The sequence below is a fragment of the Sceloporus occidentalis genome, unplaced genomic scaffold, assembly GCF_023333645.1.
Source record: "Sceloporus occidentalis isolate IW3139 unplaced genomic scaffold, rSceOcc1.0.p SCAF_76, whole genome shotgun sequence".
In the NCBI taxonomy this organism is placed as follows: Eukaryota; Metazoa; Chordata; class Lepidosauria; order Squamata; family Phrynosomatidae; genus Sceloporus; species Sceloporus occidentalis.
Window position 1 is genome coordinate 689,440 of NW_028317056.1, and position 69,193 is coordinate 758,632.

At 50.5% G+C, this 69,193-nt stretch overlaps 7 protein-coding genes across 8 annotated transcripts in view; 5 read left to right on the forward strand and 2 right to left on the reverse strand.

Annotated features, from left to right (window-relative positions):
* The first annotated feature begins 9,412 nt into the window (after positions 1-9,412).
* LOC149285644 (tripartite motif-containing protein 72) lies at positions 9,413-12,291 on the forward strand. Its single transcript, XM_089495124.1, has 6 exons — positions 9,413-9,808; positions 10,187-10,282; positions 10,743-10,973; positions 11,065-11,087; positions 11,423-11,541; positions 11,723-12,291. The coding sequence occupies exons 1-6, from the start codon at positions 9,413-9,415 to the stop codon at positions 12,289-12,291; spliced, it is 1,434 nt and encodes a 477-aa protein (XP_089351250.1).
* Positions 12,292-13,758: 1,467 nt separating this feature from the next.
* Positions 13,759-16,063, forward strand: LOC149285645 (beta-2-microglobulin-like). Its single transcript, XM_089495125.1, has 2 exons — positions 13,759-13,831; positions 15,783-16,063. The coding sequence occupies exons 1-2, from the start codon at positions 13,759-13,761 to the stop codon at positions 16,061-16,063; spliced, it is 354 nt and encodes a 117-aa protein (XP_089351251.1).
* Positions 16,064-18,267: 2,204 nt separating this feature from the next.
* LOC149285646 (tumor necrosis factor receptor superfamily member 12A-like) lies at positions 18,268-18,847 on the reverse strand. Its single transcript, XM_089494926.1, has 3 exons — positions 18,721-18,847; positions 18,453-18,590; positions 18,268-18,320 (listed from the first exon to the last, which is right to left on the reverse strand). Exons 1-3 carry the CDS (start codon positions 18,845-18,847, stop codon positions 18,268-18,270), a joined length of 318 nt encoding a protein of 105 aa, XP_089351052.1.
* A 19,532-nt stretch (positions 18,848-38,379) lies between these two features.
* Positions 38,380-42,171, reverse strand: LOC149285647 (serine/threonine-protein kinase NLK2). Of its 2 annotated transcripts, XM_089495002.1 has the most exons (12): positions 42,012-42,171; positions 41,912-41,972; positions 41,080-41,209; positions 40,425-40,480; positions 40,202-40,308; positions 40,022-40,107; positions 39,678-39,887; positions 39,444-39,545; positions 39,274-39,360; positions 38,960-39,158; positions 38,639-38,732; positions 38,380-38,428 (listed from the first exon to the last, which is right to left on the reverse strand). In XM_089495002.1, exons 1-12 carry the CDS (start codon positions 42,169-42,171, stop codon positions 38,380-38,382), a joined length of 1,341 nt encoding a protein of 446 aa, XP_089351128.1. The 2 variants fall into 2 exon arrangements, with proteins under 2 accessions (XP_089351128.1, XP_089351127.1); XM_089495001.1 differs by having other exon boundaries at positions 41,912-42,171.
* An 803-nt stretch (positions 42,172-42,974) lies between these two features.
* Positions 42,975-48,112, forward strand: LOC149285648 (zymogen granule membrane protein 16-like). The gene is made up of 4 exons (XM_089495126.1): positions 42,975-43,186; positions 47,212-47,255; positions 47,408-47,540; positions 47,782-48,112. Exons 1-4 carry the CDS (start codon positions 42,975-42,977, stop codon positions 48,110-48,112), a joined length of 720 nt encoding a protein of 239 aa, XP_089351252.1.
* Positions 48,113-55,203: 7,091 nt separating this feature from the next.
* LOC149285649 (zymogen granule membrane protein 16-like) lies at positions 55,204-57,343 on the forward strand. Its single transcript, XM_089495127.1, has 3 exons — positions 55,204-55,261; positions 56,670-56,802; positions 57,019-57,343. Exons 1-3 carry the CDS (start codon positions 55,204-55,206, stop codon positions 57,341-57,343), a joined length of 516 nt encoding a protein of 171 aa, XP_089351253.1.
* Positions 57,344-65,394: 8,051 nt separating this feature from the next.
* LOC149285650 (double C2-like domain-containing protein alpha) overlaps positions 65,395-69,193 on the forward strand; it is an 11,215-nt gene continuing 7,416 nt past the window's right edge. The window contains exons 1-2 of the mRNA XM_089495128.1: positions 65,395-65,644; positions 66,939-67,018. Coding sequence (XP_089351254.1) covers positions 65,395-65,644; positions 66,939-67,018 — 330 coding nt within the window. The remainder of the gene's footprint in view (positions 65,645-66,938; positions 67,019-69,193) is intronic.

A 69,193-nucleotide genomic window follows, 5' to 3' on the forward strand; every position in this document is an offset into this window, starting at 1 on the left:
ACTTCTCTTCATGTTTATCCTTCTTCCCTTCCACAAGTGGCTGGTTGAATATCCAATTTTTCCCACTATTGGGAATTAATTACTTCCGACCCATGGATCTTCCATACGGTCATGATGGTACCTGACAAATTGGTTTAGAGCACGTAAATTGATGACAGGACGAAGATCCCCTGTTTTCTTTTTTACCAAAAATATGGAATTTACGAACACTGGGGGCCCGGATGCCCTCTCTATTGCACCTTTCTCTAGAAGAGAAGATAACTCTTCTTCGGGACATACTAAAACGAATGACAAAATGGAATGCCTATAGACTTTAATGGGGAGGGATGCCCATAGACTATAATGGGGAGGAATGCCCATAGACTATAATGGGGAGGAATGCCCATAGACTATAATGGGGAGGAATGCCCATAGACTATAATGGGGAGGAATGCCTATAGACTATAATGGGGAGGAATGCCCATAGACTATAATGGGGAGGAATGCCCATAGACTATAATGGGGAGGAATGCCCATAGACTTTAATGGGGAGGAATGCCCATAGACTTTAATGGGGAGGAATGCCCATAGACTATAATGGGGAGGAATGCCCATAGACTTTAATGGGGAGGAATGCCCATAGACTATAATGGGGAGGAATGCCCATAGACTTTAATGGGGAGGAATGCCCACAGACTTTAATGGGGAGGAATGCCCATAGACTATAATGGGGAGGAATGCCCATAGACTTCAATGGGGAGGAATGCCCATAGGCTATAATGGGCTGTTTTCTATGGAATGACAGGTGAATGACAGTTTTGAGGGAATGCCCATAGGATATAATGGGAGAAAAATCAAACCTGTTTTTCAGACAAAACCCTCTGAAATATCATAGATTTTTGTCATTTTGAACACTGGTGACGCTTGTAATATGTTGGTCACCAGAATTAGGAATCTGCACGCACACCAAAGGAACTCTGGTGCTTAACTGTGCCAGGAAGGGCCAGCTCCCCAGTAGATCAAAATAAATAAAGGCTCCAGGCACTCAAGGGTTCCAGCTCAGGCAGATTTATTAAAGGAAGACAGCAACAACGTTTCAACCTCACAATGAGGTCTTTATCAAGTTGATAAAACTGTTATTTTGTTGAATTGAGTCCTCGCACAAGTATGCCATCCACTCTTCTCTGATAAAACATAAGTTTGCCAGTTGGTAACAAGCAGCTGCAATAGACAATAATATGTCACAATTTTCTTTTGCTCTTTCTGTTTCCTTCATGGAATCTATGACTATCACCTCCCTGGTATTAAAAAGGCCGGTATAACTGAGCTGCAAAAGCAAATTTTGCATTTCTCACCACTAACTAAAGTAAACCATCTCATACTTACAGGCAATAGGAAGCAACTTCGAATAAAGTAAACATCGCCCTAGTAAATTAGATAAATGGTTTAAATGTTATAATGAGGCTTAAAGTGATATTTATTAACTAAAATAAACTGAGATAGTGGGTTCTATCCAATTATGTGAGAGAAATCAGTTATTGTTTTTTTTGACTAAATAGGTTGTATTTCCGTCTATGGTATTCAATGAGCTGAGATGGATTAATTTAAACCACTGAATCGAGCTGGATATTTCAATATGCTGATTTAGACCTGTGTTAAACTGGACCAAACTAGGCTTATTCTGCTGTTAAAACATTTCCAAATTAGCCCAGCATAATACATCATTAAATTGGTAAGATTTCTTTAAAGGATGTGATTAACCCCAGCGTTTATTTTACAATGCTTTCCAAAAAACTACCAGATAAATTTCCATCTTTCTTCATCTATAATTTCCTACCAACTCATTCAGTGCAAAAAACACAAATTATATATTGAGTTTTTAGAGGACAAGTAGGATCTTATATACACAAACCATTTAATATTGAAAACATTCTAAAAAATGCGAAGAAAATACCATTCTTTTCACAGTTGCTTCTATTAAAAAATATACATAGCCAGTGTAAAGTAAGTAGAATAAAAAATCTAACTTTATTTAGGTATTTACCTTGATTTTGGAAACACCTCCTATGCCTGGTATTTATATTTATTTTGGTAGTTACTGGGCAAAATATGAAAGATGTGCATCACTGTTTTCAAACATATATATATATATATATATATATATTATAGTTGGGCCCCAAAAGTATAGAAAAAGCTATACTGCTGTGTAAAGGTATTCAGTGCCCTTCACTAATATGGACACCCTTTGTAAATATGAGCAAAAAATGCTGTGAAAATTTGTCTTGACGTATGTTTCCATTGATAGTTTACATTTTTTAGTACATTTGGGTGACTTGGAATAGGAAGTTGTTCAACCATGACTTCCTGTTTCACAGGGGTATAAATATTAGGTAACACATAGGCGAAATACCCTTAGTCATTGATCATAATGGGTAAAACCAAAAAATATGGCAGTGATGTGGGGCAAAAGGTTGTTGAGCTTCACAAAATGGGAAATATTTTTTTTTAGTGATATTGTGGATGGAAAGGGATGTCTTTTTGCAGATGACAAAAGTTTGCAACAGGGTCGATGTTCCTGGAGGGATAAACCAAATGGCAAATGATTTAGATAAACAGAAAAAATGGTCAGAGCTGTGGCATTGATAAATGCAAAGTAAGGCACCCGTGCAAAACAACCCAAGGGCAGAGTATAGAATATTTGATACGGTCCTAACCTCAACGTGTGAGGAAAGGGATTTAGGGGTAATTATTTCAGAGGATATGATTTAAGACTTTTTAAATACTTAAAGGGAGTTTATTTAAAAGGAGAAACATCAGAAAATATTTCTTAACTGAAAGGGTAGTGACTTCATGGAAGAGCCTTCCATCAGAAGTGGTAGATGTTAATACAGAGAAGGTGTTTAAGAAAGCATAGGCATAAGGTTAAGCTAGATATAAGATAAGGCCAGGTACTAAGGAAAGTTTTAAGATGTTGGGCAGACTGGATGAGGCGAATGGTTGTTATCTGCCGTCACTTTCTATAAGTGGCTTTAAGAAAATGGCAAAAGCACTGAAAATGCCTACTTCCACCACCAGCGAAATAATGAAGGAGTTCCAGTCAACTGGAAATGTTGTGAATTAACCTGGAAGCAGTGGCGTCGGCAGGGGGGGGCCAGAGGGGGCCATGGCCCCCCCTAAATCATGCTGTGCCCCCCGGTGTGCCCCCCCAATTGAAACGCCGTCTTTTTTTTTTTTTTTTAATAGATCCGGAGGAGAGAGAGAGGCGCCGAGCGGTCGCTGAGGAATAAGTTCTCAGCGACCGTTCGGCGCCTCTCACTCTTTTCCGCGACCGCGAGGCCTCTGCCTTGGTCGCAGTGCCGGCATTTCAAGCCGAGCGCCGGTATATGATGTCATATCCGGCGCTCAGCAATGAAGCCGCGCACACTGCGGCAGAACCAGGAAGACAGAGACCTCGCGATCCCGCCGCTGGACTTCTACAAGCCCAAGGTAAGTGAACTTCAAAGGGGGGGAGGAGGGTAGAAAGTTAGGAGGGGGTTAGAGAGTGAAAAGAGGTAGATAGGAAGTGAGAAGAGGTAGATAGGGATACATTGGGAGGGAGAGAGGGGGTAGATAGGATAGATTGGGAGGGAGAGGGGGTAGTTAGGATAGATTGGGAGGGAGAGGGGGTAGTTAGGATAGATTGGGAGGGAGAGGGGGTAGTTAGGATAGATTGGGAGGGAGAGGGGGTAGTTAGGATAGATTGGGAGGGAGAGGGGGTAGTTAGGATAGTTTGGGAGGGAGAGGGAGATATTAACATATATTGGCAGCAGGGGCTAATATTAATATTAATTGGCAACAGGGTCTAGTATTTATATTCATATTGGCAGCAGGGTCTAGTATTTATATATATATCGGCAGCAGGGGCTAATATTAATATATATTGGCTGCAGGGGCTAAGTTTATATATATATTGGCTGCAGGGACTAATAATATATATTGGCAGTAGGGGATAATATTAATATATACTGGTAGCAGGGTCAAATATTAATATATATCGGCAGCAGGGTATAATTTTTATGTATATCGGCAGCAGGGTATAATATAAGTATATATCCGCAGCAGGGGCTAATATCAATATATATCCGCAGCAGGGGTTAATATTAATATATATCAGAAGCAGGGTGTAATATTTCTATATATTGTCATCAGCAGGGGCTAATATTAAAGAATGAGAAATAACTGCCTAACGTGTGTGTGTATATATGTGTGTATATATATATATATATATATATATATAGTGTATATGTACCGTTTTATAATTGGCCCCCATACTTTGGTTCCTGGCCCCCCATGTGCCCCCCCTAAATATGAAAGCTGGAGACGCCACTGCCTGGAAGGAAGAGTATGTGTGTCTATATTGTCTCAAAGCACCGTGAAGAGGATGGTTCTAGTTGCAAAAAAAATCTCCAAGGATCACAGCTGAAGAATTGCAGAAATAAGTTGCGTCTTGGGGTCAGAAAATCTTCAAAACTACAATCAAACGTCACCTACATCACCACAAGTTGTTTGGAAGGTTTGAAGAAAAAAGTTTCTACTCTCATCCAAAAACAAACTCAACTGGCTTCAGTTCGCCGGACACTACAACAACTTCAGATAGGACCGGGTTCTATGGTCGTGTGAAACCAAAGAAGAGTTTTCTTGCCAATAAACACCAGTAGTGGGTTTAGCGCACACAGAGAGGTAGCCATATGGAAAAGGACCACATGCCCACAGTTAAATATGGTGGTAGCTTTTTTAATGTTTTGGGGCTGATAAAATCCAGGTCCTACTATGGCCATCGCTGTCCCCTGATTTGAACTCCATAGAAAACATGTGGAGAGTCCACCAGCGTCGACCTTGAAATTTAACAGATGGGGAGAGATTTTGTTTGGAGGAATCTGAGATCCCTCGCCATGTATTCTCCAACCTCATCGGCATTATAGAAGACTCAGAGCTGTTATCTTGGCAAAGGGAGGTAAGCACAAAGTATTAACTAAAAGGGTGTCGATAATTCTGCCACACATATATTTCATTTTTATTTATTTTTTTTAAAAAACCTGTGTTGTGTTTGCAATTGTTTGATATCCATGATAGCAGAGCATTTCTGTGTATTCTTTGAAGAAAAGATGAAAGGGTTAAACAATAAAGACAAATTTTCACAGCATTTTTAGCTCAGTTTAAACTAAGGGTGCCTATGTTCGTGGAGGGCACTGTATACCTTTATACAGCAGTATAGCTTTTTCTGGCCACTTTTGTGGGTTAAATATTATATATATCCCAGTAACCCAGTAACTACCAAAATAAATACCAGCCATATGAGGTGTTTCCAAAATCAAGGCAAATACCTAAATACATTGTTTTCTTACTTTGCACTGGCTATGTATATTTTGTAATAGAATAAACTGTGAAAAATTTAATTTTTCCTATTTTTAGAATTTTTTTTCATATTAAATAATGGTTTATGTATAAAATATTTTTTTCAATTGAAGATCCTACTTGTCTCCTAAAAACTCAATATAAAATTTAGGGATGGACTGAATGAGTTGGCAGGAAATCATAGTTGAAAAAAGATGGAAATGTATCTGATATTTTTTTGGAAAGCATTGTAAAAAAAAACCCCAAAAAAACCTGGTCATTAACGGGTTAATCATAGCCTTAAATAAATGTTACCAATTTAATTATGTATTATGCTGGGCTAATTTGGAAATGTTTAAACAGCAGAATAAGCCTAGTTTGGTCCAGTTTAACACAGGTCTAAATCAGCATATTGAAATATCCAGCTCTATTCAGAGGCTTAAATTAATCTATCTCAGCTCATTGAATACCAACGGAAATACAACCTATTTAGTAAAAAAACAGGTTTGATTTTTCTCCCAGTATATCCTATGGGCATTCCCTCAAAACTGTCATTCACCTGTCATTCCATAGAAAACAGCTATAATCCAACGTAATCTGAGTTTTAGATCACATGTGTGTCCTAAGGGAGTATGTGTGCCAAAGGTCTAAATGCTATTTCTTAAACTTTTATTTCAAAATCAATTATTCTTTTCCCTTCCATTATAGTCTATGGGCATCCCTCCCCATTATAGTCTATGGGCATTCCTCCCCATTATAGTCTATGGGCATTCCTCCCCATTATAGTCTATGGGCATTCCTCCCCATTATAGTCTATGGGCATTCCTCCCCATTATAGTCTATGGGCATTCCATTTTGTCATTCGTTTTAGTATGTCCCCTCTTCTTCTATCAAATCTGTGGTCCTGGAAGCCCTGAAAACTGGACGGTACAAACGCTGAACTGGTGGAACAACAAAATCCATGCAATACCCCTGGACCGTATGGAGGATCCATGGGTCGGAAGTAATTAATTCCCAATAGTGGGAAAAATTGGATATTCAACCTGCCACTTGTGGAAGGGAAGAAGGATAAAGATGAAGAGAACTTACCGGTATTGTAGCGAATATTCGCCTCCTGTCTTGCCTTAAAATTGGAGTCATAAAAAGGACACGTCGGTACCCATTAACACAACAATTATTATTAGGAATATCTATGGGTGTGTTATGAAACGGCGTTAGATTAAATTAAATCTAATAGACAATGTTTCTGCCTTTTTGTTTCTTGCCTTTTTGACCATGGAAACGAGATTTCTCACTATGAACCGTCTAGTTCTTATCCCTGTAAGGGACCTGCATGAGCTGGAGATATGAGTCCCTCTGAGGTATAAGAACTAGGGATTGTATCCTTGTAAAGGACCATTGTGAGCTGAAGGTATAAGAGTCATTTAGCTGGATGGAAACTAGATTGCTCACTATGAACCGTCTAGTTCCTATCCCTGTAGGGGACCTGTGTGAGCTGGAGTGATAAGGGTCCTTAAGCTGGATGGTAACTAGATTACTTACCATGAACCATCTAGTTCCTATCCGTTAACAGGACCTGGCCACGATGGAGCAAAAGGTCCTTTACAGGGATAGAAACTAGCGCTCTTTACATGAGTTGGATAGTTCCTATCGCTGTACAGGACCTGACCACTAGGGGGCAAAAGGTAATTTTGCTGGATAGAAAATAGCTCACACACACTGAGCAAGCAATTTCCTATTCCTGTAAAGGACCTGGTCCTTCTACCGGATAGGAACCAGTCGCAACCATTGTGACATGGGGGCTCCCGATCACAGCCGTCCCATGGAGATGCCCTGGCACCTGTTTGGGCCATTTGTGTCTCAGAATGAAACTGGGATTGACATGATTATTCCTCCCCTTTACCAGTTCTGGTCACCGTTTTCTGTGAGGTTTTTTTTTTTTACTTTTGCATTACAAATTATTTTATAAAATGATGTTTATATGATGTGTGTAATACTAGTGTAAATGTATGTAAGGGGAAGCTTACATCTAAAGAGGTGGGGCTGGTGGTTTTATACCGAGTTCACCAGCGTGGTCGCCGTTTGCCCCGTGTTGGAGCAGTTAAGGCTTTAATAAGTATGTGTGTGGGGGGGGGGAGTTCATGGTGAGAGAGAGAGGGAATTTTTGTTGGGTAGTAAGCCGGCTGCCACGTTTAATCAAGACCACGGCACGCGGTAGTCTCCGATTGACTGGGGACACGCGTGGATCACAGACTCTGTGATATCAGGCTTTCATTCAGTGACATCACAAGGAGCAGCCCGTTAAAGGGACCCTCAGCGTCCCAGAGAGCCCCCTAAACAAACAATGAACATGAAACATGTATTGTACACCCGAACACATCCCCTGCACTGAAAACGCTTCTTTCTTTCCAGGTCCTCCAACTTCGCTTCCAACCACAGAAGCTGCCATCTTGGTTCCGGCCACCCCTCATCACTTGCACGTGTCATCTTAAGCACCCTGCGGACCCCCTAGCCGTCCATTGTCTCCACTTGGTGAACTTGTCTGATATTCCCCCGTTTTGTATATTGTAAACTCATTTGAATGGGGTGCCTTTTGGCCCCGTCATGCTCTTTATTCATCAGTGCCGAGGTCCATTCAAAAAGTGGTGCAATTTAGTTTTGCACGTAAGGGGTGGTAGGATAGTTACAATCATGTTCCTGGTCTCCGTGACACGTAGAGCACATGGGACAGACAGACCGTGGCACATGCGTGTGTCCGGAGGGTGAGGCGACAGCTGCCATTCCCTGCGTTCCTGTCCACTCAGCTGTTCCAAGTCCGATAAGCGAGTCATTAATAGCTGGGTGAGTGTGGGGGTTGGAGCCAAGAGCCCAGAAGACCCAGACACTCGGATCTGAGCGAGCACCTCGGCAGGTCAGTATCCTCTCCTTCTCTCTTTGGGCTTTCTCTACTAAATAAGATTACGCGGGGTTAAATCAGACGTCCTCGCAAGGGTTCTTTGCCCGCTCCCGGCTGTTTATAATGATGAAACGTCAACTCATCAAAACTCGCTGTTTATATGTTAAGCCCCTAAAGTATCGCGATCTGTTGGAATAATTTGCCCCTCTGTAAGTATGGGAAACGCTGGACACCCATCGGCTGATTGTATTGGGATTTGTAGACCCTGGTTGCCCGATCCTGTCCTCTATGTCTGACTCGGTGACATCTATGTCTCCAGATTACTTGTCTTCAGCTGAGTTTTGTACTGATCGTCCAAACGAGGCAGGTAAGTGACCCACCGAATGACCTTGAGTGGCGCTCATCTACGGAGTGGCGGTCAGTATTTAAGACCGCTCCAGGTTTTGCGATTTCTATAGAACTCGTGTCCAGAATCCAGACGAAACGTGTTATATTTTTTAATACAGTTTGCATGATAACGCTGGATCCGTGTTTCCTTCTCTGGTCATCGGCCCTTCTCTCCTGTAACATAACCTTTCCTGGCGTTTCGCGTCCTCCTCTAATGTTCTATTTAAAGTAGGAGGAATGGCTCCTGGTGGCCGTGGTCATATGTAGCAGCCGAGTGTCCTGTGTTCTAATCACAGGAACATGAATACTTTATCCCAGCCACGTATAAACCAGTGTTTAGGGGGTATGAGGGTCTGGTTACCCCCTCTCCTGCTGTGACTTCTAAATACAGAAAGCTCCAGATCGGAAGCCTTTAGCGGACAGCAGAGTTCTAGAGTTTTCCATGTATCAAAATTAGTGTTCATTTCTAAAGAACCCCCATCTAGCGAATCCTGGCCAGGGCTTCTCCCGTAAAGTTGCTTTTCTGTAACAATGAATATAATAATTTAAGTCAGTTTTGGGAGAAAAACCTTTGCTTACTTTTAGAAGTTTGAACCTTGACTTTTTATCTGTGCAAAATTTAGCTTCAGTCATATTTTTACCGGGCCAAATGAAATCTGCTCGTGATATGATGTAAGCGGCGGGTGCTCACAGCTTGAAATGATTTGACGTGGCGTAGCAGCAAAACGTGTCACCAAAGCTTCTGTGATCTCAAAGGTCTTCTCTTTGTCCGTTAGCATGTCCAAACCGCAGCTGATCCAGGGTTTGCAGAAGGACCTCACGTGTCAGCTTTGCCTGGAGCTCTTCCGATCACCGATTACGCCTGAATGCGGTCATACCTTCTGCCAAAGCTGCTTGACTGAGGCCCCCAAGGGCCAAGACGAGAATGGGTACACCTTGTGCCCTACCTGCCAGGCTCCCTCCCGTCCGGAGACCCTTCACATTAACCGTCAGTTGGAGCACCTGGTAGAGAGCTTCAAGAAGGTCCCGCAGGGCCACTGCTTGGAGCATCTGGACCCTCTGAGTGTCTTCTGTGAGCAGGACAAGGAACTGATCTGCGGCGTGTGCGCGTCACTCGGCAAACACAAGGGACACAACATCATCACAGCCGCCGAGGCCTACGGCAAGATGATGGTAACTGAGCGCAATGTGGCAAAGGCCATTCAATGAAGCAAGTGTAACACAGTAAAGAAAAGAGCGCAGGGTGTCAAACCCCACTCTGCTCTCTCACACAATGCATGCTTTATATCGGAGGTCACACTACTGGACCTCTTCCAAGACATATCTGGGGGGACTGGGCCACCCAAGGCCAGTTGTGCGTTATAAGGCCAGCTAGGAAATGAAAGATGGCTGCCCCTGGTGACCTTACATAATGACTACATTTATATACATAAGAAAAGAGCATTGCCAAGAATAGATGCATGTTTAAAGATAACACCATGTAATAAGTGGGGAATATGGCTCAATGTTGCGTCCGGTCTGCCCCATCTCCTTCTCTCTGCTTCCCCCTAGAGGCAGCTTCCTCAACAGCAAGTTCTACTGCAGGAGGCTCGTTTGAGAAAGGAGAAGACAGTGGCCCTGTTGGACAGGCAGGTGGCAGAAGTGCAGGTAAGTGTAGGACTCCCCTATCTCCCTCATCCATCCAGCCTTGAACAGCCTTGACCTCAGACCGTTCCTGACTTTTCCCTGCTCGGCCTCCTGACATCTTTACCCATACTGACGGCTACTTGCAGAGTCTTCTTCTACCCCGTTATCAGGTTTCCAATTAGCCAACAGATGCCTCGTTCTGCGTACAGACAGCCACCCCCTGATCCAGCCGTGGGATATACATGCCTAGCCCTCTGATCTTCTGCCTCACTGTATATATATATATATATCAGCCCCTCAATAATTTCAAAAATCATACAGAAAAACCCCCAAACTATTTTTATGTCATTAAATGGAGTGAAATATTTTATCCTATTTAAAATGAAATCCTATCATTTGCAAATCAACATTGCAAATATAATGGTCGTCTCACGTGACCCCAACTTTTCGCAACGTTATGAACGACCTCCTGTATCCGCAGGACACAGTGTCTCGGTTTAAGAACAGCGTGAGGGAGCAGCTGAACATCATGCGTACCTACCTTAACGTGATGGAGTCCTCACTGGGTCGGGAGGCAGACAAGGCTGAGAAGAAGGCCACCGCAGCCCTGCTGGGGGAGAGGAAGAGCATGGCCCACTATCTGGAACAACTGAAGCAGATGGAGGGCGTCCTCAAAGAAGTGGAAGGCCAGGAACAGACCGAGTTCCTACGGGTGAGGATTTAGAGGCTATATTCTATTTAACGTCAGGATCTAATCTCCATTCTGCAAGGACCTTTACACCGATGTCTGTTTTTGTTTCCAGAAATTCACCGTTGTGGCAGCCAGGTAACCCGACCTCTCATCCGCCTGCGTCCTGTATCTGCCCCTGAGCCCTACTGCGGCCCCTGCTGTTCTACGACATGTTAGACTGTGCTATATAAATGGATAAGTAATAATAAATAATACATATTACCCCACCCCACCCTTACAGCCTCCTCTACTAGACCTGAACAGACACTCATACAAATAGGTCACCCAAAATCCCACTCTCTAATACCCCCAGGCGGAAATACGCGCATGCACGCTTAGATATCCACTCTGCGCCGTTCTCCCTCTACACAGACCTTCCTATCCTCTAAAGTTCTGCTTCTGAATCCGATTTCTGTTTATCTGATGAGCAGGTTGAACAAGATATTGTCCGAGTCTCCCCCTCCCGGCCGCCTGGACATCCAGCTTCCTATTATTTCCGACGAGTTCAAGTTCCAAGTTTGGCGGAAAATGTTCAGAGCGCTGATGCCAGGTGAGAAGGGCCGTTGGCTGAAGTTCTTAGAGTTGTTTAGTTTGGGTTAAAGTTCAAGCCTGAGGGACCGGAACTGCAGAAGTGTTGGTCAATGGAGTCCAATACGGCAAAAAAGAACTTGATCCTAAATTCTACCATATATACCTACTTATGCTTCTTCTTAACTTATTTATTGTCCCAGCTCTAGAAAAACTCACTTTGGATCCAGAAACAGCCCAGCAGAACTTGGTGATCTCTGAAGATGGAAAATCGGTCGAATGCTCCGACCACAAGCAGCCCGTGTCCGACGACCCGGCTCGGTTCGACAAGAGCAACTGCTTGGTGACCAAAGAAAGCTTCACCGAAGGAGAGCATTACTGGGAGGTGGTGGTGGAGGACAAACCAAGGTGGTCATTGGGCGTTATTTCAGAAACTGCCAACCGAAAGGGAAAGCTTCACGCCTCTCCCTCCAACGGCTTCTGGCTTCTGGGCTGCAAAGATGGAAAGGTCTACGAGGCCCACGCAGAACAGAAGGAGCCGCGGATCCTTCGCGTGGACGGCCGGCCTGAGAAGATCGGAATCTACGTCAGTTTCTCCGACGGGGTCGTGTCCTTCTTTGATTCAGACGACGAGGACAACGTGAAACTGCTGTATACCTTCCACGAGCGCTTCTCCGGGAGGCTCTACCCGTTCTTTGATGTCTGTTGGCACGACAAGGGAAAGAACGCTCAACCACTGAAGATTTACGTCCCTCCATCTGGAGAGCCATGAGCTGCCGCGGGGGGGTACGAGCCGGCGAGAAGAGGACAGCTTCTTCAAGGAATGTGGTCGGTTCCATGAAACGGCATCCTATGTCTCCACAAGCTTATAAAGTCGATGCTCCGAGGGCAATTCAAAGCGTTGGCAGATACTCAGGATCATTATATAGTGTGGCATGTTCATTTTAACAGGTACACTTCACAGCGGGGTTTGCTGCTTTAACATCAGATCAGGGGGATCAAGAGCCCCAGAATCCTACTATTATTCACAATAAAAAGCAGCTGAACCAATGTCTCGCTTTGCCGTGTTTTAGTGTATTCTGCTCAGATCGTAGGGCGCAGCGTTTATCCCCAAGGCCCCAATCCTACAGGTGCCCCAATGCTCCAAAAATAAAGGTCGCCAAGAAAAAATGTGCAATGGGGGAATGGAAGAAGAAGATTAGAAAAGATACAAGTATCACTCCAGACAGAGCGGCCATTTTTAGTTTGTAGCAGATTACCTCACAATATCTATAAATATTATTATTATATATTAATTAATAAACCGTGACGAAGCAGCGCAGGCCGCCTCTGCTACATGCGGCCTGATAGGATGGGGTAAGTATGAACCTGTGGCCCCTGGGGGTCAAAGCACAGCTCAGTAGGTGGCGCCATTTTATACAACGCTTCACCTAATTTGCCTTAGAAGGAAGAGTAGGGGACAGTCTGTGGCGGGGGTCCCAAGCTGGCCCCTGACAGGGGTATGTCTGTGAAAGGGTTAACAACAACCCGTCCTTAGGTTAACCGTTTACTCTCCGGGGACAGAGCGGCTTTGCTTACCCCAAACAGATCACCCCAAAAACGTTTGCTGCCATCACCCAGTTATATTTAAGGCCTAAAATAAAAAAATAAGGAATGAATACAGAATCCTCTCCGATCGCCGGGAATCTCCAGACGTTACCGTTCTTTCTCAAAGACATTCGAAATTCCCTCACAGATTTGCACCTTTTTATAGAAAAAAAAGCCTTCCTTTTCCCCATGAGCCGCTCCGTTCGGTGCCTGATATGATAATATCTCCTCTATCACCGTCACGGTACCTCAGGTCCTAAAAGCTTGCGCTCTAATACAATAAAGTATCATCTGCGGCGACGGACGGGCCCCACCGGGACGGTTACTGTTTATACAGCAGCGTTATAGGTAAATCAGGGATATTACATAACCGTCTGTCTGGCAGGGAAAATGAAAGTAGCTGCGCCGGGGCTGAGAATTCCGCCTTCGTCCTCCCCTCCCAATTGCTCCTCATCGGGGCAGAACAAAAACATTCACTACCTGGAAGAAAATACCCTGACGGGGAAAACTCCGCGCTTAACCTGAAAATCCGCTGTCTGCCTGGGGACTAGTGATGCGGAACGGAAGCGAATATCTGATTGGCCGCTATGGCAGGCGTATATAAACGCTGCGCCGCTCGCTTTTTCTCATGCAGATCGATTTCGGAGCAGTCATGTCGAAGCTGCCGCCGCTCGTTGTGGGTACCGTCCTGCTGCTGGGGCTGAGCCTCGCCTGGGCTGAGCTCAGTAAGTGAACCGGAGGGTACCGGCCCTCAGCTTTCTCCTCTACTAAAAGGCTGCTCTCTTTCTCTAAATCTCCATTATCTCATAAGTTTCCCTTCTTTCTCTCCTCTTGACTCCTGAGTTCTCCTCTCCTCAGTGCCCCTTCTCTCTCTCTCTCTCTCTTTCCTGAGTGTGCCCTCTCTCTCACTTTTTCTGAGTGGCCCTTCACTGTCCCTTTTCCTCCCTTGATAGCCCTGCTCTCCTAGGTGGTCCCTCTGTTCCCCTCTTTACTTCGCAGTCACCCCTTCCCCCACTTTCTCTCCTTTCACTTTCGTTTTCTCCCCTCTGTCCTCTCCTGCCTCTTATTTATATATAAATATTGTTACAGTGATATATACATACGGATTGTTACAGTGATATATATATATATATATATATATATATATATATATATACGGATCCGCACAGTAAAGAGTTAAGTGGAATTTCCCTGCGCGATCGGCCCCTCCTTGTTTCAGATTTGTGGAATATTGTTACAGGGATATATATATATTATATATACGGTATATATATATATATATATATATACCGTATTTCCCCATGTAGAAGATGCACCTTTATTCGTAAAATCTGGGGTCTAAAAACTAGGTGCGTCTTATACAGTGGTTGTAGATTGCAGTTACTACCGTATTTGCTCAATTATAAGACGAGGTTTTTTCCAGAGCAAATACTCTGAAAAATACCCCTCATCTTATAATCGGGGTCGTCTTATAATCAGACCTCAACTAGGTCTGACTGAGACCTGGATCCTCCTGCCCCCACCCCCACTTACCGGCTCTACACGCTGCCTGGACTAAGCACCGGGGAATCAGAATCTCCGGTAAGTTTGGGGGAGGGAGTGTTAAATGGCGGGGGGGAGGGAGTGTTAAATGGCGGGGGGGGGGGGGGGCATAAGGCATTTCTGGAGGCAGAGTGCTCTATGAAATGCCTTTTAACAAGGGCCGGCCCAAGGCAAAATGCCGCCTGGGGCGAATTTTAAAATGCCCCCCCCCTTATCTACCCTTCCTCCCCCCCGCCCCCCCCCCCTGTACTTACCTTTCAGCAGTCCTGCGGTGAGTCTCCCTGTCGGAAATCTTCCGGCACTCAGCATTACAAGCCGGCACCGAGACCGAACAGGGAGACTCGCCGCAGAGGAGAGAGAGAGGGGCGCCGAGCGGTACCGACAGCTTGGTAAACGAAAACCACTCGGCCCCTCTCTCTCTCTTCCGCTTTAAAAAAAAAAAAAAAAAAGGGCTTGGGGCGGCAAAGTGCCCCCCTTCAAAAGTGCCACCTGGAGCGGCTGCCCCACTCGGCTCCATTGTCGGGCCGGCCCTGCTTTTAACCCCCTTAATGCCACTCTGCCTCCAGAAATGCCTTTTAACCCTCTATACGCCACTCTGCCTCCTGAAATGCCCAATACCTCCCTATATGCCACTCTGCCCCATAATATGCCTTTTAACCCCCTAAATGCCAGAGTGGCATATAGGGGTATAAGGCAATTCTGGAGGCAGAGTGGCACATAGGGGGTCAAAAGGCATATCATGGGGCACAGTGGCATTTAGAGGGTTAAAATGCATATCATGGGGCACAGTGGCATATAGGGGGTATAAGGCATTTCTGGGGCAGAGTGGCATATAGGGGGGCAGATGTGCATAACTTGGGGGGGGGCAGGTTGAAGAAAAAAAAAAAAGGGAAATAAAAACAAAATATTTTTCTCAATCATAGCTTTTATTAAAATAAAAATAGTTCACATGAATTAACATTTACTGGTAAAACCTTTTTCCTATAGGGTCGTCTTATATTCAGGCTTTTTCTTTTTTTCATAAATTAATATTCAGATTTGGGGGGGGGGTCGTCTTATAATCGGGGTCCTCTCTCCTCTTGTCATCCCTCTCCTCTCTCCTCACACCTCTCCTTTCTCTCTCTCCCGCTTTAGAGAGCCCAAAGGTGAACCTTTACACCGAGAGACCCTTGTCTGCTGACTCCAAGAACACCATCATCTGCTACGTCGAGAGCTTCCACCCTCCGCTTATCGAGGTGAAGCTCCTGAGGAACGGGGAGGAAATTCCGGGCTGCAGACAAAGCGACCTGACCTTCCAGAGGGACTGGACCTATCAGATGATCTCAAGCGCCGACGTCACCCCGCGGGAGGGCGACACTTTCCAGTGCAAGGTCCTGCACAACGGCGTCACCAAGACCTACGAGCAGAGTGAGTGAACCCTGGGGGTGATCAGTGAGTGGGGGCCGGGGGCGCTGTATAATTTAGGCGTCACTCGGGGACACTCTCCCTTCTGTGTGAGTCGTGGAGAGAGTGGAGATACCGTTACTGAGTGAGCAGGCACTCGCCTCGCCCGCTCGGTAACGGTAGACTCTTCCGGAGTTCTAACCAATCCGTCTTTTCCTTTTTCCGCAGCTGTTTAGATGATAAATCCTGAAGCGCCTCTCTTGCCTCTCGCCTGCAATGAGAACGACCCCAATTCCCGTGGATTCCTCCCGGCCGGCTGCTCACGAAGCAGGCATCTGACCTTTAATGTAAATAAGGATCCCCCCCCCCCCCCGACGAGCGGATTAGAACCGTCTGCCCACGACACACAAAAGCCAATGCACTTTTTTCCTGCTGCTATGGCAATAAAGCCTTCAGCATATGGGTGCCCTCTCCTGTCACATGACACTAGGGGGTCGAATTCATCTTACTAGCCAGAAAGTATAGATGCAGCAGCGCGTTCTGTAATATAAATAACCGTATTAGTTATTTAACCCTTCGGCACCCATTGTCTTCCACCTAATAGTCTCGCTATGCTGGGACTTGCAGTCCATCCAGCTGGGGAGCCCTCGCTTCTCATCTGTACAAAACACTAAAGATTAGAAGCCAATAAAACGTCATTGAAACCCACAACCTGGCGGCAGATCGGCCCCTGCCGCCCCCTGTCTAGTCTGTTAAGACTCAAACCTTAATCAGTTGTTGGTCTCGTCTTAGATTCAGGAGCCGTATGTCTACCCCATGCATGTTTAATCCCCTCACTGTATTACCCTCTACCACTTCTGCTGGGAGGCTGTTCCATTTATCTACCCCCCTTTCATTAAAGTAAATGTCCACTTGTAGAGAAAAGCAAATCTAAGGTATCATGTGAAAACTACCCAAGCATATGAAATGATGTCCTGCGGATGGGCAAAGGGCCATGGGGGGGGGGGTTCCTGCAAAATGCCCCATGGAAGGGCCACACCGTATGAATGTAAAGGGACCTCTCAGCTTCTACATTATTATATACATCATATAATAATAATAATATACGTTGAAGTGAATAGGAAGCTGCCCCCTCGTGGGCACTTCTGCACATAGCTCTGGATTCCTCATACTAGTTTAGTGTCCATTCCCTGTCCCTACTACCCCCGGGTGTTGTATCTCAGTATATAATAAAGGCCGCGCACGTTTCTGCCGCTTGCTTCCTGCTTTATCACTAAACTCGCTGAATAAAGATTTTGCAAATAGTTTTTTTGCTGTTGAAAATCTTGGTTTTGAAATTTTGCATTAACATTGAAAAGAGTTTCTTTTTTAATATTTTTTTTAGATATTCCTGTAATTTAAATAAAAATAATTTGGGGAAAATAAGAGAATCATGTCTGTAACCTGCTGGCAGATCGGCCCCATCCGGCCCCCCGTCTCGTCGCCCGTTCCACCTGCTGTAACGACGACTCAAACCTCAATCAGTCTTTTACCTATCCCATGAATGTTTAAATCCCCTCACTGTATTACCCTCTACCGCTTCTCCTGGGAGGCCGTTCCACTGATCCACCACCCTCTCAGTAAAGTAAATAAAAAGTAACTTTCTGTAAATCAGCCTCCTATATCCCAAGAATGCAAATAAAACACGCGTTGAAAACAGATCTTATCATTTATTTCTTACCAATCCAACGAGGCACTTGTGGAATAAGACAGACACGGCCCTGCGCTGCGAAGCTTACACTCTAACGTGGTGTGAGGTGGAATGTGCCATAATTGTCATTTTTTGGGAGGACGCCCAGCTTCAGAGCCTGCTGAGAGAACAGAATGCGTGCGTGGGGTGTAGTGTGAGTCCGGAACGCTGGCCAGCAGGGAGAAGCCGTGTCCGGAAATGGTGGGAAATCAAATGTTTTTGGGCCAGACGGATGAGTCCGCGCTGCTCGGCAACGCTCCACGAAGGGTTAAAAAACAAAAAAGCATCCGTCCCTGCGTCCAGCGCAGGTATATACATCTATATATATCTATACATCCTCCGTACATATATATACATGTATAAAGTGCACGGGTAGCGGCGTCCCCCGCCGTCTCGGGTAGGAAGATCCCACGGAGGCCGTCTGCGAGGAGGGGGTGAAACGGGGTCGTCGCTGGGACTGCAGAGCGTTGCGCCCCCTGCTGCTCGCTCACTAACACTCCGCCACCTTCAGTGTATGAGCAGCGCCTCCGCTGAGTGCGCGCCCGTCTCTTCGATGGGGGCTGTTGAGAAAGCAGAGAACACACAGATATTAGAGGAAGGAGCGCGGGTCCACAGACCGTGGGAATTCTGATACACACTCAAAGGGTTAAGTTCTTAGAGCCTGCACCTCTAGGACTAGTGTCCGTACTCACTGGTGAACTTGCTTTTCCTGCGGCAGTGGGTCAGATACACGGTGACACTCAGGATAACAACGATGAGAGCGAACCCAAGAGCTGACAATCCGATAACCAGCAGCAGGGGGAAGAATGGCTGCTTTTCTGGGCTCTCACCTGCAACCAACCACAAATTAGTCACCGACCGTCACACACTCTCGTAATATCAGTGACTGTCTCTCTGTTACGCTCTCGTAATATCAGTGACTGTCTCTCTGTCTGTTACGCTCTCGTGGCTGTCTCTTACATGTCTGGCAGAAGTCGCTCTTGCTGGATTGCTCACAGATCACGCACTCCATGCACCTCCCGAGGTCCGAGCTCCACGAGCGTCCAGAGGGGCAAGAGACACCTGGGGAGGAAATACTCAGCATCATTATACGGAGCGCACTGTCTGCGCGGATATACTCAGCGTCACTATACGGAGCGCACTGTCGGCGCAGATATACTCAGCGTCACTATACGGAGCGCACTGTCTGCGCGGATATACTCAGCGTCACTATACGGAGCGCACTGTCGGCGCGGATATACTCAGCGTCACTATACGGAGCGCACTGTCTACGCGGATATACTCAGCGTCACTATACGGAGCGCACTGTCTGCGCGGATATACTCAGCGTCACTATACGAAGCACACTGTCGGTGCAGATATACTCAGCTTCACTATACGGAGCGCACTGTCTGCGCGGATATACTCAGCGTCACTATACGGAGCGCACTGTCGGCGCGGATATACTCAGCGTCACTATGCGGAGCGCACTGTCGGCGCGGATATACTCAGCGTCACTATACGGAGCGCACTGTCGGCGCGGATATACTCAGCGTCACTATACGGAGCGCAGTGTCGGTGCAGATATACTCAGCGTCACTATACGGAGCGCACTGTCTGCGCGGATATACTCAGCGTCACTATACGGAGCGCACTGTCGGCGCGGATATACTCAGCGTCACTATACGGAGCGCACTGTCGGCACGGATATACTCAGCGTCACTATACGGAGCGCACTGTCGGCGCGGATATACTCAGCGTCACAGACCCCTGGCAGTGTGGGACAGCTGCGATTATATAATACATTTATATCCTGCTAGTGATGTCATGGCTGACTCGTGGGGATGATGTCACGCGTGTTCTCAGGTCCTGTCCGTGTTTATATATGGCAGGGAATGCTCTGCAGGCTCAGCAAATACCCTGCGTGATCAGCCCCCTGTGACTCAGAGCCCCCCCCTGACCTCCCCCCAGCCCGGCCCGCCGATGCCCCTCAAGTTTTTCTCTAAAATTCCCGACGCATCTTTACGCTCGGCTGATAAACGTCCATTTGTCTGCTAAGGAATTAAATAAAGATGGGCGGGCTGCCGCGATGATGTCACTTCCTGTGTCTTTTGGTCGGACTCTAAAAATGGCTCGTGGGCAAATGTAACCACAGATGGGGCGGCCATAAGGGGGAATCCCAAGGAGGGCTTCCCTGACCTCTGCGCGACCCCGCGGTTACCCCGGGCGATTTCTAGAGTGACATCCAGGGGTATTTTTATTTCTCCTCTCCACCCTGCGGTCTCTCCCTATACCCTGCGCCCCTGCAGTCTCTCTCGCTCTCTCTATACCCTGCTGTCTCTCTCTTGCTGTATATGCTGCAGTCTCTCTCTCTGGGCGGTCTCGAGCTCCCACTCACATACCAACCTGAGTATTCACTGGTTATGACTCATGGGGTAGTGAGAGGGCAGGAAAGAAAGAGAAGAAGGAGAAAAGGAGTTGGGGGGGGAGCGCTGCCGCTCCTCTCGCTCCCTTCTCAGGCTTTTTTCTGTCTCTTTTCTGCCCCCTCCCTGGGTGAGTCACACATCGGTCTCATACTCAGCTGGTGAGGTCAGGAGCTAAACTGGGAGAACTGAAGGGGGAGAGACAGTGAGAGGAGAGAGAGAGAGAGAGGGAAGGAGAGAGAGAGAGGGAGGGAGAGAGGGAGGGAGAGAGGGAGGGAGAGAGGGAGGGACACGTGAGAGAGAGAGACGTGAGAGAGAGAGACGTGAGAGAGAGAGACGTGAGAGAGAGAGACGTGAGAGAGAGAGACGTGAGAGAGAGAGACGTGAGAGAGTGTCGGTGACAGGACCGACTTCACTAATTCCTAGAACATGTTGCATAAAATCTGGAATGGTTTAGTCAGATTCCCGGTTTCTGGCTCCCCCTCGGGCCGCTGCGTGGGCCGCCCCGTGTTTAGGCGTGTATTTATACCTGCAGCACTGTCACACGCGTGCGCGTAATATGTGCGGGTCATGATATATCCGGTTATTATTCCGCCTCTAGGCATTTTACAGACGTATAGAAACTGACTGTCCTCTGAAACCTGCAATTTCTACCTAGTGACCACAGCTCAACCCACTGCCGCTCCCTACCACCTCTGCTGGAAGGCCATTCTATGCATCCATAGCTGGCACTAAAGGAGGAGATACAGATGGGTTTGCGGGGTCCCCTGAGACCCGTTGAACTCCGTGTTGTCTCCTGCCATGACATAGGCTGAGGGCCTGGAGTTCTGACCTCATAATGTGGCACATGCGCCGCTCCGGAGCTTCGCCCAAAACTCTGTAGAAGAAATAACTCCCCCCTGCAGCGCTTTTCCCTACAGTGTCTCCTCCTCAGTACATCCCTGTCACAAATATATATCCATATACCGTATATATATATACATCCCTACACAAATAAATATATATCAATATACCGTATATATATATATACATGCCTATACAAATATATATCCATATACCGTATATATATATATACATCCCTACACAAATATATATCCATATACCGTATATATATATACATCCCTACACAAATAAATATATATCAATATACCGTATATATATATACATCCCTACACAAATAAATATATATCAATATACTGTATATATCTATATATACATCCCTATACAAATATATATCCATATACCGTATATATATATATATACACATCCCTACACAAATATATATATCCATATACCGTATATATATATATATACACATCCCTACACAAATATATATATCCATATACCGTTTATATATATATATATACACATCCCTACACAAATATATATATCCATATACCGTATATATACATCCGTACTCCGCAGCGCTGTACAATGTGTGTTATTATTATTATTTATATATCGCTGTCATACTCCGCAGCGCTGTACAATGTGTGTTATTATTTATATATCGCCGTCATACTCCGCAGCGCTGTACAATGTGTTATTATTATTTATATATCGCCGTCATACTCCGCAGCGCTGTACAATGTGTTATTATTATTATTTATATATCGCCGTCATACTCCGCAGCGCTGTGCAATGTGTGTTATTATTATTTATATATCGCCGTCATACTCCGCAGCGCTGTACAATGTGTGTTATTATTTATATATCGCCGTCATACTCCGCAGCGCTGTACAATGTGTTATTATTTATATATCGCCGTCATACTCTGCAGCGCTGTACAATGTGTGTTATTATTATTTATATATCGCCATCATACTCCGCAGCGCTGTACAATGTGTGTTATTATTATTATTTATATATCGCCGTCATACTCCGCAGCGCTGTACAGTGTGCATTAATGTATGTGTTTATTGTCCGTGTCTGTCCCGTTCTGTTCCCGTGTTACCGGTTGGGTTTGTCCTATTGTATGCCGGTGCCTGTTGTATCCCTGAATGCCAAGGGCTGGGGCAGCAGTGCATGGTTTTGCCCCGGGGTTATGGGTAATCGTATGTTATCACACCCCAGCAGTGAAAGGGTTTCCAGGGTGCAGGAGGGGCAGGTGAGCCAAATGGAAAGGTATTAGTGTGGGGGGGGCTCTGTCTGAAGGGTACATTTCAACATTCTTTCATAAAGATGTCATATCTTGGCAGCCAATCAGAACAGAACTAGGGGCGTGGCTTCCTAAGCAGCATGAAGCTGTTCATTCATGAAAATGCAGAAGAGAAGGGGGGTAAAATGTATCAGAGGGAGAGAGGGGGGTCTGACAAGATCTATGGGGGAGAGAAGGGGCGGGGTAAGATACAGTGTATCGGGGGAGGACATGCACTTAAGGGGGGGGGGGGGGTAACCCGGTCCAGATCTCTGCCGAGTAGCTCTTGCTTTCTCACACAGTTTATATCGCTATTAACCCCTTTTTTGCCCTGAGCATTACGCTGTCAGTCACCCGACTCACCATTAACCCCATAATGCACCAAACCACTCAAACAATTAAACCGGACCCCCCCCTTCAGCCCACCCGTAGCAGGGTCCCCAGTCCCTCCACTCACCTGGATCAGGTTCCCCTCTGCAAATCTCCACGAGGACCAGCAGCACCAAAGTGACCAGTGTTTGCCTCATTGTGTCGTCTCAGCCTGGCCCGTGGCAGACGGTGGCCTCTGCACAGCGATCTTCTGACTTCACTTAGTTTAGAAGCCACCTGCCCTCGGTTTGTTGTCCCTCTGCTGTCGGTGGCCCTCGGTTTGTTGTCCCTCTGCTGTCGGTGGCCCTCGGTTTGTTGGCCCTCTGCTGTCGGTGGCCCTCGGTTTGTTGGCCCTCTGCTCTCGGTGGCCCTCTCTGGGTGTCACTTGCCACGTGTGGAGCGAGCCGGCCGTCCCTGTCTCATTCCCTCTCTTCTCCAAGGAATGACTGAGTCACCCTCCCGGGTCCTGCCAGTGCTCGGGCTGTCTGAAGGAATGACTGAGTCACACGCCCCCCCGTCTGGATCCTGCCTATTCCATGCGGCTCCTTCACTCCTCCTTCCACTATCACTCGCTCCACTCTCTCTATCCCTCCACTCTCTCTATCCCTCCTCTCTCTCTATCCCTCCTCTCTCTCTATTCCTCCTCTCTCTCTATATTACTCCACTCTCTCTATTCCTGTTCTCTTTCTATCCCTCTCGTCCTCACTGTCCCTTTCCTTATTCTTTTCACTTACTCTCTTCCCTTCTCTTTATTTTTCTTTCTCTCTGTCCTCCTCTCTCTCTCTCTCCCTCTCTGTCTCTCTCCTGAGTGACTCAGCCTGGCAGTGGCTACCGGTTCTCTTTCCTTTTTTCCGCCCCCAGGCCCGTGACGAACCGAAGAGGAAGGGAGACGGAGAATGGACGGAGTAGAGAGGAGGCGGAGGGAAGGGTTGGGGGGGGTGAATAGAAGAATGAAAGGAAGGGGTTACAAAGTGCAATGGGGGCACAGAGAAGAATTATAAGGGGGGGGGGCAGAAAGTGATAGAGGGGGTAGAAGGCAGGGATCTCATAAAGGGGGGTAGAAGGCGGGGATATAATGGGGGCCACACGTATGTATTTGCATATTGGGTTCTGAGCTGGCACCTGAGGTGAGTCTGGTGGCTCCCCGGTTGCCATGGTTACAGAAGGACTTAGTATCCAATAATAACTATTGTTACTTTACTTTATTATCAGTAAGCCTGCCGGCCCTGAACTTTCGTCTGCGTATCACGCGGTGTGTTTTAAGCCTGTGATGTACTTGGTTGCGCAAGAACGGAATCCCCGGCCGGGTCTGTCAGGGAATGCAGGAAGCGGAAATTAACCGGCTGGGATCATAAATACCCCCGATCTGCCCAGAGAGGCGTTTGGTAGCCACGAGGGACCCTGTCTGGGTCCAAACCCACCTCCAGTATGATTAATGGGCAGCAGCACTTCCACCTGATGGCCACCAGGGGGGCGCGCGCACCGCATTTCTTTGTGATCAGGGATCAGCATGGACTCTTCCCACTTCCTGGGTGCCATTGGTCCCTGGGGTCCCCTGGAACTCAATGAGGACCCCCATAGAATGATATGGGGGGATTACAGTTTTATTAAGAGAAAATATTTAGGGGTCACCTAAGAAGGACATTAGGTGCCCCGGGGGGGGGGTTGGGGAATCTATTGGGGGTAACTGGAAACCAGCAGCATCTTTCTATACAGGTTCTGCAGGGCCTGAGATGGTATTTGGGGGTCTTTATTCTCTTCTTTTAGCACAAGAAGTCCCGCCGAGCCGGATTGGGTTTTTGGTGGTGGTGGTGGTGGTGGTGGGGGGGTGATGTGGTCTCTGCCTTTCGGCAGCCTCTCCTTAAAGACTTCAGAGGTTTCGTTCCTCGGAGGAGAAGATTCAGCCCTGCTCTGGAGGGACGGCTTATCCTCATGGAGGGAGTGCGGTCTCACACAGGAGTATGAGTGTGCGTTATCGCATGGCAGTACAGCGTGTGGTGTAAATGTCTGTACACACCGATCAGCCAAATACCCAAACCCGGGAACTTCTGGGCTTCGGCTAGCCGGTCCCGCTGATGTTGTTGGGCGGTCCCGCTAATGTCGGTGGGCGGTCCCGCTAATGTCGGTGGGCGGTCCTGACGTCAGCGGGAAACACCCCTAATTTCCTTCCTTGGACCCCTTTTGATAGATACCGACGGCTGCAGACCGGGACTCCCCACAGGAGCTGCAGTTTCGGAGATGTTCTGACCCCGTCGTCTCGGCAACACAGTTTGGTCCCCGTCAGAGTCCCTCAGATCCTTACGCTGCCCATTTTTCCTGCTTCTAACATCAACTTCGATGATGAAATGTTCACTCGCTGAGTAATTTATCCCCCCAGTGACGGGAGCCACGATAACGACATTATCCACCTTATTCCCTTCATCTGTCAGTGTGCAGAATGTTACGGCTGATCCGTATATATATATAATGTTATGGCTGATCGGGGTATATATATATATAATGTCAGGGCCGGCCCTACAATGGAGCCGAGTGGGGCAATTGCCCCAGACGGCACTTTTGAAGGGGTGGCACTTTGCTGCCCCAAGCGTTTTTTTGTTTTGTTTTGTTTTTGAAGCGGAGGAGAGAGAGGGGCGCCGAGTGGTTTTCGCTTACCCGCTCAGCGCCCCTCTCTCTCCTCTCGGTCTCGGTGCTGGCTTGTAATTCTGAGTGCCGGAAGTGATGTCAATTTCCGGCGCTCAGCATTACAAGCCGGCACCGTGTCAGAGCAGGGAGACTCGCAGCAGGACTTAAAGGTAAGTACAAAGGGGGGATAGGGTAGATAATAGGGAGGGAGGGTAGATAATGGCGTCGGCGTCATTTTAAACTTCACCCCAGGCGGCATTAAGTCTTGGGCCGGCCCTGTATAATGTTATGGCTGATCGGGGTATATATATATATGTTATGGCTGATCGGGGTATATATATATATGTTATGGCTGATCGGGGTATATATATATATGTTATGGCTGATCGGGGTATATATATATGTTATGGCTGATCGGGGTATGGTGTTCATATGTTTGAGATGCCGTTAGCGTGTGTGTGCGCGTGTTACTGTAGGGTGTTTTCAGTGGGTGCCCTTAGACTCCCTGTTATTACCATTTGTGTCTACAGATGGCGCCAAAGATTGTGCTCCCCCTACTACAGGGCATCCGAGCTCTACTTCGGGTATCAGCCAATCAGATACCTGCCCTAAATAAGGCTTCATTAAAACATCCACCAAAGCGCTGTATACAGTGATATAACCCCCAGCGCTGTATACAGTAATATAACCCCCCGCGCTGTATACAGTAATATAGCCCCCCAGCGCTGTATACAGTAATATAACCCCCCAGCGCTGTATACAGTAATATAATCCCCAGCGCTGTATACAGTAATATAACCCCCAGCGCTGTATACAGTAATATAAGCCCCAGCGCTGTATACAGTAATATAACCCCCCAGCACTGTATACAGTAATAACCCCCAGCGCTGTATACAGTAATATAACCCCCCAGCGCTGTATACAGTAATATAACCCCCGGCGCTGTATACAGTAATATAACCCCCCAGCGCTGTATACAGTAATATAACCCCCCAGCGCTGTATACAGTAATATAACCCCCCAGCACTGTATACAGTAATATAACCCCCAGCGCTGTATACAGTAATATAACCCCCAGCGCTGTATACAGTAATATAATCCCCAGCGCTGTATACAGTAATATAACCCCCCAGCGCTGTATACAGTAATATAACCCCCAGCGCTGTATACAGTAATATAACCCCCCAGCACTGTATACAGTAATAACCCCCAGCGCTGTATACAGTAATATAACCCCCCAGCGCTGTATACAGTAATATAACCCCCCAGTGCTGTATACAGTAATATAACCCCCAGCGCTGTATACAGTAATATAACCCCCCAGCGCTGTATACAGTAATATAACCCCCCAGCGCTGTATACAGTAAAATTGATGGGAGACAAAACCCTGGTTTTATCTCATTTTGTTCCAATAAACTCCCTTTATCTGCAGACCTGGAGCCGCCGTCGCTGTCAGTCGTGATATTTTGGATGACTTTCCCGGCTCAAACACCACACTGAGCTGATACTTTACGGCGATGCTAATGAAGTCCGTTCCTCCATAGACTTTTATTAGTCAGAGAGTCCGTCTGGGTGATTAAGACTGATCCATACTATTGCTCCCCCCAGGCAGTATGATGAGGAGTCGGGGTGTTTAGTAGATCGGGGATCAGATAACAGAGCGAGAATCATAGAAACAGCTGATATGCAGCTGCCTGAAAACTTTATATTATGGGGCAAAAACTACAACTGGGGTAAAAAAGGAAACAGAAACATTCTTCAACGTCTATTTAATCTGAATAAAAAATGGTGGTAGATCCGGTTAACGGATAGGAAAATGACTCTAATTGTGTGTGGTGCCACGAATGTAAACAGACTACACGCATCTTGAAATGGTGAGGTAGAAGTTTTCACTGGGATTGAATTAGACTACACGGTGGTGTCGTCATGGCTACGGGGTACAATGAGATAATGACACCCGCTATACAACCCAAACACCACACACACCGCAGAGAGAGACCCTAAAAGATACAGAGACATCCGCTTCTCCGCAGGGAACCTCGCCAAGCAGGTGTAAGGCCCGGGGCACAAATCCGTGGCACAGGTAAAAGCCTCGTCAGATACCAGGGGCAGGCGCCACCAAAGCAGGGTGTATGGGAAGGCCAGGTCCCCCGCCAGCCGCAGAAGAATGCAGCCCAGATAGAGAGACAGAGAAAAAACTAATCGTGTAATAGTACATACAGACAGTCACGCTGTATATCTATTGTATGCACTCACAATGTGTATACGTATACTCAGGCCTCATGCGCATCCAATCCTCCAGGTGGATGTGAAAGAGAGGATATCAGAACACCTCGGAAACATAAGAAATAAGAATGTCAAACACAGCGTTCCCAGACACTGTAACACGTGCCCAAAATTCTCTATAGAATCCTTCTTACAAATTATAGGTATAGATTGGGTTCCTCCTAACTGGAGAGGCGGTAGTACAGTAGACAACTTATCCAAACGTGAAATGGATTTTTAAATTAAAAACGTTTAAAAAAGGTGGTCTAAACATGGAGCTGGACATTCTGACATACATGTAAAAATAAAATTAAAAACATGAATACCATAATACAGTCCATGTGGGCAACATGTGTCCACAACTTTCACCCTATATACATCCACTTCTAGATATATATATATCAAAGAGAGACGCCACACACGTACATGTAGTGGTATTTTAAATACTTTTTTATTAGTATTCAGTATATTTTATTTAATAACAGCAATTTTTTATAAAATAAAAATAAAACGCTAAAAATATATTAAAAAATACATAAAAAAATCCATTGGATATATAAATTGTAAACACGGACATTTAGAAGGATATGCTTAGAAATGTAGCAGACATCTTTATCCAAAAGATAGAACCGCACTGTGAAGCATTTTACATGGACTTTGGAGGAAAGCAGAGGAGAAGCACCTGAGTCATATGGGCATTATACCCCTACACGAAGTGTAAGTGTGCATCCACGTTTGCGTGCTCCAGCAATTGTTTGATGCCACACCATTGTGGTCTCTATCTGTTTCTGCTTCCTTTCATATACCTGTCACACATCCACCTGGAGGATTGGATGCGCATGAGGCCTGAGTATACGTATACACATTGTGAGTGCATACAATAGATATACAGCGTGACTGTCTGTATATACTATTACACTATTAGTTTTTTCTCTGTTTTATTTTTATTTTCCAACCGGTTTACACGAGCGCCCCCTAGTGGTCTCTTTTGCATATTTCAAACACCCGGAGAGTGTTTTTTACGGGCTGCAGCTGGGTATCCGGTCAGCAAAACAAAGGGAAGTATATTCATTTTTTCCTTCTCTATATACCCTATTTCACACTGGTCTTCATCACTCTTTTCTGGCACAGATAGAGAGACAGCAAGGTCTTCTGTTGGTGGAAATCCAGAATCACGTCCTTGTGGACTATCTCTGAGGGCCAAGTGACGGTCAGAACCCCATCCACCGGAGTGGCTTTCTTCTTCACCGCCCTCTTGGTGAGGTTGTGTCTGAGTTGGGAGGTAAAGAGCTCCATGAGAAGCAGGGACACCACGAAAAACACGTAGCAGGAGTTCCACGTAGACACGACCGGCACGTTGAAGTGCCAGCTGAAGCAAGCTTTCCGGCAAAACTCCGAGGAGTTGGCGCCACGGCACTTAAAGACTAGATCCAATCGACCCCAAGGGATCTCCGACACATAGAGGGCCAGTAATCGGACCACCGCAAAGCCAAAACACATGGTGCGGCCGCTGTAGTCTGTGGTGGCCTCTATCGCTGTGCGGAGGATTGGGATAAGGCCTGTGACCATAGCCATGGCTGTGAAGAGAAGATCATTGAAATGTGAGCAGCGCCCTCCCGGTAAATAACTCTCCAACTGCTCAACCTCAACGGGAACGGATTTTAGAAGCCCACTGGACCCACACAGCCAATCTATGTTACACCTTTTAGTACCAGGGTACATATAATTGGCTCCTATATTTTAAATCCTAGGGGGAAGGAATTAACTTACGCACCTCCCACTTCCTGACCAGTAAACTCCAGCTCAGGAAGTGATTTAGGGAGGATGTGCAGGGTAAAATGATTCCCCCAGTCCTCTGAGAATAGGATGGTCGATGTAAAGAAAGCCGGTGTCCCCATTTCCTTAAATCAGAGCAGCCTAAGGGGGGCCCGGGTTATTAACTCAGATGTCCCCTGAGGCACAAAAAGGCCAGTGCCACGAGTGACATGGGGTAATTTGTCACACATCACTCCTATCATGCAAAACACGTCCCTCCGTCACCCCTATCACACATCGCTCTCAGCTGGGGCCACCACGTTTTGCTGACCCATTTCCCGGACAATCTTTGAAGGGCTGCTCATGGAGGTCTGGCCAGGTTGTGGTTTAGTTCATTAGAGAGAAGAGAGAGAGAGAGAGAGAAAAAGCAATGAAAGACAAGCAAGAGGAAAGAGGGAGAGAAGAGAAAAGAAGAGATAAAACAAGAAAAAGGAGATGAGAGAGAATAGAAAAAAATTGTGTGTTAACCCTAACAAAGCCAGACACATAACAAGCATAGACTCACTCACACTAACACACCCAGACACACTCACACTAACACACCCAGACACACTTACACTAACACACCCAGACACTATGCAGGTGACTTACTCTACGTGACGTCACAGCCCGTCACCCAATGCTGCGCTAATACTGCGGGGTCATGTAAAATTATTCTGCTGAACCCCCTACATCCACCAACCCAGCAGTTTCCAGGGCAAAAAATTTAAATCTGAGACTTGGGACTTCCTCTTTGTTACGGGACTGTCCCCTCTTCACACCTATCACACAAAACAGCTCACTCTCCTCACACCTATCACACATCATAACTCACTCCCTATCACCGGCCAGCACATGCACAACCAGGTGGGCGTGGCTGTAGGCTGTCAGGCTGCTCTGATGCAATTCATAGGGGAGGGGCTTCGGAAGAATGACAGGACTCTGTTTCTAGGCAACTGTTGTATTTCAATAGACGTCTGAACACAGTTTTAAGTGTCAGGGGCATTAATAAGGAAACAAAGAGGCTGTACAGGAGGCAGAGGGGTATTTTAAGAGCGTCTGTGTGGAACAGAACCTTTAAATCCTTTGGTCCTTGGATCTGCCTCCTTCTTCCATGTCTCATCCTCTCTATTTGCCGGGGTCTGGGGCACATTACTAACATATCTGGGAACATGCAGGGTCCCTGGATCCGGAGCCCTCTGTTTTCGGGATATGGGTAGGTGGTCCCAATGGCCGCCATTGGACGTGGCCCGTGGAGGGGATGCTATAACTGACGTGGAGTTCTAGGTTAAGAAGGGTTTTCTTGGTAACTCACCTGCTCCGGCATCCAAGACAAATAATAATAAATAAATATTATTGGTCCTGCTGGATGTAGCTGGACGGCGGTCCTTCGATATCTGATCGTAGTTTACAGCTCACGAGGTCACCGCCAAGTACGTGAATTAGATCGTCAGCTTCTCTGGTTAAAGCACCGCAACACGATGTAGTTATAAGATCAGAGAATAGGCCGCGTTGGGGAGAAAATGGGATCTTTGGGGCGCCGACCATACCCTGCGGTGTTAGTTGAGCATCTCAGCACCACATGACATCATGGTGCAGTGGATTATCAGCTCTTCTGCAGAATCCCTTTTTTTTTTTGGTATGCAGATTAGAGCGCCAGCTCTGCAGAACACCCTACAAAATGACTGTGGCTGGACCTGCCTGCGCCCAGGGGTGGGTCCCTGTAACGCCTGACGCGTTTGCCTCCCCTACTCATATTTAATTAAAAGAAGAAAATGTGGTTATTCCAGTTTCTGTGACATGTTAACCCTTTGCGTAGACATACCTCGGGTGCTATTAAACTTGCCAAACCCTTTCACATACAGAACAAAACATGTACTCCTGGGTAGATAGGCAGAGTAGCTAAGGGGTTAAATACACAGTTACCCCAATGAGTGGAGTGGAAAATGGTTAAAAAATAATGGGGGCGGGGTACCTGCTTTCATATAGCCCCAGTGGGTATAGCTGTTAACCCTTTCCGTGACAGAGGTGGGGCATTTGTGCCATAAGCAGCCTGCGCCACCTATGACATCACGCAAACTGGGCTGGGCCCGGCGCCGGCCCAATGATTTAGGAGATAAAACCCAAAATCAGGAAAAAATGCTTTATTTTATAAAATATATTTAACATTTATCATAGATTAAAAAAACGCAAGCAACACTAAAGCAAAGAAATGAAAACACCAAAAAGTCTATATTTATCAGCAAAACCCACAAAAAATTGTGCCGTCCCGGCGATTATTATCCTGTAGAAACACGTATGACCCATCACGTGATAACGAGATTAAAAGCTCCCGATTGGCTGTTAGCTATATATATATATTACACTACAAATCCCATCATCCTCACCCCCACCAGAGATTTATGCTGGATGCAGAATATCCTACAGCTGGATGAGCATCATGGGAGTTGTATTACAAATGTCAGAGTACACAACCATGGAGGTTCTTGAAGCGTGGTGAAGCGTGAATAAATGCTCTATAAATGAATGCCGAGTATCTCTACGCTGCTTTGTTACAGAGATAAGGAACCGTCCACATGTATGATGATTACACAGAGTGGCAGGGGCATTGCTTACCTGTATTTAGGGTTGAAGGGGGCATTTACAGAGTGGTATTGGGATTACTGCCCTGTATTTTGGGTGGACGGGGCATTTACAGAGTGTTAACAGATTACTGCCCTGTATTTTGGGTGGACTGGGGTATTTACCCCCCCATTTTGGGAGGTCCCCATCAGAAGTCTCTGGTTATCTGCTCTACTAGAGGGTCTCACCACCATTTCCCGTTAATTCCTGTTCTGGAGGAGGGAGGGGGAACTGCTCCTCTGTTGCCCCTGGGTCTGTTGCCCCATCAGAGTCCTCCTCTAGCAGTGGTTTCTTTTCCTCTGAAGCCCCAGACTTCCCTTTCCCTTCCTTCTCCTTCTCATCTGCCGGTTCCTTCTCTCCTGCCTCCAGCTCATCCATCTCTTCCACCTTATCTCCCTTCTCACCAAACGTGGTCATCTCCTGGTCTCCGTCCATCAAAGTCACGGCCACAAAACTCCCATTTTCCATGGCGCCGTTCCCCATGTTTGGTGCTCCCTCTGCCAGCTCGGGCACCTGTCCAACCCATACATTTTTCTCATTGGCCTTACGACTCCTCTTGCTGAAGTTCCGAGATCCGCTGCGCCTCTTCTTTCTCACCAGCATTACGACCATAACGAGAAACAGCAGGGCCAGGAGTAGGATTACTGCCAAGACTACGTAGCCAAGCTTAGCTTTGCCGGGGTTTTTGCCCGGAGGAGAGGTGCTGTGGCCTACAACGGTCGTCCCTTCTGTTTCCAGATCCTTGGAAATGTCAAAGTCTTTGGTCTGGTCTCTGGTGGTGGTTGACGTATAGCTTGGGAGGTGGGAAGATGGAGAAGACATATTGGTGGTCATTTTTTCATCGGGATGACCGGTGGCAGCAGGGTCTTCTGAGGTTGTAGCGAGGGTGGTGTTGGAGGACAGACCATCATCAGTGAAGTTGTCTCTGACCTGGATAAAGCTAAGGGGAGTGCCCGTGCTCTCGTTTTCTCCTGGGTCCATGCTCAGAGGACCCCCAAGTGTTTGGGCTACCGGCCTATTTTTAGCATCTGTTTTGGAGGGAATGGTGTTAGGAACATGGCTGGGTGGTTCTTCTGTGGTCTCCTCTAATGTTTCAGTTGACACAGGTGTCGGGGTCACAGCCGAGACAACTGTCTGGGATCCACATAACGTCAAAGGAAGGAGGATGAAGAAAATAATCCAGTTGTTTTCCATAATGGGTCCAGGAGGCGCCGGCCCGGCTCTCGGTTCTCTGCTCGTCTCCCTTCCTCTTTTTTAGGTGGAGAAACCTGAGGATTTGGAAAACAATGAGGTGAAAAAAATATTCACAACAGCAGCTGGCACAAAGAACTGGAGAAGACTGGCACTGCCGCCATGCTGTATGTCAGTGAGCCTGGCACTGCCGCCATGCTGTATGTCAGTGAGCCTGGCACTGCCGCCATGCTGTATGTGAGTGAGGCTGGCACTGCCGCCATGCTGTATGTGAGTGAGCCTGGCACTGCCGCCATGCTGTATGTGAGTGAGCCTGGCACTGCCACCATGCTGTATGTGAGTGAGCCTGGCACTGCCGCCATGCTGTATGGGAGTGAGCCTGGCACTGCCACCATGCTGTATGTGAGTGAGCCTGGCACTGCCGCCATGCTGTATGGGAGTGAGGCTGGCACTGCCACCATGCTGTATGTCAGTGAGCCTGGCACTGCCACCATGCTGTATGTGAGTGAGCCTGGCAATGCTGCCATGCTGTATGTGTGTGAGCCTGGCACTGCCACCATGCTGTATGTGAGTGAGCCTGGCACTGCCGCCATGCTGTATGGGAGTGAGCCTGGCACTGCCACCATGCTGTATGTGGATGAGCAGAAGCCTTTACCTTCAGCGGAGGGATTTAGGAGTTGAACGCACCTCTCTCTTTCGCCCCTGGATGTCTCCGCAGATTGGTATCACCCGTCACGCAGCAATTGGCCTCCTCTTCTCGGTGCAATTTTGCAAGTTTCCTGTGGTGAGGAGCGGAAGAGAAAAGAAATCTGTCAGGGAGGAGCGGGTGGCTGTGGTTAGCGATGAGAACACGTCAAGAGATTGACCAACTTCCCCAGGTCCGCCAGTGGGACCCCGAATGAGGAGATGCCCCCCAATCCTCTGACGGCTGTGAGATGCTCTGTGAGGGGGACCACGTTCTAATACAAAGATGGAGTCTGACGTCTCTGACAGACTTCAACATTTACTGAATGACTGCACAGAACCCAAACCCAATGACTCGGGAATGAGAGGGAAGCGGCCTCGAGAACCTCCAAGAGACAACGGTCTCTAAATCACCGAGAGACAGCAGCCTCTCAAACCCAAAGAGACAACAGCCTCTCAAACCCCGAGAAATAATAGCCTACAAAGAGACAACAGCCTCTAAAAAGCAAAGAGAGACCCGGCTGCAGACGGAAGACGCTTTCCAGGACACGAAAGCCAGCCTGTCTCATTTACCTCAGTGCCTGTCTCATTTACCTCAGTGCCTGTCTCATTTACCTCAGTGCCTGTCTCTCTCTCCGTTACCTCAGTGCCTGTCTCTCTCTCCGTTACCTCAGTGCCTGTCTCTCTCTCCGTTACCTCAGTGCCTGTCTCTCTCTGTCTCTCTGCCCTCTCCTTTACCTCAGTGTCTGTCTTCCCATCTCTCGCTCTCTCTCCTTCATCTCTCTGTCTCTCTCCACGTCTCTCTCTCCTGTACCTCAGTGTCTTCTCTCTCTGTCTCCTTCTTTAGTTTATGGGGCAGAAAGACCTCCACAGGTTGACACGTGACGACTTTGATCCATGTACCTCTGCGCACACGCGACATACATGTACAGACATTCACACATGCAGAAAAGACACATGCGATCCACGTGCATGCACAGATATCAGACAGGCGTGTGGAAACGCACATATATGTCAGACACGTTACCCCTGCTCTGTAGTCCGCCTGCTGTGACATCTGCTGCATGTGAGCTGCGAGACCGCCGCATGTCACCGTATGTCAGCATTTCCTGAGTGAGGAAACCACCCGGCGCTCCCCACGCAGAGGATGTGACGGCACCTGGTGGCCCAACAGCCGGGCAAATTATGAAACCCACCCTACTGGTAACCCGATCGTCTCAGTGTCTTGGGGTGAAGGGGCAGATTCTGGGGTCACACAGTCCGGACTCCTTTATATTCTCCTCTGATTTATCTATATCACAGCTGGAAACCCTGCTTGAAGACAGGTGACTTCACTCAGAATATCTTTACCTCCTGACCAATCACAGTTTCCATGGAGACCAATATTAGAACCATTTTACTTCATTCAGAATATCTTTGTAGAGTGTCAGTTAGTGGAGTCTGAGAGACGGGAAGGGAGACCCTCGGCCTTTCCTTATAATACGCAGCGGGACCCCCGGCCTTTCCTTATAATACGCAGCGGGACCCCCAGCCTTGCCTTATAATACGCAGCGAGACCCCCGGCCTCTCCTTGTAATAAGACTCATGGACTGGTTGGGGGCACTGAAGTCACAGAGCGGGCCGTGTTAACTCTGTCCTGGGGGGGGTCACTTAATGAAAACGCGGACCCTCTAATAAGAAGTTACCAAACACACAAAAAAAGTCAAAAAATTTTATTTTTTCCCCCCATCTCTGTAAAAGTTCAGCTTAAACCCCCCAGCCGGTGGTCCGGTTACACGCGGGATCAGGACGCGCCCCCCAGAGACCCCCACGTCTCAGTGAGTCCACTTCTCCTTCTGCCACCAGAAATCATCGATGTCCTGCAGCGTGACCAGTGGCTGCCGCACTGCGATGTCTTCTGCGCCCGTGGCCTTGGTCGGGGCTTCCAGGGGGCAGCTGCTGGGCCGAGTTTCCACGTCCCATACCAGGTCGGTCTGGCTGTGGGAGGTTGGAGGGGTCGCCCATAACCCCTGGGGCAGAGAAGTGGCCGCTGTGACCTCGTATCGAGCGGCTGTGGTGGCCCGAGACAACCTGAAGCACAAGGTGATGGAGACGACCATGAACAGCCCGGTGAGGACGCCCAAAACGAGAATGGCCACGAGGCACTGGCCACAGAGCTCAGGGAGCCACTGGCCACTGGAGTGGGGCGGTGGGAGGGTGGAGGGAGCAGCAGCAGCCATGGAGCGAGAGCCTGAGAAGAGACACAAAGCACCGGCCATAAGCAGAGCACTACATGCGCGTGGGAGGCTGGCGTGGCTACGGCGTGCGAGGCTTCGGGAGGGTGGCGTGGCCCCCGCGTGCGAGGCTTCGGGAGGGTGGCGTGGCCCCCGCGTGCGAGGCTTCGGGAGGGTGGCGTGGCCCCCGCGTGCGAGGCTTCGGGAATGGAGGCCGGCGCTCTCTGGCCTTTACAAGCAGGCAGAGCAAAGTCCACGAATCAGGCAAAGGAAGGGACTGTGCCACCTGCGGGAAGCCGAGGGCGGTGGCAGCTCGTGGCAGAGCTAGCATTATCTGATCAGCTTCCAGTCCTGAAACCCTCTCCCTTCTCCTCCCCCCAAGCCTTACAAGGGCTGCCTGCACCAATCACCAACAACCAATAGGGGAGGAATAATACGGTGGGGAGGAATAATACGGTAGGGGAGGAACAATCCTGTAGATCCCGATAACTGAAAGTTAAGACAGCTGCCCCCATCAGGCAGGTTTCTGACTCATGGATATTTTTTCTTCTATAGGCTTATGATGCATGGACTATAGTAAAATATAAGATGGGGGGATATTCTAAGTGATGTGGCATCGATTGGTCACAGGGAGCCCCCACCCCCCATCACACACGCCCACGCGGCACTCTCTTTAAAAACGTAGCAAAAAAAACCCCCAAAACATTTATTCCAGCGTATATAAACGCACCTGTATAGCGCTCTTCTCTGTGTACGGCTGCGTGTCCAACTCTCTCGCAGGGGCTGCGCCTTGTGCTAAAAATTATCTACAATCCCCCCCCCCATACCGCGCATGAAGGCCCCGTTCCCGGCCCTCCGGACTTCTGTTTTAGGCAGAAGGCAGGATATTGCACCGTTTAGCTTAAAAACCACAAAAAACATTTTCAGAACTTCCTCTTACCACCTTTCAGCGCTAAAAAGGAAGCGACGCGGAGAGGGGGAGGGGCACGAGATCAGACATGGTGTGGAGTAGACATGGCGCTAGAGACCATGATAAGGAAAAAGAGGACCCCCCCCTCTCCCAGTCTGGGGCAAAACTTGTTGACATCTGTACAGGGGGGCAAAACAAAAAACAAACAAAACAGGACGCGGCGTTTAAAAGGCAGGACAGACTTTATTTAAGCCGCTGGATCCGACCAACAGACGTTAAACAAAACCTGGAGATGCTAAATTCAAGTTTTCAGGGATTTATCAGGGTTTTTTTTCACATTTAGGAAAAAAACAAAACAAAACATTTAAACAAAAATAAAACAGGTCATAATAAAAATAAACACTTAATGGAAGAGGTAGATCATTGAATGGGTTTCAAACCATTGGTACAGTGATCGATTTCACTCACCCCGACACAAAACGAGATACGCACATCTGTACAAACTTATAAGTTAAGGAGTCTGCGAGAGGAACATCAACAGTCAAATCTATTATCCCTTTAACCCATTACCTACAAGGAAGCTAATGGAGGCGCTTCCGGGAGAGCAGGGAATAAAGACTGCTGGATTTACCCGCCACATCACCACACAGTAAGGGGGCAAAAATATGGGTTTTTGGGATTTCAACAATATATTTTCACCTGCAGTACAAGCTATGGCCACTGGGTGGGGACTGTGGCGCAGTGGCGACGGGCAAACAACTCTGCAATACACATTGTGGCCACGGGGTGTCACTTCTGCACCACAAAGTCAGGTGAACAGGGAATACACACGGCGACCACTAGATGCCGCTGCTATTATGACACCAACATCTCCCTATGTGCACCGCTCTAGCCTTTCAAGAGTCATAGGATATTAAATATTATGAGGTTGGGGCAGGATAAGGGGGTATTTAACGGCTTCACTTGGGGTGGGGTAACAATTCTGCATTACTTGCTCCTATAACATCAATTACATTAAAAGTCTAATTAGAAACAAAGTGACCTGTCCCACAGTGAGCTTCAGGGACTCTCCAGGGCAGTGATGGGCAGGGAGATCAGGACAAGGCAGAAGAGTCTCTGTATAGAAAATATTTACAACATCCTTTATCCGTAAAGCGGTCCCTCGGCCGTCACTGCCCCCCCCCGGCCATCTAATCGGGTGAGATATGGAATCGCACAGCATCCTGGGACGTGAACACAGCTAACATACCAATTATAGAGAAAGGTGAGAACATTAAAACGGATCGAAAAGCAAAATTTGAGGAGAGAGAAGAGGTATCAGGAGAAGGACCCCGTGTACGGCGGTCAGACATCATGCTGTGAGGGACTGCCCCCCTCCGAGCCCAATTTCCCGAAATATGGGAAGGTCTCTCATCTTTCCTCCTTCTTGGACACTTTTGAGGAATGCCAAGCTGTGGATCTGCAGGGAACACAAAGACGCCAATGAGAAGCGGCAGATATTACCGGAACTGGGGGCAAAAAGGGCATCTGCGCAAGGGATGACGACATCTAGAAACATGGCCAATCTACCACCGTAAAGTCAGCGCAAACTGAAGAACCGAATACGTTCCCATCCCGTGGAGGGCTGACGAGGAACGTGCAGACAACACTCCACGCGGAGGCCACTCACCTGATGAAGGTTTTGAAGGCTGCGGAGTGCGGGTTGATGCACAGCGGGGGACGTTTCCCCTGCTGCTGATCGGTGATGAAACGATGAACCAGTTCTAGGTTTTAACAGAAAGCGAGAGTGAGTGACAGGGTAGAGGGAGTCTCGATACCTCTTATCGGGCCAACGGGGTAAGAGAGTCACAGGACCTCTAGATTCCACCTACAGAAGAGATCTCGCAGATCTAGAAAGACGAGGTGACCCTACAGGTTTGTCCATGTCGGCCCGATAAAAACGCAACAAATAAATCTTTTCATGATGCCAAAAACAGTAAGCCTCATTTACCTTTTACTTGCCAAACTGAAGTGAGGCTTTTCTCATAGGAGTCGTCGAACCGGCTGCTGGCCGTCGGCTCGAAGTCTGCAGTGTACACACGTCCCGAGGACACGGAATAGCAGCAATGACACATACAGGTGTGGTAGCGCAGACGGCCTTCTTCCAGGTACGGGTGAGTCAACGCGTCCTTGGCGGAGATCCGCTTCAGCTTAAAGGGTTAGAGAGACATTATGAGCCCTCTCCAAAGAGCGCTGGCCAAACGTGGTCCCAACACGAGACATGCAGAGCAAGCCAACGGCAGAAACACGACGAGGCGGACTCACCGGGTCAAAGAGCAGCATCCGGCACAAGAGGTGGACAGCCTCGTGGGTGGCTTCACCAGACAGCATGTAGAGCACCGAGAGGGACGGCTGCAGGAGAGACAGAAGGTAAATTGTCGAGGCCGCCGCAGACAACCCCTGCTCAGGAGACGACACAAAGGCCACCTACTTACCGGCTTGTGAGGGCCACGCAGGATATGAGCCCGAGCACCTTCACAGGCCGAGCGCATGGCGGTGAGAGGAGGGGTCCCCAGGAGATCAGTGATCAGATCCAACTGTACAGACAAAGGAGCGGAGTTACCAGGATGTACCCGACGGGACACTTCTGTGCCCCATTATACCCGGTACCCACCGACACGGGCCGTTGGTGGTGGTGGTGGGGGGGGGGGAAACACGCATCACGGTACCTGCTGGATGGGGCTCTGGGCCTGGAACAGGATCCTCCTCCCCAGGAGCTCGGCGAAAATACAGCCCACAGACCAGATATCGATGGCATTCCGGTAATGGCGGCTCCCCATGAGGATCTCGGGGGCGCGGTAATACTGGGTCACCACCTCCTGGGTCATGTGCTGAGACTCGTCCAATTCCTCGACCCGAGCCAGGCCAAAATCACAGATCTTCCGGAGAACACAAGAAAAGGTTACTAACGGGAAGAAAGACGGGAGGGCCGGTGGGGGCGAGGGCAGTAAAACAAAAAAAGGAGGGCCAGTGGGGGCAAGGGTAGTAAAGGGGGGTGGGGTTGGTCGCAGACCTTTAATACACAGTTGCTGTTGACCAGAAGGTTCCCCGGCTTGATGTCTCGGTGCAGGATGCCAGCCGAGTGCAGATACTTCAGCCCTGCATAGAAATGAAAGGTTTATAGTCTGTGCGGCGCCGGGGCTATTAGAACTGGCCCCGGGGCCTCCTCCCCTCCCCCCGCGGCTCTCCTCACCTCGCAGGATCTGGTACAGGAAGACCTTGATGTGGTCAGCGCTCAGCGGCTGCGGAGAGACGATCACCTTGTGCAGGTCGGTCTGCATCAGCTCCGTGATCACATATCTGCCCAAACCGGGTCAAGGATCACAGATTTGACCCCCGAGAATCACCGTAATTACCCCCCACCCCCTTCCACAACAACCCCCGCGGACCCCCAAGGCCGAGCACGAAAAGGATACATTTCTTCAAAGCAGTCAATCTGGGGGGGCTGCAGGATATCCAACGCCGAGAGGACCTGAGACAGAAGCAGGCGGAGTCAGAGAGAGAGAGAGAAAGCGGCAGGCGGAGTCAGAGAGAGAGAGAGAGAGAGAGAGAGAGAGAGAGAGAGAGAGAGAGGCAGGCGGAGTCAGAGAGCGGCAGGCGGAGTCAGAGAGCGGCAGGCGGAGTCAGAGAGAGCGGAAGGCGGAGTCAGAGAGAGCGGAAGGCGGAGTCAGAGAGAGCGGAAGGCGGAGTCAGAGAGAGCGGAAGGCGGAGTCAGAGAGAGCGGAAGGCGGAGTCAGAGAGAGAGAGAGAGAAAGCGGCAGGCGGAGTCAGAGAGAGAGAGAGAGAAAGCGGCAGGCGGAGTCAGAGAGAGAGAGAGAGAGAAAGCGGCAGGCGGAGTCAGAGAGAGAGAGAGAGAGAGAGAAAGCGGCAGGCGGAGTCAGAGAGAGAGAGCGAGAGCGAGAGCGAGAGAGGCAGGCGCCAGCTTCCGGCCCACAGATCAGACGTCACCACAACTAATACATCACAGACAAGCATGTCACGGAGCGCCCCGCCACTCGCACCGCCCCTGTTGTTGGTGGAGTGCGCGCCCTCCCCCCATCCCCCCATCCCCCCATCCCCGCGCGCCCTCACGTTGTCGTGTTTGAAGAAGCAGAGCATCTTGAGTTCCCTGAAGACTCTCTTGCAGGACACCAGGTTCTGGAAAACGTTCGGCATTTTCTTCAGGGCGACGCGCTTCCCATCCCGCGGATCGGTGACCGACCTGCCAATCACAGAACAGCCACGTCAGAGACACGCCCACCGGCCCCGCCAGGGGCCCCACACAGCGCCCACCCCCGGCTCCGGATCCAAAAGCCTGGCGGGGGCCACATCCGCTTATATAACGCACACAATACCAACACCTTGCGGACAGACGCGCATGCACTACTAACGCTAACTTATAGCCCCCTGCGGCCTGGATTCACAATATACACAGACCTGATATACAAAGCAGCGCCCATTTACCCCGCGGCGCCCGCATATATACACCCCCCCCGCAGTTACCCCGCGGCGCCCAGATATATACACCCCCCCCCGCAGTTACCCCGCGGCGCCTGGATATATACACCACCCCCCCACGGCGCCCGGATACATACATCCCCCCCCGCAGTTACCCCACGGCGCCCGGATATATACATCCCCCCCCGCAGTTACCCCGCAGCGCCCGGATATATACATCCCCCCCCGCAGTTACCCCGCAGCGCCCGGATATATACATCCCCCCCCCGCAGTTACCCCGTGGCGCCCAGATATATACACCCCCCCCCCCCGCAGTTACCCCGTGGCACCCGGATATATACATCCCCCGCGCAGTCTGCGTTGCCCTTGACCCTCCAGCAGAAACTGCCCAGCCCCCGACGCAGTCCTCACCTGACCCTGAACCCCATCTGCCCCAATAACTGCTGTGACCCCGAGCCATACTCACCACACCACGCCAAATGCCCCATATCCGATGGGCCGGTCCGGTTCTGGCTCCACTCTGCCCTCTCCATTGCATTGGGGGGCCCCAGGGTGATGGGGGGCACTGAGGGCCTGAGGGAGAGGGGAGGGCACAGCTGGCACCCCTCCCCCACTACCACCATTGTGACAGTAAAACTTCTGCCCCAGAGGCGGCTGGATAAGCCCCCCGAACACCCCGGTGCACAACTGCCCAGAGAGGGAGCGGCCGGGCCCCTGGAAAGCCATGGGGTAGTCTCTTTAAATACCCCAGCGAGTGGGGTAACACGCAGCTGTCCCCGGGGGCCGCTTGCACCGCTCTAATCTGCCCTGGGAGGGGCAGGTGACATGGTACCGGGGGTACGTGCGACTTATCTGCCCCCAACCCCCCCCTCCCGGTCAGGGGGTCCCTGCTCCTACTGCTCCGGAGACCCCGTGCCGCATCAGCTGGAACAATGCAGCCTCCCGGTATGCACCGCGGCGTATAGAGCCCGCCCCTTAAAGGGAACGCGCCCCTCCCCCACATATCCCATGCTATATCCTGCTGCCCCCGGCGCTGCTCCTGCCCCACGTCCCCCCCACGGCAGGGTCAAAGGTCGCGTGGGATCTTGTGGGGGTTTCTGTGCCCCTGGTGCCCTTGGTTGGGGGTCACACAGGGGCATCTCCCGTGCATGCATTGGTTTGGCGGGACCCTCTGCCCCATACGTCTCCTTTAAAAGAGTCATTTAACCCTTTCGGTTCAGGAAGGTCAGTGAAAGGGTTAAGTGCATTCTGCAGGATTTGCCCCTCCACTCCCAACCCCCTTTACCCTCAGAAAATTCTTGGGGTAAATAAACGCCGGTTCCTGGGGCAAAATACATGCAGGGCAATCAGCCTGCCCCCCGAAACCTGTACGCCCCCCCTTCCAGTAGTGATGCCGGGGTAATAAGAGGCTGGAGGCCCCCCTGGGCAGTATTACATTTAACCCATTTTCTGCTGGGTCTATAAAAGGGATGCGGCCCTTATATTACCCAATATTATCTTCTAAACATATAGTATGAGCATGAGATACAATGTATGGGGGCCACGCGGGCAGTATGGAGCTGTATGGGGGCCACGCGGGCAGTATGGAGCTGTATGGGGGCCACGCGGGCAGTATGGAGCTGTATGGGGGCCACGCGGGCAGTATGGAGCTGTATGGGGGCCACGCAGGCAGTATGGAGCTGTATGGGGGCCACGCGGGCAGTATGGAGCTGTATGGGGGCCACGCGGGCAGTATATGCCGGTATTCACATTATAGAAGTAGAGTAGAGGATCGGTTCTCAGAGCTCCCAAGGGCCACTTTCTTTGTGGTTCCTTTAAGACACGTATAGACACAACGTATAGATAAAAGATCACATGGTTTCTGTCGCGTGTCCTCATGTCACACCGGTGGTCTCACCGTTAGGACGCTCCGCGCATGGCAGAACACGGACGGCTGAAGATCAGGTGAAGGTCAGACGTGTCACTCCAGATCTGGGGGCCACGTGGACAATAACCCCGCTGCTTTCACAGACGTGACCCTCGTGCACAGATAGTAAAAGAGTTAGAGGAGAGGACTATACGGGACAGAGCCGTGGCCCCTGGGAGCCGCGTTTAGGAGGAGGAGAGGGCCCGGTACCAGGAACTTACAATCTATTGGGGGGTGAGAGGGTTTGAGTGTAACGAGGGGGATGGGGAGACATCAGCGGGTGAGTGAGTGTGTGGTGTTACAATGCCTGTGTCTGTGTGAGTGGATGGTGTTAGAGTGTGAGTGGATGGTGTAACGGGGCAACAGATGATAAATGAAGGGCAACTAAGAGCTAATTCTCCCCGAAAATAACTGCCCCTGGAGATTTATCTCGGCCGATACGCAGACAGCCCCCGCTTTTATACATTTTTAATCCCTTCGCCAGATATAGAAAAATCCACATCAAAAATTCATTCACTTCTCCCGAAAACACGGCGGGAAATATGTACAGAACACGCGTGATCACCCAACCGGGCGCGTCCCATCGCAGGGGGCCGGGGGTCTCGCTGCGTATTATAAGGAGAGGCTGGGGGTCTCGCTGCGTATTATAAGGAGAGGCCGGGGGTCTCGATACGGATTATAAGGAAAGGCGGGGGGTCTCGATACGTATTATAAGGAGAGGCTGGGGGTCTCGCTGTGTATTATAAGGAAAGGCCGGGGGTCTCGATACGTATTATAAGGAGAGGCCGGGGGGTCTCGCTGCGTATTATAAGGAGAGGCTGGGGGTCTCGATACGTATTATAAGGAGAGGCTGGGGGTCTCGCTGTGTATTATAAGGAAAGGCCGGGAGTCTCGATACGGATTATAAGGAAAGGCCGGGGGTCTCGCTGCGTATTATAAGGAGAGGCTGGGGGTCTCGCTGCGTATTATAAGGTAAGGCCGGGGGTCTCGATACGGATTATAAGGAAAGGCGGGGGGTCTCGATACGTATTATAAGGAAAGGCCGGGGGTCTCGCTGCGTATTATAAGGAAAGGCCGGGAGTCTCGATACGGATTATAAGGAAAGGCCGGGGGTCTCGATACGTATTATAAGGAAAGGCCGGGGGTCTCGCTGCGTATTATAAGGAAAGGCCGGGGGTCTCGATACGGATTATAAGGAAAGGCTGGGGGTCTCGATACGGATTATAAGGAAAGGCCGGGGGTCTCGATACGTATTATAAGGAAAGGCCGGGGGTCTCGCTGCGTATTATAAGGAAAGGCCGGGGGTCTCGATACGGATTATAAGGAAAGGCCGGGAGTCTCGATACGGATTATAAGGAAAGGCCGGGGGTCTCGATACGGATTATAAGGAAAGGCTGGGGGTCTCGATACGTATTATAAGGAAAGGCCGGGGGTCTCGATACGTATTATAAGGAAAGGCCGGGGGTCTCGCTGCGTATTATAAGGAAAGGCCGGGGGTCTCGATACGGATTATAAGGAAAGGCGGGGGGTCTCGATACGTATTATAAGGAGAGGCTGGGGGTCTCGCTGTGTATTATAAGGAAAGGCCGGGGGTCTCGATACGTATTATAAGGAGAGGCCGGGGGGTCTCGCTGTGTATTATAAGGAAAGGCCGGGGGGTCTCGATACGTATTATAAGGAGAGGCCGGGGGTCTCGCTGCGTATTATAAGGAAAGGCCGGGGGTCTCGATACGTATTATAAGGAAAGGCCGGGGGTCTCGATACGTATTATAAGGAGAGGCCGGGGGTCCCGCTGCGTATTATAAGGAAAGGCTGATTAAGCTTTACGGGGGCCGGATGGGGCCGGCGAGTTCTATACATTATAGTTTTTCCGCCCCGCCCCCCCCCCGTTACACACAGCTGGCTGGCGGGGAGCGTAATCTCGGTTATGGCGATCGTGATGCTCTGCAGCTGTGCAGGGGACTCGCCGTGTCCCAGTAGCGTGTGTGTGGATAACACGCGTGACTCAGCGCACCCGGATGATGCGTGTAATTAACGCATTTTATTTCTTTACGGAAGGTTTATCTCGCTCGGTTGATGTTAATCATTTTTTATGGTGTGATTGGTATTTTATTCCGCGTTTATCTGTCTTTTAACGACCATTAAAACCCGGCTTTATTTTTTTTACTCAGCAGAATTTCCTGCCCCCCCATCGAGATCGGGACCCCCATGGCGTTTGGTGCCCCCCCATTCATTCCCAGACTTTGGTTAATCTGATGGTTTGTAGCCGGGCCACAGGGGGCAAAAACTATAAAATATAAGAAATACAAAAGGTAACAATTTCTACCCCAAAATGTCGGTAAAATGGAACTGTCCAGGAGGGCCGTCAAGGGGCCACACAGCCATGAAAATAGCTGTCAGTTGGCCAATGAAAACTTTCTATGATAAAGGAATATCGGCAACTTCCTCAGAGCCCAGGGAAGGGTGGCAGAAAGGAATTACCCCTGGGCTGCTCAGATTTGACCACCCTTCCCGGAGTATCTTCGTGTGTTTTACTTGTAGTTCCGCGCATGGCCACCGGGGGCTCCAGTTTAATGCAGGGCTTCAGGAGGTGCCCCCCTGCCCAGATCCTTAGGGGCACACTGGGAACCTCGGGTTTGCCCCCGACTCTTAGGGTTTTTGCCCCAATCTCAGGCTGAAGGGGCAGATTCTTGGGGTCACGCAGTCTGGAGCTGAGATCATATAGAAAACTCCCAATCGGGTTTTTGCTCCCAGTATGTTACGGGTGATATCCCTGCTTGAACCCAGGTGACTCAAGTGAATCTTTAAATAAAGACAATCAAATTTTCCATGACAACCCGTATTAGAGCCATTTGGCTGACACAATTGCCAGTCCATGGCTCCTGATCAATGTACTGGGCCTGGTCTGCATCAGAGTACTCTGCCGGTCCCAATCCATGGGTACTTTTCCGGCCCCTGGTTACTGCCCCTGGATACTGTGCTGGCCCCTAGGTACTGCCCCTGGGTACTATGCTGGCCCCTGGGTACTGTGCTGGCCCCTAGGTACTGCCCCTGGGTATTGTGCTAGCCCCTGGGTACTATGCTGGCCCCTGGGTACTGTGCTGGCCCCTAGGTACTGCCCCTGGGTATTGTGCTAGCCCCTGGGTACTATGCTGGCCCCTGGGTACTGTGCTGGCCCCTAGGTACTGCCCCTGGGTATTGTGCTAGCCCCTGGGTACTATGCTGGCCCCTGGGTACTATGCTGGCCCCTGGGTACTGTGCTGCCTTTACCATTTTTTCCATTATCTGGTTATCTATTATGTGCCGGCTCAGAGCGAGGTGACTCTTGGCAGCTGAGCTGACGCTCAGTAATAGTGAAGTTATATTTAGTACAGAACAAACAACGATAAGAGTTTGATCGGTGATGGGGAGGAAGGAGTTGCCCCTGACCCTGTGTGACCTGCCTTCCTGCCCCACAGCTGTCTGCCCCCGTGAGTGCTGTTTGCCAATGAGGAGGGGATTGCCATAAAGCTGCCCTCCGCGGTATATATAGAGTCCCAAACCCCAGATCGCCCCACACACCAAATCCTCCGACATGTAAGTACCTGAGATGCTCTGCAGTGTACATACCCATGGTGCAATGCTCTGCGGGATGGGGAACTGAAGAGCTGCAGGGGTCAAGGGGGTTTAGAATATAAGGAACGAGGTACTGCTGGTGCAATGATCTGCACTGACTGCGATGCTCTGCACAGGCTGTACATTATGAGGGTATGGGGGGTGTAATACTCTGCAGTGTATGGGGGGGGTGATACTCTGAAGCATATGGACGGTGTAATACTCTGCAGGGTATGGTGTGTGTGATGCTCTGCATTGTTTTGCAGAATGTTGCTCTGGATCCTGCTGAGTGTTTTCTGCGTCATTGCAGGTGAGTGATACCCGTCTGTCTGTCCGTCTGTCTATCCGCCTGTCTGTCCGTCTGTCTATCCGCCTGTCTGTCCGTCTGTCTATCCGCCTGTCTATCCGCCTGTCTGTCTGTCCGTCTGTCTGTCTATTTATCTTGGTCTTATTGCCCCCCAGCCCAGCCGCGCAGCGCCTCCTACTCGGGAGAGTATGGCGGAGGTGGCGGTAAGCGCTTCTCACACTCTGGGAACCAGCTGGACGGACCAATCACAGCCCTGCGGATTCGCGTCAACAGATACTACATTGTGGGGTAAGACTGAATCCACATCCCGCCACCGGCCGAGAGCCCAGCAAGCAGCCACATTGCACGGGTTCCTCGGGGGCCGGATGTGGACACAGTGGGCTTTATTTGCTAAACAGTGAGTTTGACGTTAAAACATTTCCTCGAGTGTCAGTTCAATGTTAGTTCGGTGAGGTCCGGTGTCGGCCCAGTGAGGTTCCGGTGTCGGTCCGGTGAGCTTCTACTCACCCTCTCCTTTTTGCCCCCGCAGCCTGCAGGCCCGATACGGCACGACGTGGTCGCAGTACGTGGGGGGATCTTCCGGGGATATGGAGGAGATCTTCCTGCACCCGGGCGAGTCGGTGATCCAGGTGTCGGGGAAATACTCCAGTTACCTCAGGAAGCTGGTGTTCGTCACCGATAAGGGCCGCCACTTTCCATTCGGCAAAGATTACGGCACCAGCTTCAACGCCGTGCCCCTCTACCCCAACACCGTGCTGCGCTTCTTCAGCGGCAGCTCCGGCTCCGTCATCGACGCCGTCGGCTTCCACTGGGACTACCCCATCAGCGGCTGCGTCCACTGCAAGAGCGACCAGAAATAAGTGACCCGCAGAGCGTTCCTCCAACCCCTGCAGAGCATGCGCCAAGTTATTCTCCCATCTCTGTGAGCAGCACTACCTCCTCTGCCTGAAATAAAACCTGCAACATCAACTCCACCTCCGGCCTGATTGTATTTTAATGCCTGAGCTGCTGAGCTTACACTCTATGGGGTAAAAAAATATGTATCCGACCCCGGGGCTTCAACAAAACAGAAGGGAGAGAGAGAGAGAAAGGGAGGGAGAGAGAGCGCGAGAGAGAGGGGGGGGAGAGACATTTTAATACATAAAGGGAAAAGTTACAAGAGAAACACAAGCGGGTCAGAGACTGAGATGAAATGGAAGGAAGTTTTACTTTACTGAGAGGGTGGTGGATAAGTGGAGCAGCCTCCCAGCACAAGTGGTAGAGGGTAATACAGTGAGGGGATTAAACATGCATGGGATAGACTTACGGCTCCTGAATCTAAGAGGACACCAAGGCTAGACGGGCCGGAAGGGGCCGATCTGCCAGTAGGGTATGTTTCGGACAGGTAAAGCGCTGCAGTCACTCCATACGTGTTATATGATATTATATATGTATTATATTATAAATATTATATGATATTATATATGTGTTATATATTATATGGAAGTATTTTTCCTGCAGTTCTCTTTATCACCACACGATGGCAGCAAAACTCTGGCACTTGAATTCTCTTCCGGGGCAGATATCGGGGCTGTGTCATTAAACTGCCCTTTTTATTTACTGGAACCACTTACCCCAAATCTTACATGTTACCGTCTATACGCTATACGAACCCCCCCCTTATATGAAGGCCATGGTGGCGACCATCTTAACTTCCTGCTCTCAGGGTCTGCAGGATTATTCCTCCCCATTAAGTTATCTCTCCCCTATTGTTAAGTTGCTGATGTCAGCGGGTAGTCCTGGCCGCATCGCGCTCCGGGTAGAGGGAGCCTAAAAGTTCCCGGAATTGCAGACAATGGTGACTCAGCTTCCACGAGGTCAGATCTTTTCAAACGAAATATCTCTGAAATAATTAAAGTGAAAAACACCCCGCGGGGGGCGGCGAACAACTTTATTTATGCTGAAAGCGGGGCGGCCGAGGCCCATTTTTAAGTTGGGGTTACGTGGGCCGAGTGCCACGGCATGTCATGGCGGCTTTATTATCCGATGGTCCAGCTGGTGTTTTCACACGTCTCGTGGCCCCCGTGACCCCGGACCCCGTGCCAAGGAGCCGCCCTGGGAATTGGGCCAACGTGTCCTGTGATACCTGGTGCCACCCCGGCCGTGGGACCCACGGCAGCTGCAGGGAACTTTCCCACGGGAACCGCCACTCACTCCGAGCCGTCCGTCTGTCTGCTTATTGTATATCAAGGGCACATGTGACAAGCTTCTGGAACTGGAGGGGTTAAAGAGCCGTCTGCCCCACTCACAATACAACACCCCACTCCACACACCACACTCACTCCACACAACCCACTCACCCTACACACCCCACACAACCCACTCAACTCATTCACCCCACACAACCCATTCAACTTACTCACTCTACACACGCCACACAACCCACTCACCCTACACACCGCACTCACCCCACACAACCCACTCCCCCTACACACCCCACACAACCCACTCAACTCACTCACCCCACACAACCCACTCACCCTACAAACCCACTCACCCCACTCACACTACACAGACCACATTCTATACACCAGATTCTCAGGGCATGGAGTAGGCTGTCAGGGTGAGGGGCAGGTTCTGGGGGTACTCAGATGCCCCGAGCTGGCGGTGAAAATCCCCCTGTGTTGACCCTGTCTGTGTGTGGTGTGGATCTTGATGTTGGGGGTGTCTGTGGTTGTTTGGTGATGTGTCTGTGTGTGTTGTGTGTGTGGCTGTATCTGTGTGTCTCAGTGTCTGTGTGTGTGTTGTGTATGTGATTGTATCTGTGTGTGTAATATGTTGTGTGTGTCTCAGTGTCTGTGTGTGTTGTATGTTGTGTGTGTGGCTGTATCTGTGTGTCTCAGTGTCTGTGTGTGTGTTGTGTATGTGATTGTATCTGTGTGTGTGGCTGTATCTGTGTGTCTCAGTGTCTGTGTGTGTGTTGTGTATGTGATTGTATCTGTGTGTGTAATATGTTGTGTGTGTCTCAGTGTCTGTGTGTGTTGTATGTTGTGTGTGTGGCTGTATCTGTGTGTCTCAGTGTCTGTGTGTGTGTTGTGTATGTGATTGTATCTGTGTGTGTAATATGTTGTGTGTGTCTCAGTGTCTGTGTGTGTTGTGTATGTGATTGTATCTGTGTGTGTAATATGTTGTGTGTGTCTCAGTGTCTGTGTGTGTTGTATGTTGTGTGTGTGGCTGTATCTGTGTGTCTCAGTGTCTGTGTTGTGTATGTGATTGTATCTGTGTGTGTAATATGTTGTGTGTGTCTCAGTGTCTGTGTGCGTTTGTGATGTTCTCTTACACATCGGTGTCGCTGTGAATCTCTCTCTGAAATGCCGAAGGCCACGGAGAGCGTCACTGAAATCCTACAGAAGCAGGAGATGAAACGAGAAAGAGACGGACGGGGAGAGGGCGAGAGCTGGATGGGGAGAGAGAGGAGAGAGGGATACAAAGAGACAGAGGGGAAAAAAGAGAGAACACAGAGACATAGAGAGAGGATGACACAGAGAGAGAGACAGAGATGGAAAAGAGCAGAGCGTGAGAATCGGGGTATTTGGGGCAGATTGCGTGTTCGCGCATGTGGGTAGGGGGTGCGTTTGAGTTTCTTAGTATATGGTACGGAGACACTGAAATGACAGTAAAAGTAAGTAACGCAACAAAATTGGACAAAAAAATGAAATAACTTAATATAAATATACGATTGTTAACAGCAATCACAATCCTATGATAACCAGGCGTACCCGGATCCCAGCCGCCGGCCGGCGCATGCTTAATGTCCGCGGGATGGCGGGCGGTGGATGTGTAATAAAGCTGCGACATATTTACGCTCGCCGTCTTATTGGGGAGGAGTAAAGTTATTTTACTAAATCTGTATGGATGCTATAGGCCTAAGCTGTCATGTGAGTAGGTGTATGTTTGTGTATATGTGTGAGTATGCGTGTATATGTGTGAGCATGCGTGTATATGTGTGAGTATGTGCGTGTATATGTGTGAGTATGTGTGTGTATGCACGTGTATTTGAGTGTATGTTTGTGTATGTGTGAGTATGCGAGTGTGTATGTGTGAGTATGCGAGTGTGTATGTGTGAGTATGCGAGTGTGTATGTGAGTGTATTTGAGTGTATGTGTGAGTATGTGTGAGTATTTGAGTGTATGTGTGAGTATGCGAGTGTGTATGTGTGAGTATGCGAGTGTGTATGTGAGTGTATTTGAGTGTATGTGTGAGTATGTGTGAGTATGCGAGTGTGTATGTGCGTGTATTTGAGTGTATGTGTGAGTATGCGAGTGTGTATGTGAGTGTATTTGAGTGTATGTGTGAGTATGTGTGAGTATGCGAGTGTGTATGTGCGTGTATTTGAGTGTATGTGTGAGTATGCGAGTGTGTATGTGCGTGTATTTGAGTGTATGTGTGAGTATGTGTGAGAATGCGAGTGTGCTCTGGTAATGGGAATGATGCCCACAGCGGGGGGGGGGGGCAGCATGGGCCGGTGTTTATTGTTTCAGGTTTTGGCGTAGTAAATAAAGTTGGTTGCGGCCTTTCCTTTTCCTTTTCCTTATCCGTGGTGTGCGGGGTCGTTATTGGGGTTATTGGGGGGTTGAGCCCGGCCCGGAAAATCGAGGCTGCAGGAGTGAGCTGATTGCGGTCGCGCAGGCAGCTGCCGTGCCGGGGAGGCAGTGAGTGGGAGGACGAGCGTCTCCGGTGCTGAGCGTCTCCTTATCGCCTCCAGTAAAGGCTCCTCTCATTGCCCCCTCTTTACATAACTCAGCAAGCGGGAGCCCCCGGGCGGCCCCCAGACAGGGAGGGTACGGGGGTAATTTACGGGGGTATTTTATCCCCACCCGGCAGGTAGCGGTGCATGTTCAGTGACCCGAGCTGCGCCCAAGTTACTGTTACTGTGATTATTACAAATCCATTGGACTCGTCTACAGAGCTTACAATCCATCACACTGTCCGCAGACCCGAGTGATATCAGTACAGGGGGCATCGGGGTGACATGCACCTGTCAGGAAGAGATAACGCCCAGTACCACGAGGCATCTGCTCTCTTATCTGCCCCTCCGCCTGCACCTTGTCCCTCCGGGTGTCTGTCCGGGACGCGTTTACCGCACACTCCACTTTATTACAAAGTGAGTTAACAGGACGTGAATCATATACCCAGCCCTACTATAGCTGCAGCTGGCACCTGCCCCCCGCCGGGGCAAACCTCAGCGTAACCAGAAAGGGGGCTCAGGAAATGCGCAGCGCTCTGCGGGGGGATGGAGAATGCGCAGCGCTCCGCGGGGGGATGGAGAATGCGCAGCGCTCCGCGGGGGGATGGAGAATGCGCAGAGCTCCGCGGGGGGATGGAGAATGCGCAGCGCTCCGCGGGGGGATGGAGAATGCGCAGAGCTCCGCGGGGGGATGGAGAATGCGCAGCACACTGCGGGGGGATGGAGAATGCGCAGCGCACTGCGGGGGGATGGAGAATGCGCAGCGCACTGCGGGGGGATGGAGAATGCGCAGCACACTGCGGGGGGATGGAGAATGCGCAGAGCTCCGCGGGGGGATGGAGAACGCACAGAGCTCCGCGGGGGGATGGAGAATGCGCAGAGCTCCGCGGGGGGATGGAGAAGGCACAGCGCACCGCGGGGGGATGGAGAATGCGCAGAGCTCCGCGGGGGGATGGAGAATGCGCAGAGCTCCGCGGGGGGATGGAGAAGGCACAGCGCACCGCGGGGGGATGGAGAATGCGCAGAGCTCCGCGGGGGGATGGAGAATGCGCAGAGCTCCGCGGGGGGATGGAGAACGCACAGAGCTCCGCGGGGGGATGGAGAATGCGCAGAGCTCCGCGGGGGGATGGAGAAGGCACAGCGCACCGCGGGGGGATGGAGAATGCGCAGAGTTCCGCGGGGGGATGGAGAATGCGCAGAGCTCCGCGGGGGGATGGAGAAGGCACAGCGCACCGCGGGGGGATGGAGAATGCGCAGAGCTCCGCGGGGGGATGGAGAATGCGCAGAGCTCCGCGGGGGGATGGAGAACGCACAGAGCTCTGCGGGGTATAAAGAACCACAGCGCTCCGCGGTGGATGGAGAATGCGCAGAGCTCCGCGGGGGATGGAGAATGCACAGCGCTCCGCGGGGGGATGGAGAATGCACCGAGCTCTGCAGGGGTTAGAGAACCAAAGCGCTCCACGGGGGATAGAGAACGCACAACGCTCTGCGGGGGATGGAAAACGTGCAGCGCTCCGCGGGGGATAGAGAACGCACAGCGCTCCGCGGGGGATGGAGAATGCACAGCGCTCCGCGGTGGATGGAGAATGCGCAGAGATCCGCGGGAGATGGAGAACGCACAGCGCTCTGCGGGGGATGGAGAACACACAGCGCTCCGCGGGGGGATGGAGAATGCACAGAGCTCTGCGGGGGATATAGAACCAAAGTGCTCCGCGGGGGATAGAGAACGCACAGCGCTCTGCGGGGGATGGAAAACGTGCAGCGCTCCGCGGGGGATAGAGAACGCACAGCGCTCTGCGGGGGATGGAGAACGTGCAGCGCTCCGCGGGGGATGGAGAACGCACAGCGCTCCGCGGAGGATAGAGAACATGCAGCGCTCCGCGGGGGATGGAGAACGTGCAGCGCTCTGCGGGGGATGGAGAACGCACAGCTCTCCGCGGGGGATAGAGAACGTGCAGCGCTCCGCAGGGGATGGAGAACGTGCAGCGCTCCGCGGGGGATGGAGAACGCACAGCTCTCCGTGGGGGATAGAGAACGTGCAGCGCTCCGCGGGGGATGGAGAACGCACAGCGCTCCGCGGGGGATAGAGAACGTGCAGCGCTCCGCGGGGGATGGAGAACGCACAGCGCTCCGCGGGGGATAGAGAACGTGCAGCGCTCCGCGGGGGATGGAGAACGTGCAGCGCTCCGCGGGGGATGGAGAACGCACAGCGCTCCGCGGGGGATGGAGAACGCACAGCGCTCCGCGGGGGATAGAGAACACACAGCGCTCTGCGGGGGATGGAGAACGTGCAGCGCTCCGCAGGGGATGGTTGCTTGCAGTGAGAGTTGTTACGAGGCGGGTTCTCTGCTGCTGGGCGGTGGGTTGCAGTAAAAGCCCCGCGTGGGGTTATTATTCAGCCACGTTTGGTGCCAAACAGAAGCGTTTTCTTATTTTAGGCAAAGTGTAATAATGTAAGCGGCTCAGCGCAGCGCAGTCCGACCTACAAACGCGGAGCTGCCCCCGGCGCGTCCTCTGGGGCATTTATTCCCAGCTTCAGACCCCATGCTGCCTTTCTAACTTTAATCATACTGATTACAGGGCGCGGGTCTCCATCGCCCGTTTACGTCAGGATTATCTCTGCTTTTATCTACACGGAAGGTCCGGGTCACGGTATTAACCCGTTGTGTGCTGCCGCCTCCTTGTACATACTGCTCACTCTATAGTGTTGGCTGTGACGTTTGGCATGGCGGGGGTTAACAGGACGTAATCAATACAGAGAGGGCTTCACCTGGGTGACAGATGTTTCAGAGAGAGCCCTATATATATAGATGTAAAGCGAGACCGCTCTAGACAGCCAGCCTCCGGACAGCACCAGGTGAGTGACTGGACACGAGCCACGTCTATACCCCGACTACCCCGCTACTGGATCCATTCTCACTAAAGACCCGAGGTACATGGACTAGATCCAATCTCAACAGAGACCCCCGAGGGATAGATCCAATCTCAGGAGAGACCCCCCTGAGCGATAGATGCACTCTCAGGAGAGACCCCCCGGGGGATAGATGCACTCTCAGGAGAGACCCCCCGGGGGATAGATGCACTCTCGGGAGAGACCCCTGTTGTGGGACGGGTAGGATGTAGCGGTTTTGTTGCTGTCAGTAACCGGTTGCGCTCTCTTTGTTGCTCTTTAGCGAAATCTCTGAGACTTTCTTCTGTTGAATCCCGAGCGTGTGCCCCTGCGCGATGCTGGCCCTGGCGTGTCTGTGTCTGGGGCTGCTGGGCTCATCCCTAGCGGCCACCGGTGAGTAACCAGTATCTGTGCATCAATTCAGCACTAAATACCCCGAGGGAGGGGGGGATATCGGTTTATTGTATGCACACACGCACTCTAACACCATGAGCTTACATACACGTACACTCTAACCCACACACACACACATACATACACACACACTCACACGCACTCTAACACCATGCGCTTACATACACGTACACTCTAACCCACACACACACACATACATACACACACACTCACACGCACTCTAACACCATGCGCTTACATACACGTACACTCTAACCCACACACACACACATACATACACACACACTCACACGCACTCACACACACACGCACTCTAACACCATGCGCTTACATACACGTACACTCTAACCCACACACACACACACACATACATACACACACACTCACACACACACGCACTCTAACACCATGAGCTTACATACACATACACTCTAAACCCCCCCCCACACACACACACATACATACACACACACTCACACACACACACACTCTAACACCATGAGCTTACATACACATACACTCTAACCCACACACACACACACACACATACATACACACACACACACTCACACGCACTCTAACATCATGTGCTTACACACACACTCTAACCCCATACACTTACATACACTCTAACCCACACACACACACACATACATACACACACACTCTAACACCATGCGCTTACACACACACACTCTAACCCCATACACACACATATACACACACACACTCTAACCCCATACACTTACATACACATACACTCTAACCCACACACACACACACACATACATACATACACACACACTCTAACACCATGCGCTTACACACACACACACACTCTAACCCCATACACTTACATACGCATACACTCTAACCCACACACACACATACACATACATACACACACACTCTAACACCATACACTTACATACACATACACTCTAACCCCCACACACACACATACATACACACACACTCTAACACCATGCGCTTACACACACACACTCTAACACCATACACTTAAAGCTATATTCCAGGGACAATTTGCGGCAGGCAGGATCGGAATCTGTGTAAATTGTACGTTACGGTTCTAATCATTAAGTGTAAGGGTTAAAATAACCAATTTATATATAAATATATGTTTTCGAAACCCAGCATGTATCCCAACGGTCCCAACTTCGTGTTCTCAGGATCTGCAGGATTTTTCCTCCCCATTAAAGAATTTCTCCAGTCTATGGGAAGCGTGACTACACCATGAGACAGCTTCACTGTAATGACAGCTCTCTATATATAGACAGCAAAGTGGAGCCGATGGGGTATTTTCCCCACAGGGGTAATATGGGGTGAGGGGCCCCTCGGTCTCATTCATGCCCCTTTATCTCCTCAGTTCAGTCTCGTATGTCGTCCTTCGCTGGCGAGTACGGAGCAGGAGGAGGCACAGCGTTCTCATACTCCTCTGAGCAGCTGAATGGACCAATCACAGCCCTGAGAGTGCGTGAGAACCCCAGCCACGTGATAGGGTGAGTCTGCAGAGTATTTCTCCCTCTATGCGATTATCACGGCACGACGAGCAGAGCGTTTCTCCTTCAATAAGTAGATTATTTCCTATTGATTCACCTGCCCCAGCACCCGCCCATTTGCCCCACACCCATATTTACTGCCCTTTTCGTCTAATGTCTGGATGCAGCTCTCTCCCGTTAATAATGACTTATTCCTTCCTTCTGCCCTCCCACCAGGATCCAGTTCCGCTACGGCAGGGAGTGGGGTCCGTATTACGGCAACCCGTCCGGCACGCTGCTTGAGGTGGTCCTCCACGCCGGGGAGAACATCACTCAGGTGTCAGGGAAGGTGGCCTCCTACGTTAACGAACTGATGTTTGTGACGAGCCATGGACGCATTTTCCGCTTTGGCCAGCCCTCCGGCACCTGCTTCAACGACTTCCCCCTGTACTCCGGCACATCTCTGCGCTACGTCAGCGGCCGATACTCCAGCGTCATACACAGCATTGGCTTCCACTGGGGTCTCCAGCCGGGCTGCGTCCACTGCAAACAGGAAGAGTGATGTGACCCCACCCGTGCAGTCTGAACAATCTGTATAAGCCCCACCCCTGAGGTGCCGCGTCCCACTCAGACCTGTATATTCAATAAATTGTCTTTTCTCTGATTATCCGTGTCGCTCTCCTTTTATATACTGCCCTAATATATACTGCCCTATATGATCCTGACGCCCGGAGCCAAAGCCCCCTCTTCTCTCGTAAATGCCCCTCTTAATCCTACATTTACCTCCGTATGGGGAATTCAGTGCAAAATGACCAACAACCGCATCACGATTCATTCATTAAAGGGACAGGAAGCCTTTTAGCAAATACAGCTTGTGATAAACAACCCCTTACCAATAAATAACATTACTAAATATTCTCAGTACATAAAGGGTTAACACCCTGGCCTGCACCAATCAGAAAACACGTTAATAAGATTTAGTTTAAACACAAAAGCCAATCAGGAAGAAGTGATATTAAAAAATGTTATTTAAAAATGTCAAGGATTAGAGGCCGGAATCTAACGCTAGAGGGTCGGAGGCTGAGATGGAACGAAAAGGAGTTTTACTTTACTGAGAGGGGGGGTAGATAAGGGGAACAGCCTCCCAGCAGAGGTGACCATAAGATACGGCAGCCCCGGAGACTTTGTGATGGTTAATAAACTGAAAATCCCCAGAGCTGGATTTTCTTGTCATTAAAAAGGAAACAGCGTCTCATCCTGCGAGCCAACGGAGCGCTCGTGGCCGGCTTCCCAACATCCCTCGGCGCCTGCGAGGAGAGCAGCGATTGATAATGCGATTACCCTAATGAACCGCGACAATTACCAGCACAGGCCACGCGTGGGGGGTATATGGGGGGTGTATCTGGAAGGGGGTTATCTTTAGAGGGTTCATTTGGAGGGGGGTAAAGGATTTGGGGAAAATAATTGGGATTTCTTGAAAGCTGTTTCTTTGATTTTTGAATGTAAGCTCTGTGGGCTACAAAGCACATCCGTATGCATCTTCTCCGCCATCTGCCAGTGGAATGAGATACGAAACGCCTTGGACCCCCCACCCCCCCACATTACATTAATGACCCGTGGCCGGAGAACACAAAATCCACACTCCTGAAAGCCTCTGCCGGTCCCGGGACGTCTGAAAGGCCACTTAGGGCTGACAGACAGAAGCCAAATAACCCCGGGGGCCACGGGCAACTCCTGGAAATATCCAGCAGGGGTAGGAGCTGTGCCACCCCCATCGGTATCTCCCCCCCTCTCCTCTCTCGTTACGGGAGTGACGTGTCCAGCTCTCCCCCGCTCTCCGCTCTCCTCTCTCGTTACGGGAGTGACGTGTCCAGCTCTCCCCCGCTCTCCGCTCTCCTCTCTCGTTACGGGAGTGACGTGTCCCGCTCTCCCCCCTCGTTACGGGGGGGTGAAGTGTCCCGATCTCTCCCGCTCCCCTCTCGTTAGGGGGGGTAACGTGTCCCGATCTCCCCCGCTCCCTGCGCTCCTCTCTCCTTACGGGGGAGTGATGTGTCCCGATATCCTTCCCCCAAACATCCTGTGATTGAGCAGGACGTGGAAAGTAATCCCACCGGGACCGGTCTGAGTGGGATCTGAAACCACAAACTTCCTCAATGACCATACGCTGAGAGCCTTTAACAGCCCCTCGATACTAATGGTGGGGGCCAAATGGCTCTAATAACGGTATCTATGGAAACAGTCACTTGTCTGGACGTAACGATATTCTCAATGAAGTCACCTGTCTTCAAGCAGGGTTTCCAGCTGTGATATAGCAGGGAGAGAAGCACCAATCGGGATGCTCAGATATCACTAAATCAGAGGAGACCCCAGAATCTGCCCATTTACCAAGAGACTGGGGTAAAAACCCTGAGAATGTACCCATTCACCCCGACACTGAGAATCTGCCCCTAACTATCCCCACTTTCCCAAGCGTTGTGCTTCTAATTGCCCCACTCTGGGGCACATCTGACCCGTAATCCAGCATCGTCTACTGGGCTCCATTATAGAATCTATCAGCTCCCAATATAAAACCCGTCTCTGTATACAGAGCCATCAGGATCCCCTCGCACCTCTCTCTATATTGGGGGGGGGCATCACCCCGCGGCCCTCAAAGCCCTCCAAAGATTAAGGGAATCCCTCCAATAAAGCGAGAGACCCCGGGCAGCAGGGCCAACCCGGCAGACGAGCGCAATCTGCGAGGTGACTATAAAACAGCTATGAATAAATAAGGAGAAGCGAGAATTAATTCCCAAACATCCAGAGAAATGGAGCAAGCGGAGAGGGAGGAGGGAGGACAGGCGAAGGGGATCACGGCGAGAGAGCGCGGAGAGGGGGACATGCAACAGGGGGAGGAAGAGGGGACGAAGGAGAGGGGTTAGGGTGAGAGAGAGATGGAACGAGAGAGAGAGATGGAGAGAGAATGTAGGAGAGAGGGGGTAAAGACAGAAATAGAGATATGAGAGGAGAGAAAGAGCAAGGAAGAGAGAGAGAGGGTTCTCCTCCATCAATGACTGACAGGAGATCCCACAGACTCCAAAATGATGATTCCTGGAGTTTGCAGGAAATTTTATTTTAGCCAATTTTGAAATTGTAAATCGTCTGAATTTTGACAATCATCCAGAAACGCGCGGAGAGATCCCATACGGCCAAAAGCCCCTTCTCCAGAACCTTCCCCCATCCCCAGAACCTTCCCACATCTCCAGAACCTTCCCCCATCCCCAGAACCTTCCCCCATCCCCAGAACCTTCCCCCATCCCCAGAACCTTTCCCCATCTCCAGAACCTTACCCCATCTCCAGAACCTTTCCCCATCCCCAGAACCTTCCCCCATCCCCAGAACCTTCCCCCATCCCCAGAACCTTTCCCCATCTCCAGAACCTTCCCCCATCCCCAGAACCTTCCCCCATCCCCAGAACCTTCCCCCATCCCCAGAACCTTTCCCCATCTCCAGAACCTTTCCCCATCTCCAGAACCTTCCCCCATCCCCAGAACCTTCCCCCATCCCCAGAACCTTCCCCCATCCCCAGAACCTTCCCCCATCCCCAGAACCTTTCCCCATCTCCAGAACCTTCCCCCATCCCCAGAACCTTCCCCCATCTCCAGAACCTTCCCACATCCCCAAAACCTTCCCCCATCCCCAGAACCTTCCCTTATCTCCAGAACCTTCCCCCATCTCCAGAACCTTTCCCCATCCCCAGAACCTTTCCCCATCCCCAGAACCTTCCCCCATCTCCAGAACCTTCCCCCATCTCCAGAACCTTACCCCATCTCCAGAACCTTTCCCCATCCCCAGAACCTTACCCCATCTCCAGAACCTTCCCCCATCCCCAGAACCTTCCCCCATCTCCAGAACCTTTCCCCATCCCCAGAACCTTCCCCTATCTCCAGAACCTTCCCTTATCCCCAGAACCTTCCCTTATCCCCAGAACCTTCCCCCTTCTCCAGAACCTTCCTTCAGAACCTTCATGGCCCGTACAATCTGGTCAGCGGTCAGATGCCCCCAAAGCACCCAACTCCACAGACAACCTTTTCCTGTAAAACCTGACATTCCGAAGAAGTGAATAAATTCTGGAAAATCATTCGATGATAAACTTTGAAGACTCTTTCCTTGTCACTCGATACTTGAAATAAAGCGCGTTCCGCTCGTCGCCAAGAACACCAAATCCCCCCTGAAACCAAAACCGCCTCCGATCGCTTCTACTTGAGATTTATTTTTGTAATTAAAGTCTTCGGTTCTTCATCTTATTGTCTATAAAATGCGAAATGAGATTCCGTGGAGAGATCCCGAGACAATATTACTCCAATAACTCTCAGAAATGTTTTGGGCTGTTTGGGTCATCTTGGTTGATATCAAAAGAAGGTCTAGAAAGGGGGTCTAGATATTTCCATCAAATATGGTGGAACCGGCTGACAGTTGTCGGATTGCCCCTGATTCTGGTCGAAAATTGCCATTTCAACCTTTTCAACCAACAATTGAAAGCTAGTGATGACTCCATCCTAAACCGAGCTAATCTAACCTCTAAGCCACCGGCCCCCGAGCTGATCCTCCATGACCACCAGGGGTCTGAGTCTTATGGATTCTCAGAGGGTCATCCCAAAAAACTTTCAGCCCCTGGCAACAAAGTGATATTAACGGGTCTCATTATTTTGAGATGTTTCCAGAATGTTCTTCTGGGTTGTATCTTGTTAGTGGTTGACTAAGACTTCTTCTGGAGATCAACAAAAAAACACAAGAGAAGAAAAAAGAAGTAAATGAGCCGAGACTTCACCGTCACCTCTAGGAACAGGACGAGAGAGACAGGAACGGGGGTCCAAGCAGACAAATAATGGTGGGAAAGGTAAAGAAAGCGCACGGGGTAAAAAGGTGGAGGTGGAGGAGAGAGTGTGAGGACAAGGAGAAGAACAGAGGAGATTGGAGAGACCAGCAAAGAGGAATCAGGACAGAGAGAGAGGGATGAGAGGGACGAGATGCAGGGATGTGGAGGGTAGAGAGTGCTGAGAATCAGGGCGCAGACAGGGAATAGGAGGGGCGGCTTTGAGGGTCTCTCCCTGCTCTCTGGTTTCATAACTCGTGGCTGAGAGTGAAATGGGGTCACTCGGAGTGGGTGAAGCGCAGCTTACGGCGGCCGTCTGGCCGGGGTTATATATAGTACAGATCTCAGCCGAGGGTGCGCAAGATTTAGGCAGAAAAACCAGGCCCCTTAAACTCTGCAGGGGGGGGGGGGGGTAATGGTACCACGGCATACGGGGCGGTGTAACAGGCAGGGGTGAGATGGCGTAATAGGAGGAGTTATAGGGAGGTATATATGGAGTAATAGGAGGAGTTATAGGGAGGTATATATGGAGTAATAGGAGGGGTTATAGGGAGGGTTATATGGAGTAATAGGAGGGGTTATAGGGAGGTATATATGGAGTAATAGGAGGGGTTATAGGGAGGTATATATGGAGTAATAGGAGGGGTTATAGGGAGGTATATATGAAGTAATAGGAGGGGTTATAGGGAGGTATATATGGAGTAATAGGAGGAGTTATAGGGAGGGTTATATGGAGTAATAGGAGGGGTTATAGGGAGGTATATATGGAGTAATGGGGGGGTTATAGGGAGGTATATATGGAGTAATAGGAGGGGTTATAGGGAGGTATATATGGAGTAATGGGGGGGTTATAGGGAGGTATATATGGAGTAATAGGAGGAGTTATAGGGAGGTATATATGGAGTAATGGGGGGGTTATAGGGAGGTATATATATATATATATATATATATATGCAGTAATAGGAGGGGTTACAGGCACATATATATATATTGAGGCCCGCGGGAGCAGATTGGGCCCTGACTGGGCTCCTGAGTAGGGCCAGGCTTTGGCGCCAATTTTTGGGTAAGTTGGGGGTGGAGTTTAGGGGGGGTTATTTAAGGGGTTGTGACACGAAGTTTGGGGACAATTTGTAGCCCCCTTACCCTGTGTCGTTCCTCCCTCCCTGTTTATTGGGGTATGTCGGGGTATTTGTGTTATGTTGGGGTATTTCTGCTGTCACAGCTAGGGGTAGATTACAGGCATCTAGGGGGTGTGAATGCTCGGGGGGGGGTGTTTGGCTGGGGGGTCCGGGTCGGTGGTGCCGGGGGCCTCAGGTTTGGGCGTCTTGTCCGTCCCTGCGTTTGCCTCGCAGGCTTTATGTGTTTTTGTTAATTATTTACATTTATTGATGTTATTTACTATATCTATGTGTTCGGTTTGGGGGTCTTTGCCCTGGTAACGCAGCGAGGGGTCGGACCTAAGGCTGCGTGGCAATGAATTGGTTAATAAATAAAATTGGCAGTTGTCCGGGATCCCCCATTCCCCTGGTTTCGAAACGGGGTGGATGGGGGTAATTATTACTCGGCGGCTCCGGAGTCTCTGCAGATCAATAGTAACTGATCGATCGCAGCAACCCCCCCCCCCCCGGCCCTCTCGCTCCTTTGTCTTCTTTTCTCTTCTCCTTATCGGAGAATTTTCACTCCATCCATCCATCGGCCCCTCGGCTTCTCTTCCTCCGCATCCTGGATTTTGCCCTCCTCTTTGCCTCCTCTCCCCTCTCCGATTGGTCAAGTCCTTTAGTCGTCCGATGGGGTCCTATAGTTTGGGGTCCCCAGCATTGGCTTATAGTGTAGCGGCACCTATAGATCCACGTTCTTTATATACTGAATGACCGGAACCTTGGTGACATCATAATAACCGGGTAATGGAACCAGAAACCGAGAACCTGCCAGCAGATCGGCCCCCATCGGCCCTCGTCTAGTCCGTAACGACTCAAACTGTAATCAGTCGTCGGTCTCGTCTTAGATTCAGGAGCCGGATGTCTATCCCATGCATGTTTAATTCCCTCACTGTATTACCCTCTACCACCTCTGCTGGGAGCCTGTTCCACTTATCTACCACCCCTTCAGATAAGGTTATTAATCAGATATAATTAATATTCTGTAGATCTGACCCTAAACTCCATCCGTCTCTCTGCAGAGATGTAAATTCAATCTGAGGGAAGGAACATGTGACCCCATTTAAGCAGCGATCAAATTAACCCAGCAGTGAGGGGGTTAAATGGCAAACAGCAGATCTTTCAGGATTTTTGAGGATAACCGAGGATTATATCCAGAGATTAACGATGGGGGGGGGTACGGGGAGGAAAAAGGGATATCAGCGGCCACATCCCCTACATTACATACAGACCCGCCGCTGTCTGACCAGTCCTGATAACGCAGTCACATCCCCTACATTACATGCAGACCCGCCGCTGCCTGACCAGTCCTGTTCTTTATAATAATCAGAATCATTTTCTCGCAGGATACAGAGCTGATGGTTAGTAAGGGGTTAATGCAGGGGTTCTCCTCCAATTGTTTCCTTCACCTCTCTCCATACTCTTTCTTTCCCCCTTTCCTTCTCTCCTCCGTCTTTGTCTCCACCTCTCCTGCTCTCCCCCCTCCTCTCCCTGCTGTGAGACACAGCAGCGAGGGTTAGAGAAGCAGCAGCACAGACTCAGGGCTCAGCTCCCTCCATCTCTCCCTGGTACCTGCCGCGCTCTCCCCGTCGCCGCCGCCGGTCCCGCTCCCCGCGCTCAGCCGTGACTCGCAGGTAAGGAGATGGTGACGCCAGCGGGGACGGACGGGGTGGAATCTGACAGGTGGTGCTCAAGGGGTTAACAGAATTCACACTTTTAAGAGGAATAAAAAGAAACCTGTTTATTGTAAGTCTGCAGCAGAGACGGGGTTAACGTATCGCCGCTTTTCTAGAAGCCGGGGGAACGAAAGGGTTAACGGCGCAATGAGCTGCACGGGGTGACGGTCCTTGCGTTTTTTTGTGCAAGTTATGGCAGCGATGCTCTGCGAAGGGGACGGTGAGCGCGGCGATAATCTGCGGTACTGAGGGAGGGAAGAGTATGTTGGGCGATGAAGGGTTAAGAACCAATTTGTATGAGCAGGGGGTCCCGGGGACGGGGGGGGGTTGCATGGCGCGGTGAGATGCTCTGCGAGTGGGGCTTCCCTCGGACTCCATCGCGAGGACCGGATGAGCCTCCTGCGGGAGAAGCTAAAGCTCTCCGGGAGAAGCGTTTGACTCTTTGCGTTGGAAGAGGTTGTGGCCCCCGTGGCCGGCCGGGGGGGGGGGGGGGGTTCATGACTTGGTGCTCTTCTGGCCGGGCAGGAGACGGTTTGATGGCCGGAAGCTCCAAGACTCAGCGACAAGCAAGACGGTTCCTCCCCAGCGCCAGACTCGGCAGGGTCCGCGATCTGCGGGGTCCGCAGGAGAGGGGGCTTCGGCACAGAGAGGGGTCCCCGGAGCGATCGCCGGCTGCCGGCTGCCATGTGACGGGACCCCAGACTCTGAACCCCATCCAGGTCTCCGTCCATCGCTTCGTGGAGCTTTAGCTTCTCCCGTAGGTCCTCCCCAAAACCTCTTGGCATGGAGTCCGGTTTCCTCCCCGTCTCCGGGGAATCTTTCTAAATACGAGCACCGCAGATTATCGCCTACCCCCCGCAGAGCATCGCTGCCCCCTCTCCGCCGCCGACACGCCTCAGCGGTCTCCCGCTTTCTTGCAGACCCCCTGATGACGGTCCGGCGGGGGGACAAAGTTCCCATCAGCATCCAGGAGCACATGGCTATCAACGTGTGCCCCGGCCCCATCCGGCCCATTCAACAGATATCGGACTACTTCCCCCGGTACTCGCCGTGGCCAGAGGGCACCCCGTCTCCCACCGGACCTCCTCGCAGTCTCTCGCCGCTCAGCATACCAGTCCAGGGGGCCGAGCCGGGGGCCGAGTCTACAGACCTGGATAACTACGATTCGGACGATGGCAGTACGTATTCTCACAGACACGACGGACAACAACTCCCATCAGCCGCCACAAACGCTTCATTGTTTATCACTCTCTCTATCATTTCCTGCTCTCCTTTCCCTCCCCTCTCTTTCCACATTCTGCTCTCTCTTTTCTCTCCTTCATTACCTCTCTTTTTCACCGTACTGCTCTCTCTTTTCTCTCTGTTTAATTTCCGGCTCTCTTTTTCCTCGCTTTCATTTCCTGCTCTCTCTTTCATCGTTCTAATATCTCTTTCCTCTCTCTTTCATTTCGCGGTCTCTCTTTTCCTCTCTGTGTCTTTCGCTGTTCTACAATCTCTTTTTCTCTCACACTCATTTCCTGCTCTCTCTTTCCCTCTCTTTCTCTCTTTCACTTCCTGCTCTCCCTCCCTCTCTTTCACTGCTCTTCTCTCTCTTCTCTCTTTTTCCCTCCTCTCTCTTTCTCTGTTCTCTTTATTTCCGTCCCTCTGTTGTCTCTTTTGCGGCTGCGAGGACTCTCTGAATCACATGTATTGTGTGTAATTGTGAGTTAGGCTGCGAGTGACGAGTGCATGCGCGTGACATCCCCCCGCGACGCCAAGGCCGCACACAACACGCCAACATATTACATACATGTGTCAATAAAAGCTCACAGCGGTGGCCCAGCCTGATCTCTGTACTCATTCCTGCTTGAGCACTGGTGTGTCAGAGAATGCCGCGAGCCAGGAATATTTAGTGGCCCACGGCGATAAGACCGGGAGCCAAGGTAATCGGGGGCTAATAATTCATGTAAAGTCAGGGAGCAGGAAGGGGGGGGTGGGGGGGGGTGATGTCCGAGTCGAAAATGATTATTTTTTTGCTCTACAAAGTAAAATTGGATTCTTTGCTGTTTTTCCTCCTCATCTTCTGGATAAACAGCCGCGTGGGATTTATGTCTGTATATCACCTGTTCTCAAGTAAATGTCTTCTGAAGAGAAAAAAGCCCCTCGCACCGGGGGAGGGGGGTAAATTAAGGGGAGGGGGTATATTAAGGGGGGATATGTTAAGGGGAGGGGGGTATTAATTCACCCAAGGGCAGGGAGCGGAGACACCACAAGCTCTATCATTGGTCCGGCGCTTCAGAAGGACGTTGCCTCCACCATATGCCCCCCATTGACAGGTCACGGAGCTCGGCTCGGGGGGTCTTTAGCCCCAGTCGCGGCCCCCGTGGAGGTTGATGGTACGGAGGACTCGGTGGGCTGAGGGGCCGGGTGTTATAGGAGATGCAGGTTTCGGGGTCCCACGAGGGGTTCTGAATTCTTCTGTCTTTATTTTAGCAGCGCTGGGGACCCTGGAATTCGAATTATTCTACGACCAAGAGAAATGTATCCTGGAGTGCAGCGTCCTGAGGGCCAAGGTAAGCCCAGGGGCCCCGCGCCCCCCGGGGCAATCGGCTCAAACGGGGCTTTGGGAATATCGGTTTCTGGGGGGGGGGGTTGGACATTTTTCACCCCAGTGTCACTGATCCGGTGAAATCATCAGCGGTGGCCCCTGCCGGGGGTCAAGAAGGAGAGGGGGGCGTCCTGGTTTTGGAAGCTCACAATCTATTAGGAGGTTGAGGGAGAGGGGGCTCCTTGGGTGAGGATGTTGTGATGGGGGGGGGTAACGGATGCAGAGTCCAGGAATAAAGAGGTTTTTCATGCTGGGTGGGGGGGCACCGGGCAGCCGTTGGACGGGGGAGAAGAGGAAGCTCCCTCACTCAAGTCTCTGGCATCCTCATGTATGGAGGGGAGACAGAGCGCGAAGTGAGTGAGGGAGAGAGAGAGAGAGGGAGAGAGAGAGAGGGAGAGAGAGAGAGAGAGAGAGAGAGGGAGGGAGAGAGAGAGGGGGGGAGAGAGAGAGAGGGAGGGAGAGAGAGGGAGGGAGAGAGAGGGAGGGAGAGAGAGGGAGGGAGAGGGAGAGAGAGAGAGGGAGGGAGGGAGAGAGAGGGAGGGAGGGAGGAGAGAGGAGAGAGAGAGGGAGGGAGGGAGGGAGAGAGAGAGAGAGAGAGAGAGAGGGAGGGAGGGAGAGAGAAAGAGAGAGAGAGAGAGAGAGAGAGAGGGAGGGAGGGAGGGAGGGAGGGAGAGAGAGAGAGAGAGAGAGGGGGAGAGAGAGAGGGAGGGAGGGAGAGAGAGAGGGAGGGAGAGAGAAAGAGGGAGAGAGAGAGAGGGCGCGGAACAGGCAGAGTGCCGGAGATTTGTAGACTTTGGAGAAAGCTCTGCCTTAAGATTTAAGAGATAAGCCCCCCCCTCTCTCTCACACTCACTCTCACACTCACATTTGCTGCCTTTTCCATCCCTTCCTTTCTCTCATCTCTCTCATGTCCTCGCTCTTTTCCTTTCTCTCCTGTATTCTCTGTCTTTTCTCTCCTCTCTCCTCTGGTTTCATTTTTCTCTCCCTTCTTCTTTCTGCCTCTGCCTGCCTTTTTTGTACTCAAATATTTGCCCCGATGGCCATTCTCACCCAAATCATTTAATCCCAGAAATCCCGCCTGGTTGGCTGTGGCTGCGAGGGCCGTGGCTGTGGCCCCCTGGACTGGTAAATCTGCTTTAATGTCGCATTAGGACCATAGAGTAATATATTTGAGACAGCAGAAAAAAAAAAGAAATTCTGCAGAGAGATTTATAGAAAATAAATGAATTTGGAAATAAAATCCCGGCGTTTCTGCCCCTGGCGGGGGTAAAAGTCTCGGGGGGGGTTATTGGAGTTATTGTTATGAGGAGGAAGCTTGAGATTCTTGTCCTTGGCGCGTTGTTAGAGACGCGAGGCAGGGACGGCTCTTTGTGCGTCGCCCCCGGCGTGGGCAGAACACGCGAGAGCCGTACCTGTCTGCACCGTATGTACAACACGAGGCGTGTTCCCACCAATCACTCAGCAAGTACAGACCCCCCCGTGTGCCCCCCCCGGGGCAGCAGGTACGGACCCCGCGTGACATTTCTCCCCCCGCCGGCAGTCCGCGCCGCGCAGGCTGATCGCTCTCTCATCCCTGTAATCCGGATCCTTCTGCTGCTCTCAGAACATAAATCCCGACCAAACCTCCTAATCCTGTTAGCGGCGCAGATCCCCCCGCCGGGGCATTCCACCGGAGATGGGCGACCCCCCCGCCGGGGCATTCCACCGGAGATGGGCGACCCCCCCGCCGGGGCATTCCACCGGAGATGGGCGACCCCCCCCGCCGGGGCATTCCACCGGAGATGGGCGACCCCCCCGCCGGGGCATTCCACCGGAGATGGGCGACCCCCCCGCCGGGGCATTCCACCGGAGATGGGCGACCCCCCCGCAGGGGTATTCCACCGGAGATGGGCGACCCCCCCGCCGGGGCATTCCACCGGAGATGGGCGACCCCCCCGCCGGGGCATTCCACCGGAGATGGGCGACCCCCCCGCCAGGGCATTCCACCGGAGACCGGTGACCCCAAACTGAGCTGCAGTATAAGGCTGGGACCCCAGGAATTATATCCGTATTCCCTCTGCAAACACAGACGAGATTCCGATAATGTAAAGCAGTTTGACTTTACTCAGAGGGTGGTGGATAAGTAGAACGGCCTCCCAGC

Bases quoted from the DNA above. Each gene is read 5' to 3' on its own strand.
- LOC149285647 (XM_089495001.1), bottom strand. From the start codon at position 42,171: ATGGCTTTCCAGGGGCCCGGCCGCTCCCTCTCTGGGCAGTTGTGCACC. The intron at 40,309-40,424 runs GTATCCTTTTCG...CGGTTTGGGCAG, and splicing joins ATTGACTGCTTTGAAGAAAT to ATATGTGATCACGGAGCTGA. The intron at 39,361-39,443 runs GTAAGTAGGTGG...TCTCTCCTGCAG, and splicing joins TGCGTGGCCCTCACAAGCCG to CCGTCCCTCTCGGTGCTCTA.
- LOC149285644 (XM_089495124.1), top strand. From the start codon at position 9,413: ATGTCCAAACCGCAGCTGATCCAGGGTTTGCAGAAGGACCTCACGTGT. The intron at 10,283-10,742 runs GTAAGTGTAGGA...CTGTATCCGCAG, and splicing joins GGCAGGTGGCAGAAGTGCAG to GACACAGTGTCTCGGTTTAA. The intron at 11,542-11,722 runs GTGAGAAGGGCC...TTATTGTCCCAG, and splicing joins GTTCAGAGCGCTGATGCCAG to CTCTAGAAAAACTCACTTTG.
- LOC149285646 (XM_089494926.1), bottom strand. From the start codon at position 18,847: ATGATGCTGAGTATTTCCTCCCCAGGTGTCTCTTGCCCCTCTGGACGC. The intron at 18,591-18,720 runs GTAAGAGACAGC...GGTTGGTTGCAG, and splicing joins GAGCGACTTCTGCCAGACAT to GTGAGAGCCCAGAAAAGCAG. The intron at 18,321-18,452 runs GTGAGTACGGAC...CTTTCTCAACAG, and splicing joins CAGGAAAAGCAAGTTCACCA to CCCCCATCGAAGAGACGGGC.
- LOC149285649 (XM_089495127.1), top strand. From the start codon at position 55,204: ATGCTGGCCCTGGCGTGTCTGTGTCTGGGGCTGCTGGGCTCATCCCTA. The intron at 55,262-56,669 runs GTGAGTAACCAG...TTATCTCCTCAG, and splicing joins CTCATCCCTAGCGGCCACCG to TTCAGTCTCGTATGTCGTCC. The intron at 56,803-57,018 runs GTGAGTCTGCAG...CCCTCCCACCAG, and splicing joins AACCCCAGCCACGTGATAGG to GATCCAGTTCCGCTACGGCA.
- LOC149285645 (XM_089495125.1), top strand. From the start codon at position 13,759: ATGTCGAAGCTGCCGCCGCTCGTTGTGGGTACCGTCCTGCTGCTGGGG. The intron at 13,832-15,782 runs GTAAGTGAACCG...CTCCCGCTTTAG, and splicing joins CCTCGCCTGGGCTGAGCTCA to AGAGCCCAAAGGTGAACCTT.
- LOC149285648 (XM_089495126.1), top strand. From the start codon at position 42,975: ATGTATGGGGGCCACGCGGGCAGTATGGAGCTGTATGGGGGCCACGCG. The intron at 47,256-47,407 runs GTGAGTGATACC...ATTGCCCCCCAG, and splicing joins TGTTTTCTGCGTCATTGCAG to CCCAGCCGCGCAGCGCCTCC. The intron at 47,541-47,781 runs GTAAGACTGAAT...TTGCCCCCGCAG, and splicing joins AACAGATACTACATTGTGGG to CCTGCAGGCCCGATACGGCA.